Genomic DNA, 72,089 nt, shown 5'->3' on the forward strand with positions numbered 1-72,089 from the left:
TAGTAAAATCAACCTATGTAAGAATTAAAACTAGAGTCAAATTCCAAGTTACCTGAGATATGTTACGGGAGATATAGACTAGATACTGAATAACATGCCATATAATGCGTGTTGTATTGAAACTTGGGGACGTGATTGCACCACGAATAAATGTTCCGAAGGACAACTATAAATAATTCCATCCACGAAATAGATAAACCAGGAAAGGAAGCTACCACGGACATTACATATTATAAATTCTCCGTTGTTCATCGGTGGGTAAGAACAACCCAGTCAGTCTTAAACACACACGATACGATTTGTTTTTTTTTTAAGTTGGAAGAGGGGGGGGGGGGGGGGGGGTTGATGATGATTTCTTCGATAATTCGACGACAAAGTGTTAGGTTATGTTCAGGAATTATACATGTAGTAATCATGAGGTCAAAAAGCTATATCTGTTTAGGGTTACATTGGCAAAAAATAGGGTCGTTCGGGGATATATATATGTATATATATTTTTAGTGTCCTTCACCCTAAGGTAATGGCCGGAACCGAAGTTCTGACTTTTAATTATTTTTTTAGTAGAAAAATGGAAAAAAATTAGGGTCGATCGAGTAACCCTAAACAGACATTTTTTGGCCCAAACTACATATGTACGCCGTATTCTCTTCGGAACTTCGATAAAACTTTGACCAAATTTTTGCTTTATTGATTTGATAGGAAGTTTTACATGTATAAAATGTTAATTGTTTATTTATTTTAACATACAATGTATATCATATGCCATTTTGGCGTTTTTATGCAGTCAACTATTTCACAGTTTTAATAAAATGTTAATTTGTTAGCTGCTTCAAAATATACTTATAAGGAGCATTGCATCAGTTATTTCAAAACATTTACACATAATACATACTTTCAGTATTCCATTCATTTCCTTGTTATTCTCATATATACAGGTACAATATAAAAATATAATAAAAACTCATGCAATTAGTTAACTCAAATTATTTTTACTTAAATCAAATCTTCTTCATATTCCTGTATACGTGTTTCCTGTATTTACATTTTTTCATTTCTTCCATTATTATCTATAATTTTGAATTATCAATTTAACAAATTAGAATTGTAACAGGGCGAGAATAGTGTGCCGCTAGCCGGGCTCGAACACGCGAACCCGGACTTACTGGTCCGCCGCACTCTACCGACTGAGGGAAATGAAGTTAGAAGGCGACCGTAACGCTAAGTACAATTAAAACCTGTTATGTAATTATAACAATTTATACTGGAAATGACTAGAACTTTTTTCTGTATTGCTTTTATTAAAAGTAAATAATTCAATTTTGCTTGTTACGAGCATTTTCATTGGCTTAAAAATTAACTTTATCAGCCCATAAAGTAAAAAATGGCGTCGCCGTTTGTAACGTTGCTTCTGATTGGCTGAGATGACGGCGTAATGGTTTCATAGACAAAAGAGTCCCAACATGAATTTTGAAGAGATTATCTTTAGTAAGTTGAATTATAAGGATTAATTTGAATATATATTTTTTTTATGTTATTTTGCGGTTTATGGTGAGAGTACATACAGATTTTTGTGTTATATTTCCGATGTTCAAGCAATTATTCAAGGCGCTCGTGAGACCGCATCTCGAGTATGCGGCCAGTGCATGGAGCCCATACAAACTTATGGATAAAGAGCTACAAAACTTCTACCCGGACTTAAGGATCTCACATACGAAGAGCGCTTAGCTAAACTGAAATTACCAACAATTAAACATCGGAGGTTTCGAGGTGATCTAATAAACGTTTTCAAAATAGTAAAGAAAAAGTTTGATGAAAAAGTCACTTCCGAGCTGTTTGTGTTTGATAAAAACGAAAGAACTCGTGGGCATAAATTGAAGTTGTATAAACAACGTTGCTGTACTGAACTGAGGAGAAATTCGTTTACCTTCAGAGTAGTGGATAGTTGGAACAATTTACCAGAAATAGTCGTGAACGCTGAAACCACAAAAGACTTCGAAATCCTCTTAGATAACCACTTAAAGGACAACATTTATAATAATTATTGATATATGTACATATGTATATATATGAGCTAACAAATACCTGTACCATTGACATAAATGTAATTGTAATGTATATTTTGATGTTTTATGATATGGACATAGAGGCTTCTAGCCTACGTCCATTAACTTCAATTAAATTAAAATCAATTAAATCAATTAAATAACATAAAAAATATATCAAAGTTCATTCCTTTACTAATAAACTGTTTGTTCGTCCTACAATATTGATGGCCCAAGGGAGACTACTCTAAAATATTTACGTTCGGGTACCTGTTGTTGTCCCCACGTCATTTGAAAGCTGTCGGTGACAGTGTGTTGTTCCGTTCACCGCTGGTGACTTGACTAGTCGTAAACAGTCACAGTGCGGTGTCGCACAACAAAACTACTACAGAAGAAATATGTGACAGTATAGTCTTGCTATGGGTAAAGATAGACTTCAAAACGGAAGCGGTGGTAGTGAACCTGGTTCCCCAACTGGCCATCACAATCTGCAGTCTACCCGAGACCACAAGCAGGCAACACGACAAAGCTCTACTGAACTGTTCGATCTAGCTTCCAAGGTAGGCCTAGATAATTAATGGCGGTATGGTTCATTGAATCCGTCACGCTGAAAATGATTTCTGTCGCTGTCAACATGTATTTTACACATTATGTAAGTCTATAGGCCTACATACATATGTTGTAATATCAGGACTGCGCTATGTTACGTTCAAGTGCGTTATACATTGTTTGCAATTTACTAAATCCAGGTATCCCCCCCCCATAATAGGAATCCTTATTTAATTTATCTGTCTGTACGCCCGTCTTGACTTCTGGATGTAGAACATGATTTAATTATATTTTAAAGCCATGGATACAAAGTCATGATATTTTAAATGGAATTTTAATTAGTTTTTAGATTAAAAATATACTATAATGAAAATGTAGGCCTCAATCAGTATAAACAGTATTAGCATCCTTATTGGGATTAAAATGTTCATAGTGCAGCCTATAGTATTAAGTAAATAGACTTTAAAACTGGCTGTAATTAATTTTTGAAAGATGTTGTATTTTGGGGAATATATCTGCAGGGCTCATTATAGCACATACAAGCCCATTACGGCAGTTTAAGTCAACACATGTATAAATAGACACTAGCATACACCTGTGTATAGTTTATAGTGATGTTTCATTTCACATAACTATTGACAAATGTCACCTCGGGCAAATGACTTATTAAGAACTAAGTATTGTCCTAATACAATGCCCACATACCTTTATACATGTGGATGTTTCGTGATAAACTGGAGATATTTGGATCTCACTAAAATGTTTACAGTAACATATGTTAGGAGATGTACAGGGAGTAAAATGAAAACCACTACGTACAATAGTACATCTGGATGATGTACATTCAAAAGCACATGGATTCAGTTCTAGTTTCTGTGAAGGTAAAACTAAAGTAAAAAATAGGCTTTAATACTATATATAGAAACTTTGTTGATTGCTTGTAGATAATGATTTTCATTTCACAGTTTTTTTGGGATATTTTGATGTGTTTGTTTGCAATTTTAATTATCATTTTTATAGTTTGTGTGTTCATTGGAATTGATGCTCATGATTGTAAATGCTAATACATCTTACTACATTGTATAAAATAGTGTATTCTTATGTACATTGTATAACAGATATAAATGTAATATATCGGTAATATACATTGTATAGTATAAGTATAACAGAAAACTCTGACCTAGTTACCTGAATATGTACTGTTATCATGACATTCTTTTAATTGTAGGGTTCATTAACTTGATCTCTATTACTTGAAAAGAAGTCTTTTTTCAATTTTAGCTCACCTAGCTGGCCCGTCATCCGTCCGTCCGTCCGTCAACATTTCCTTTGAATCGCTACTTGTCATAGAGTTCTGCATTGATTGTAACCAAATTTGGCCACTAACATCCTTAGGGAAAGGGGAACAGAACTTGTCTAAATTTTGGCTCTGACCCCCCGGGGGCAAGAAGGGTGGGGCCCAATAGTGGAAATAGAGGTAAATCGTATAAATCACTACTTGTCCTAGAGTTCTGCATGGATTGTAACCAAATTTGGCCACAAACATCCTTTGGGGGAAAGGGAACAGAAATTGTATAAATTTTGGCTCTGATCCCCCGGGACAGGAGGGGCGGGCCCAGTAGGGGAAATAGAGGTAAATCCTATAAATCACTACTTGTACTAGAGTTCTGCATGGATTGAAACCAAATATTACCACAAACATCCTTGGGGGAAGGGGAATATAATTTGTTTGAATTTTGGCTTTGACACCCCGGGGCAGGAGGGGCAGGGCCAAATATGGGAAATAGTGGTAAATACTATAAATCGCTGCTAGTCATATAGTTCTGCTTGGATTTTAACCAAATTTGGCCCTTGGGGTTCACAGAATTTGTATAATTTTTGGCTCTGACCCTCTGGAGCAGAAAGAGTGGGGCCCAATAGGGGAATTAGAGGTAAATATTCAAATTCCTTCAGAAAAGAAACAATGAACCTGTATTCAGAACATTACTAGGCATTACAAACCAGGTGAGCGATACAGGCCCTCTGGGCCTCTTGTTTGTGTTTATTAGACATATTTATACACCATTAAACACCAATTATAGTTCAAATGATGAGTATCATTTATGCTCTGTCGGCGATGGAGCATCTTTAAGGATTTATTTGATGGTGGAGGAAAGCAATTTACTGCAAACCAACTTTTTTTTCGCAGTGGTTTAATTTAGCATTTTTATGCCTTAAAGATGCTCCACCGCTGACGAATGGTAATTTTTATGTCACATGAGACAAAGTCTCAAGTAACCTATCCAAATCGCCTTTTGTCCATCGTCGTCGTCCGTCATGCGTCTTATTTCCGTAAACAATTTACATTTTCGACGTCTCCTTTCCAAAACTGCTGAAGCAATATTTCAATGAAATTCTGCACAAACCTTCTAAGGCATAAGGCCAATCAAAATTGTGAATTTTGTGGTCCCCACCCCCCCAAGGTCTTAAGGTCCTTTAAAAATTTGTGAATTATATGACCCTGGGATCTCGTTTCCCCATGGGGAGGGGGTTAAGTTTACTATAGTTTATATAGGGAAAACACATTTTTGAGCATTATTTGGTCATTTGTAAAAGGAAATGAGTCAAATGTTGTCTAAAGGGTGGGGTCAAAAGGGGACAAATAGGCTAAAACTTTAAAAATCTTCTTCTGAAATTCTGGAAATAGTATAATCATATACTCTTAATAGATGGAAAGGTCTTAAGGTCCTTTACAAAAATTGTGAATTATATAAACCATGGGGTCTCATGTTTCCCCCTGGGGAGGGGGTCATGTATACTATATAATAGTTTATATAGGGAAAACACATTTTTGATTTTTGGGGATGGGTCAAGTTTACTATAGTTTATATAAGGAAAACACATTAATGAACATTTTTTGCTCAATTTCCATAGGAAATGCATCAAACATGTTTAGAATTATTAGTCTGAGATAGCATTTTAAAATCATATCCATATTGGTCCTGGCCGACCCCTTGGGGGCAGAGGGGCGGGGCTCAAAAAGGGCATATAGGCTATAACTTAAAAAATCTTCTTAAATTCTGGAAATGGTCGTATCAAATACTCTATATAGATGGAAAGGTCTTAAGGTGTTTGATGAAAATTGTGAATTATATGACCCTGGGGTCTTACATTTCCCCCTGGGGAGGGGGTCAAGTTTACTTTAGTTTATATATCAAAAATACATTTATGAACATTATTTACTCACTTTTCATAGGAAATGAGTCAAACTTTATTAGAATTATTAGCCTGAGATATAGAATTTTAACATCCATATCAGTCCTCGCTGACCACCCGGGGGACCAGAGGGGCGTGGCCAAACGCGGTCACAATGACTTAAAATTTTCAAAAAATCTTCTGAGTTCACAGGTCTGATGGAAGCAAATACTCTTCATAGATTATAAAGTCAAATTGAGAAAATCACTGCCCGACTTCAAGGGCCAATATATTAGTGTTTATATATCTTTGTTTTATTAGCCCGATCAAATCGCTATTCAAATCGCCTTTCGTCCGTGGTCCGTCGTCCGTCCGTCCTTCCGTCCGTCCGTCCGTCCGTCCGTTAACAATTCTTGTTACCGCTATTTCTCTAAAAGTACTGAAGGGATCTTTCTCAAATTTCATATGTAGGTTCCCCTAGGACCCTAGTTGTGCATATTGTATTTTGGGACTGATCGGTCAACAAGATGGCCACCTGGCGGCCATCTGGATTTTGATAGTTAAAGTTTGTTACCGCTATTTCTCAGAAAGTACTGAAGGGATCTTTCTCAAATTTCATATGTAGGTTCCCTAGGACCCTAGTTGTGCATATTGCATTTGGGACTGATCGGTCAACAAGATGGCCGACCAGCCGCCATCTTGATTTTGATAGTTAAAGTTTGTTACGGCTAATTCTCAGAAAGTATGAAGGGATTTTCTCAAATTTCATATGTAGGTTCCCCTAGGACCCTAGTAGTGCATATTGCATTTTGGGACTGATCGGTCAACAAGATGGCCCCAGGTAGCCATCTTGGATTTTGATAGTTAAAGTTTGTTACCGCTATTTCTCAGAAAGCACTGAAGGGATCTTTCTCAAATTTCATATGTAGGTTCCCCTAGGACCCTAGTTGTGCATATTGTATTTTGGGACTGATCGGTCAACAACATGGCCGCCAGGCAGCCATCTTGGATTTTGATAGTTAAAGTTTGTTACCGCTATTTCTCATAAAGTGTTGAAGGGATCTTTCTCAAATTTCATATGTAGGTTCCCGTAGGACCCTAGTTGTGCATATTGCATTTTGGGACTGATCGGTCAACAAGATGGCCGACCAGCCGCCATCTTGGATTTTGATAGTTAAAGTTTATTACCGCTAATTCTCAGAAAGTACTGAAGGGATCTTTCTCAAATTTCATATGTAGATTCCCCTAGGACCCCAGTTGTGCATATTGCATTTTTGGACTGATCGGTCAACAAGATGGCCGACCGGTGGCCATCTTGGATTTTGATAGTTAAAGTTTGTTACCGCTATTTCTCAGAAAGTATTGAAGGGATTGTTCTCAAATTTCATATGTAGGTTCCTCTAGGACCCTAGTTCTGCATATTACATTTTGGGACTGATCGGTCAACAAGATGGCCGATCAGCAGCCATCTTGGATTTTGATAGTTAAAGTTTGTTACGGCTATTTCTCAGAAAGTATTGAAGGGATTGTTCTCAAATTTCATATGTAGGTTCCCCTAGGACCCTAGTTGTGCATATTGCATTTTGGGACTGATCGGTCAACAAGATGGCCGCCAGGCAGCCATCTTGGATTTTGATAGTTAAAGTTTGTTACCGCTATTTCTCATAAAGTGTTGAAGGGATCTTTCTCAAATTTCATATGTAGGTTCCCGTAGGACCCCAGTTGTGCATATTGCATTTTGGGACTGATCAGTCAACAAGATGGCCGCCAGGTAGCCATCTTGGATTTTGATAGTTAAAGTTTGTTACCGCTATTTCTCAGAAAGCACTGAAGGGATCTTTCTCAAATTTCATATGTAGGTTCCCCTAGGACCCTAGTTGTGCATATTGCATTTTGGGACTGATCGGTCAACAAGATGGCCGACCAGCCGCCATCTTGGATTTTGATAGTTAAAGTTTGTTACGGCTAATTCTCAGAAAGTACTGAAGGGATCTTTCTCAAATTTCATATGTAGGTTCCCCTAGGACCCTAGTAGTGCATATTGCATTTTGGGACTGATCGGTCAACAAGATGGCCGCCAGGTAGCCATCTTGGATTTTTATAGTTAAAGTTTGTTACCGCTATTTCTCAGAAAGCACTGAAGGGATCTTTCTCAAATTTCATATGTAGGTTCCCCTAGGACCCTAGTTGTGCATATTGTATTTTGGGACTGATCGGTCAACAACATGGCCGCCAGGCAGCCATCTTGGATTTTGATAGTTAAAGTTTGTTACCGCTATTTCTCATAAAGTGTTGAAGGGATCTTTCTCAAATTTCATATGTAGGTTCCCGTAGGACCCTAGTTGTGCATATTGCATTTTGGGACTGATCGGTCAACAAGATGGCCGACCAGCCGCCATCTTGGATTTTGATAGTTAAAGTTTGTTACCGCTAATTCTCAGAAAGTACTGAAGGGATCTTTCTCAAATTTCATATGTAGATTCCCCTAGGACCCAGTTGTGCATATTGCATTTTTGGAATGATCGGTCAACAAGATGGCCGACCGGTGGCCATCTTGGATTTTGATAGTTAAAGTTTGTTACCGCTATTTCTCAGAAAGTATTGAAGGGATTGTTCTCAAATTTCATATGTAGGTTCCTCTAGGACCCTAGTTCTGCATATTACATTTTGGGACTGATCGGTCAACAAGATGGCCGATCAGCAGCCATTTTGGATTTTGATAGTTAAAGTTTGTTACGGCTATTTCTCAGAAAGTATTGAAGGGATTGTTCTCAAATTTTCATATGTAGGTTCCTCTAGGACCCTAGTAGTGCATATTGCATTTTGGTATTGATCAGTCAAACAAGATGGCCGCCAGGTAGCCATCTTGGATTTTGATAGTTAAAGTTTGTTACCGCTATTTCTCAGAAAGCACTGAAGGGATCTTTCTCAAATTTCATATGTAGGTTTCCCCTAGGACCCCAGTTGTGCATATTGCATTTTGGGACTGATCGGTCAACAAAATGGCCGCCGACCGGTAGCCATCTTGGATTTTGATAGTTAAAGTTTGTTACGGCTAATTCTCAGAAAGTACTGAAGGGATCTTTCTCAAAAATTCATATGTAGGTTCCCCTAGGACCCTAGTAGTGCATGTTGCATTTTGGGACTGATCGGTCAACAAGATGGCCGCCAGGTAGCCATCTTGGATTTTGATAGTTAAAGTTTGTTACCGCTATTTCTCAGAAAGCACTGAAGGGATCTTTCTCAAATTTCATATATAGGTTCCCCTAGGACCTTAGTTGTGCATATTGTATTTTGGGACTGATCGGTCAACAAGATGGCTGCCAGGCAGCCCATCTTGGATTTTGATAGTTAAAGTTTGTTACCGCTATTTCTCATAAAGTATTGAAGGGATCTTTCTCAAATTTCATATGTAGGTTCCCTAGGACCCCTAGTTGTGCATATTGCATTTTGGGACTGATCGGTCAACAAGATGGCCGACCGGTGGCCATCTTGGATTTTGATAGTTAAAGTTTGTTACCGCTAATTCTCAGAAAGTACTGAAGGGATCTTTCTCAAATTTCATATGTAGGTTCCCCTAGGACCCCAGTTGTGCATATTGCATTTTGGGACTGATCGGTCAACAAGATGGCCAACCAGTGGCCATCTTGGATTTTGATAGTTAACGTTTGTTACCGCTATTTCTCAGAAAGTACTGAAGGGATTGTTCTCAAATTTCATATGTAGGTTCCTCTAGGACCCTAGTAGTGCATATTGCATTTTGGGATTGATCAGTCAACAAGATGGCCGCCAGGTAGCCATCTTGGATTTTGATAGTTAAAGTTTGTTACCGCTATTTCTCAGAAAGCACTGAAGGGATCTTTCTCAAATTTCATATGTAGGTTTCCGTAGGACCCCAGTTGTGCATATTGCATTTTGGGACTGATCAGTCAACAAGATGGCCGCCAGGTAGCCATCTTGGATTTTGATAGTTAAAGTTTGTTACCGCTATTTCTCAGAAAGTACTGAAGGGATCTTTCTCAAATTTCATATGTAGGTTCCCCTAGGACCCCAGTTGTGCATATTGCATTTTGGGACTGATCGGTCAACAAAATGGCCGACCGGTAGCCATCTTGGATTTTGATAGTTAAAGTTTGTTACCGCTATTTCTCAGAAAGTATTGAAGGGATTGTTCTCAAATATCATATGTAGGTTCCTCTAGGACCCTAGTTCTGCCTATTGCATTTTTGCGACCACCATCTTGGATTTTGATAGTTTAAAGTTTGAAAAGCAGAAAAAAGAAGTGTAAGTTTGAAAAGCAGAGAAAAGATCCCTCTTTCATTTGTCAGACAAAGATCAATTTTTGGTGGGCGCCAAGATCCCTCTGGGATCTCTTGTTCTAAATGAACTCAGGTGACCGTTAAGGCCCATGGGCTGTTCATTATCAAAAACAGGAGCAGACAAATTTATATTTTTCTTCAGTTACAAAAGTTACTTACTTCACACCATTACTATCAATAAAGTTTTAGCTTCTTATTTTACTTCAAGAAAAAAATATTAAAAATACAAAAGTGTACTTGATTGCAGCCCTAAAAAAATCTGTGGCACTTATCCTATATGGAATGAAGTACTGATTGCATATGCACCAAAGGCAAAATATATAATTTTACATGTATTTTTGTGTTGATTAGACACATATATACACGATATAACATCAGTTATTGTTCAAATGATGGGTATTGTTTATGCCCTGGTGGCGGTGGAACCTCTTTATGGTTGTTTTCGTGGAAAAATAATAAATAAATATAATTTCATGATCTAGAATTCAGGAGTTTTATTTTACCAGCACACGTGTTTTAGAAAATTTTGTAGTGATTTAATTTCATAAATTATTGTATTGTCCAGTAATCACGCACAAAATCATTTTACAGTAACTTGAAGTACTGACAGTCAGGGGAGATGGCTGAACATTATACTAGGACTCCCAGGGGTAGATGTCTGAGCATTATACTAGGACCCCCAAGGGGTAGATGTCTGAACATTATACTAGGACCCCCAAGGGTAAATGTCTTGAACATTATATTAGGACCTTCAAAGGGAGATGTCTGAACATTATACTACGTAGGACCCCCAAGGGTAGATGTCTGAACATTATACTACGTAGGACCCCCAAGGGTAGATGTCTGAACATTATACTAGGACCCCCAAGGGGAGATGTCTGAACATTATACTAGGACTCCCAGGGGTAGATGTCTGAACATTATACTAGGACCCCCAAGGGGAGATGTCTGAACATTATACTAGGACCCCCAAGGGGAGATGTCTGAACATTATACTAGGACCCCCAAGGGGTAGATGTCTGAACATTATACTATGACTCCCAGGGGAAGATGTCTGAACATTATACTAGGACCCTCAGGAGTAGATGTCTGAACATTATACTAGGACCCCCAAGGGGTAGATGTCTGAACATTATACTATGACTCCCAGGGGAAGATGTCTGAACATTATACTAGGACCCTCAGGAGTAGATGTCTGAACATTATACTAGGACCCCCAAGGGCAAATGTCTGAAAATATTATATTAGGACCCCCAGGGGAGAGGTCTGAAAATTATACTATGACTCCCAGGGGAAGATGTCTGAACATTATACTAGGACCCCCAAGGGGAGATGTTTGAACTTTATACTAGGACCCCCAGGGGGAGATGTCTGAACATTATACTAGGACCCCCAGGGGGTAGATGTCTGAACATTATACTAGGACCCCCAAGGGGAGGTGTCTGAACATTATACTAGGACTCCCAGGGGTAGATGTCTGAATATTATACTAGGACCCCCAAGGGGTAGATGTCTGAACATTATACTATGACTCCCAGGGGAAGATGTCTGAACATTATACTAGGACCCTCAGGAGTAGATGTCTGAACATTATACTAGGACCTCCAAGGGCAAATGTCTGAACATATTATATCAGGACCCCCAGGGGAGAGGTCTGAACATTATACTATAACTCCAAGGGGAAGATGTCTGAACATTATACTAGGACCCCCAGGAGCAGATGTCTGAACATTATACTAGGACCCCCAAGGGGAGATGTTTGAACATTATACTAGGACCCCCAGGGGAGATATCTGAACATTATACTATGACTCCCAGGAGTAAATGTCTGAACAGTATACTAGGACTCCCAAGGGGAGATGTCTGAACATTATACTAGGATCCCCAGGGGAGATGTCTGAACATTTTACTAGGACCCCCAGGAGTAGATGTCTGAACATTATACTAGGACCCCCAAGGGATAGATGTCTTAACATTATACTAGGACCCCCAGTGGAGATGTCTGAACAATATACTAGGACGCCCAAGGGGTAGATTTCTGAACATTACAGTAGGACCCTCAGGGGTAGATGTCTGAACATTATACTAGGACCCCCAGGGGAGACGTCTGAACATTATACTAGGACCACCAGGGGAGACGTCTGAACATTATACTATGACTCCCAGGGGAAGATGTCTGAACATTATACTAGGACCCTCAGGGGAGACGTCTGAACATTATATTAGGACCCCTAGGGGTAGATGTCTGAACATTATACTAGGACCCCCAGGGGAGATGTCTGATCATTATACTAGGACCCCCAAGGGTAGATGTCTGAACATTACACTAGGACCCCCAGGGGTAGATGTCTGAACATTATACTAGGACCCCAAGGGTAGATGTCTGAACATTATACTAGGACTCCCAGGGGAGATGTCTGAACATTATACTAGTACCCACAGGGAAAGATGTCTGAACATTATTTTAGGACCCTCAGGGGAAGATGTCTGAGCATTATACTAGGACCCCCAAGAAGAGATGTCTGAACATTATACTAGGACTCCCAGGAGTAGATGTCTGAACAATATTCTAGGACCCCTAGGGGTAGATGTCTGAACATTATATAAGGACCCTCAGGGGTAGATGTCTAAACATTATACTAGGACCTTCAAGGGTAGATGTCTGAACATTATACTAGTACCCACAGGGAAAGATGTCTGAACATTATTTTAGGACCCCCAGGGGAGAGGTCTGAACATTATACTATGACTCCCAGGGGAAGATGTCTGAACATTATACTAGGACCCTCAGGAGTAGATGTCTGAACATTATACTAGGACCCCCAAGGGGAGATGTCTGAACATATTATACTAGGACCCCCAGGGGAGATGTCTGAACATTATACTATGACTCCCAGGGGTAGATGTCTGAACATTATACTAGGACCCCCAGGGGTAGATGTCTGAACATTATACTAGGACCCCAAGGGTAGATGTCTGAACATTATACTAGGACTCCCAGGGGAGATGTTTGAACATCATACTAGGACCCCCAGGAGAGATGTATGAACATTATACTAGGACTCCCAAGAGTAGATGTCTGAACATTATACTAGGACTCCCAAGAGTAGATGTCTGAACATTATACTAGGACTTCCAGGGGTTAGATGTCTGAACATTATACTAGGACCCCCAAGGGGAGATGTCTGAACATTATACTAGGACCCCCAAGGGGAGATGTCTGAACATTATACTAGAACCCCCATGGGAGATGTCTGAACATTATACTAGGACCCCCAAGGGGAGATGTCTGAACATTATACTAGAACCCCCGTGGGAGATGTCTGTGCATTATACTAGGACCCTTAAGGGGTAGATGTCTGAACATTATACTAGGACCCCCATGTGAGATGTCTGAACATTATACTAGGACCCCCAAGGGGTAGATGTCCGAACATTATATTAGGACCCTCAGGGGTAGATGTCTGAACATTATACTAGGACCACCAGGGGAGACGTCTGAACATTATACTATGACTCCCAGGGGAAGATGTCTGAACATTATACTAGGACCCTCAGGGGAGACGTCTTAACATTATATTAGGACCCCTAGGGGTAGATGTCTGAACATTATACTAGGACCCCCAGAGGAGATGTCTGATCATTATACTAGGACCCACAAGGGTAGATGTCTGAACATTATACTAAGACCCCAGGGGAGATGTCTGAACATTATACTATGACTCCCAGGAGTAAATGTCTGAACAGTATACTAGGACTCCCAAGGGGAGATGTCTGAACATTATACTAGGACCCCCAGGGGAGATGTCTGAACATCATACTTGGACCCCAAGGAGTAGATGTCTGAACATTATACTAGGACCCCCAAGGGGAGATATCTGAACTTTATACTAGGACCCCCAAGGGGAGATGTCTGAACATTATACTAGGACCCCCAAGGGGAGATGTCTGAACATTATACTAGAACCCCCAGGGGAGATGTCTGAGCATTATACTAGGACCCCCAAGGGGAGATGTCTGAACATTCTACTAGGACCCCCAAGGGATAGATGTCTTAACATTATACTAGGACCCCCAGTGGAGATGTCTGAACAATATACTAGGACCCCCAAGGGGTAGATTTCTGAACATTACAGTAGGACCCTCAGGGGTAGATGTCTGAACATTATACTAGGACCCCCAGGGGAGACGTCTGAACATTATACTAGGACCACCAGGGGAGACGTCTGAACATTATACTATGACTCCCAGGGGAAGATGTCTGAACATTATACTAGGACCCTCAGGGGAGACGTCTGAACATTATATTAGGACCCCTAGGGGTAGATGTCTGAACATTATACTAGGACCCCCAGGGGGAGATGTCTGATCATTATACTAGGACCCCCAAGGGTAGATGTCTGAACATTACACTAGGACCCCCAGGGGTAGATGTCTGAACATTATACTAGGACCCCAAGGGTAGATGTCTGAACATTATACTAGGACTCCCAGGGGAGACCTCTGAACATTATACTAGTACCCACAGGGAAAGATGTCTGAACATTATTTTAGGACCCTCAGGGGAAGATGTCTGAACATTATACTAGGACCCCCAAGAAGAGATGTCTGAACATTATACTAGGACTCCCAGGAGTAGATGTCTGAACATTATTCTAGGACCCCTAGGGGTAGATGTCTGAACATTATATAAGGACCGTCAGGGGTAGATGTCTAAACATTATACTAGGACCTTCAAGGGTAGATGTCTGAACATTATACTAGTACCCACAGGGAAAGATGTCTGAACATTATTTTAGGACCCCCAGGGGAGAGGTCTGAACATTATACTATGACTCCCAGGGGAAGATGTCTGAACGTTATACTAGGACCCCCAGGAGTAGATGTCTGAACATTATACTATGACCCCCATGGGGAGATGTTTGAACATTATACTAGGATCCCCCAGGGGAGATGTCTGAACATTATACTATGACTCTCTGGAGTAAATGTCTGAACAGTATACTAGGACTCCCAAGGGGAGATGTCTGAACATTATACTAGGACCCCCAGGGGAGATGTCTGAACATTTTACTAGGACCCCCAGGAGTAGATGTCTGAATATTATACTAGGAACCCCAAGGGGAGATGTTTGAACATCATACTAGGACCCCCAGGGGAGATGTCTGAACATTATACTAGGACTCCCAGGAGTAGATGTCTGAACATTATACTAGGACTTCCAGGGGTTAGATGTCTGAACATTATACTAGGACCCCCAAGGGGAGATGTCTGAACATTATACTAGGACCCCCAAGGGGAGATGTCTGAACATTATACTAGAACCCCCATGGGAGATGTCTGAGCATTATACTAGGACCCCCAAGGGAAGATGTCTGAACATTATACTAGGACCTTCAAAGGGAGATTTCTGAACATTAAATTAGGACCCCCAAGGGGAGATGTCTGAACATTATACTAGAACCCCCGTGGGAGATGTCTGTGCATTATACTAGGACCCCCAAGGGGTAGATGTCTGAACATTATACTAGGACCCCCATGGGAGATGTCTGAACATTATACTAGGACCCCCAAGGGGTAGATGTCCGAACATTATATTAGGACCCTCAGGGGTAGATGTCTGAACATTATACTAGGACCACCAGGGGAGACGTCTGAACATTATACTATGACTCCCAGGGGAAGATGTCTGAACATTATACTAGGACCCTCAGGGGAGACGTCTTAACATTATATTAGGACCCCTAGGGGTAGATGTCTGAACATTATACTAGGACCCCCAGAGGAGATGTCTGATCATTATACTAGGACCCCCAAGGGTAGATGTCTGAACATTACACTAGGACCCCCAGGGGTAGATGTCTGAACATTATACTAGGACCCCAAGGGTAGATGTCTGAACATTATACTAGGACCCCAAGGGTAGATGTCTGAACATTATACTAGGACTCCCAGGGGAGACCTCTGAACATTATACTAGTACCCACAGGGAAAGATGTCTGAACATTATTTTAGGACCCTCAGGGGAAGATGTCTGAACATTATACTAGGACCTCCAAGAAGAGATGTCTGAACATTATACTAGGACTCCCAGGGGTAGATGTCTGAACATTATACTAGGACCCCTAGGGGTAGATGTCTGAACATTATATTAGGACCCTCAGGGGTAGATGTCTAAACATTATACTAGGACCTTCAAGGGTAGATGTCTGAACATTATACTAGTACCCACAGGGAAAGATGTCTGAACATTATTTTAGGACCCCCATGGGAGAGGTCTGAGCATTATACTATGACTCCCAGGGGAAGATGTCTGAACATTATACTAGGACTTCCAGGGGTTAGATGTCTGAATATTATACTAGGACCCCCAAGGGGAGATGTCTGAACATTATACTAGGACCCCCAAGGGGAGATGTCTGAACATTATACTAGGAATCCCAGGGGTTAGATGTCTGAACATTATACTAGGACCCCCAAAGGGAGATGTCTGTGCATTATACTAGGACCCCCAAGGGGTAGATGTCTGAACATTATACTAGGATCCCCATGGGAGATGTCTGAACATTATACTAGGACCCCGAAGGGGGAGATGTCCGAACATTATATTAGGACCCTCAGGGGTAGATGTCTGAACATTATACTAGGACCGCCAGGGGAGACGTCTGAACATTATACTATGACTCCCAGGGGTAGATGTCTGAACATTATACTAGGACCCCCAGGGGTAGATGTCTGAACATTATACTAGGACCCCCAAGGGGAAGATGTCTGAACATTATACTAGGACCCCCAGAGGAGATGTCTGATCATTATACTAGGACCCCCAAGGGTAGATGTCTGAACATTACACTAGGACCCCCAGGGGTAGATGTCTGAACATTATACTAGGACCCCAAGGGTAGATGTCTGAACATTATACTAGGACTCCCAGGGAGATGTCTGAACATTATACTAGGACCCCCAGGGGTAGATGTCTGAACATTATACTAGGACCCCCAGGGGAGATGTCTGAACATTATACTAGGACCCCCAAGGGGAGATGTCTGAACATTATACTAGGACCCCCAGGGGTAGATGTCTGAACATTATACTAGGACCCTCAGGGGTAGATGTCTAAACATTATACTAGGACCCCAAGGGTAGATGTCTGAACATTATACTAGAACCCCCAAGGGGAGATGTCTGAGCATTATACTAGGACCCCCAAGGGAAGATGTCTGAACATTATACTAGAACCCCCGTGGGAGATGTCTGTGCATTATACTAGGACCCCCAAGGGTAGATGTCTGAACATTATACTAGGATCCCCAATGGGAGATGTCTGAACATTATACTAGGACCCCCAAGGGGAGATGTCTGAACATTATATTAGGACCCTCAGGGGTAGATGTCTGAACATTATACTAGGACCGCCAGGGGAGATGTCTGAACATTATACTAGGACCCCCAGGGGTAGATGTCTGAACATTATATTAGGACCCTCAGGGGTAGATGTCTGAACATTATACTAGGACCCCCAGGGGAGATGTCTGAACATTATACTATGACTCCCAGGAGTAGATGTCTGAACATTATACTAGGACCCCCAAGGGAAGATGTCTGAACATTATACTAGGAACCCCAAGGGGAGATGTCTGAACATTATACTAGGACCCCCAGGGGAGATGTCTGAACATTATACTAGGACCCCCAAGGGTAGATGTCTGAACATTATACTAGGACCCCCAGGGGAGATGTCTGAACATTATACTAGGACCCCCAAGGGGAGATGTCTGAACATTATACTAGGACCCCCAAGGGGTAGATGTCTGAACATATTATATTAGGACCCCCAGGGGAGATGTCTGAACATTATACTAGGACCCCCAGGGGTAGATGTCTGAACATTATACTAGGACCCCCAGGGGTAGATGTCTGAACATTATACTAGGACCCCCAGGGGAGATGTCTGAACATTATACTAGGACCCCCAGGGGTAGATGTCTGAACATTATACTAGGACCCCCAGGGGTAGATGTCTGAACATTATACTAGGACCCCCAGGGGAGATGTCTGATCATTATACTAGGACCCCCAAGGGTTGATGTCTGAACATTACACTAGGACCCCAGGGGTAGATGTCTGAATATTTTACTAGGACCCCAAGGGTAGATGTCTGAACATTATACTAGTACCCACAGGGAAAGATGTCTGAACATTATTTTAGGACCCTCAGGGGAAGATGTCTGAGCATTATACTAGGACCCCCAAGAAGAGATGTCTGAACATTATACTAGGACTCCCAGGAGTAGATGTCTGAACATTGTTCTAGGACCCCTAGGGGCAGATGTCTGAACATTATATAAGGACCATCAGGGGTAGATGTCTAAACATTATACTAGGACCTTCAAGGGTAGATGTCTGAACATTATACTAGTACCCACAGGGAAAGATGTCTGAACATTATTTTAGGACCCCCAGGGGAGAGGTCTGAACATTATACTATGACTCCCAGGGGAAGATGTCTGAACGTTATACTAGGACCCCCAGGAGTAGATGTCTGAACATTATACTATGACCCCCATGGGGAGATGTTTGAACATTATACTAGGATCCCCCAGGGGAGATGTCTGAACATTATACTATGACTCCCTGGAGTAAATGTCTGAACAGTATACTAGGACTCCCAAGGGGAGATGTCTGAACATTATACTAGGACCCCCAGGGGAGATGTCTGAACATTTTACTAGGACTCCCAGGAGTAGATGTCTGAATATTATACTAGGACCCCCAAGGGGAGATGTTTGAACATCATACTAGGACCCCCAGGGGAGATGTCTGAACATTATACTAGGACTCCCAGGAGTAGATGTCTGAACATTATACTAGGACTTCCAGGGGTTAGATGTCTGAACATTATTACTAGGACCCTCAAGGGGGAGATGTCCGAACATTATATTAGGACCCTCAGGGGTAGATGTCTGAACATTATACTAGGACCGCCAGGGGAGATGTCTGAACATTATACTAGGACCCCCAAGGGGAGATGTCTGAACATTATACTAGAACCCCCATGCGAGATGTCTGAGCATTATACTAGGACCCCCAGGGGTAGATGTCTGAACATTATACTAGGACCCCCAAGGGGTCGATGTCTAGGGAAGATGTCTGAACATTATACTAGGACCCCCAAGGGGTAGATGTCTGAACATTATACTAGGACCCCCAAGGGGAGATGTCTGAACATTATACTAGGACCCCCAGGGGTAGATGTCTGAACATTATACTAGGACCCCCAAGGGGTAGATGTCTGAACATTATACTAGGACCCTCAGGGGTAGATGTCTGAACATTATACTAGGACCCTCAGGGGAGACGTCTTAACATTATATTAGGACCCCTAGGGGTAGATGTCTGAACATTATACTAGGAATCCCAGGGGTTAGATGTCTGAACATTATACTAGGACCCCCAAGGGGAGATGTCTGAACATTATACTAGGACCCCCAAGGGGAGATGTCTGAACATTATACTAGAACCCCCAAGGGGAGATGTCTGAACATTATACTAGGACCCCCAAGGGGTAGATGTCTGAACATTATATTAGGACCCTCAGGGGTAGATGTCTGAACATTATACTAGGACCCCCAGGGGAGACGTCTGAACATTATATTAGGACCCCAGGTGAGACGTCTGAACATTATACTATGACTCCCAGGGGAAGATGTCTGAACATTATACTAGGACCCTCAGGAGTAGATGTCTGAACATTATACTAGGACCCCCAAGGGGAGATGTCTGAACATATTATATTAGGACCCTCAGGGGAGATGTCTGAACATTATACTAGGACTCCCAGGAGTAGATTTCTGAACATTATACTAGGAATCCCAGGGGTTAGATGTCTGAACATTATACTAGGACCCCCAAGGGGTAGATGTCTGAACATTATATTAGGACCCTCAGGGGTAGATGTCTGAACATTATTCTAGGACCCCAAAGGGGAGATGTTTGAACATTCTACTAGGACCCCCAAGGGATAGATGTCTGAACATTATACTATAACCCCCAGGGGAGATGTCTGAACATTATACTAGGATCCCCAAGGGGTAGATGTCTGAACATTATATTGGGACCCTCAGGGGTAGATGTCTGAACATTATATTAGGACCCCCAGGGGAGACGTCTGAACATTATACTAGGACCCCCAGGGGAAACGTCTGAACATTATACTTTGACTCCCAGGGGAAGATGTCTGAACATTATACTAGGAATCCCAGGGGTTAGATGTCTGAACATTATACTAGGACCCCCAGGTGTAGATGTCTGAACATTATATTAGGACCCCCAAGGGGAGATGTCTGAACATTATTCTAGGACCCCAAAGGGGAGATGTTTGGACATTCTACTAGGACCCCAAAGGGATATATGTGTCTGAACATTCTACTAGGACCCCCAAGGGATAGATGTCTGAACATTATACTATAACCCCCAGGGGAGATGTCTGAACATTATACTAGGATCCCCAAGGGGTAGATGTCTGAACATTATATTGGGACCCTCAGGGGTAGATGTCTGAACATTATACTAGGACCCCCAGGGGAGACGTCTGAACATTATACTAGGACCCCCAGGGGAAACGTCTGAACATTATACTTTGACTCCCAGGGGAAGATGTCTGAACATTATACTAGGAATCCCAGGGGTTAGATGTCTGAACATTATATTAGGACCCCCAAGGGGAGATGTCTGAGCATTATACTAGGATCCTCAAGGGTAGATGTCTGAACTTTATACTAGGACCCCCAGGGGTAGATGTCTGGACATTATACTAGGACCCCCCAGGGGTAGATGTCTGAACATTATATTAGGACCCCCAAGGGTAGATGTCTGAACATTATACTAGGACCCCCAGGTGTAGATGTCTGAACATTATTCTAGGACCCCAAATGGTAGATGTCTGAACATTATACTAGGACCCCCAGGGGTAGATGTCTGAACATTGTACTATGACCCCCAGGGGTAAATGTCTGAATATTATACTAGGAATACCAAGGAATTTTGCATCTATAATGAAATAATCATTCGTTATCGTCATTGATGGAACTGCCATCGTCTTTCATAATCGCAGGCACAACAATTGTGACCTCACAATAGTAATGACCTCATAATAGGCGCTTGAAGTTCATTGCCTATATGACTGCTAACTGCATTTGGTACGGTTACATAGTGGGACTGCATTGAAAATGGAAATATTATGGCTTGTATAATAGTGCATCTGTGCATAAAGTAATGCAGGATTATACATACAATGTACATAATCTTTACATCAAGGTGTTCATACACTAAAACAATGTATGCTATAAGATATTGGTATTTAACGGTAAAGTATCACCATCATATTGTAGGCTAGCAATGGGCTTAGTGATATATGTGATATATATATATAGGCACATTGAAGATACTCCACCGGCGAGTACAGATCAAAAATGTCACTCATCAGTTTAACAATAATTTGTGTTTACTCATGTAAATGTATATCTGAATAACACAAAAATAATATAAAATAACTTGTTTTGCTTTTGGTGAATGCACAGTCAGAACTTTATTCCATGTAAGGCATTATTTAAGTGCCATTGACTTTTTCGGTATGCAATTAGGGATTATTTTTAATAATTTTATATTGAAGAAAAATAAGAATTATTAGCTCAAACTTTTGAATGATGGTAATAGGTGGTAATATCAGCTATAGTATAAAGAAACTTTTGTATCTGAAGAAAAAATACTTACTATTCTCTGGTCCTCTTTTTAATACCATTCGTCAGCAGTGTAGCATTCTTCAACTAGTGCTATAATATACATGGGAACATTAACTGATTATATCGTCATTTTAGGACTGATAACAGTACAGTTCTAAGTATTGGAAGTTTTATGTTTGTTTTACATGATACATAACATATATATATCATTGAGCATCAATTTCTGCAGAGAAACCAAAAGAATTAGTTTGTTTTTAGTGTGTTGTTTTGTTGATGTGAAATGTGTGATATTGAGAACAATAGAAATGTCCTGTTTCTACCAGGGTTTTTTCACCACCGATGTGGCAATCATATATCTACCACCAGGAGGTGCCAGCTTCTCTCATTGTTCATGATTAATATTGTTTTTAGGTGATGTTAATAGGGGACAGTGGTGTTGGAAAAACATGTCTTCTTGTTCGATTTAAAGATGGTGCCTTTCTATCCGGCAGTTTTATTTCCACTGTTGGTATAGACTTTAGGGTGAGTTTTGTTTTTCATTTTATTTTTTCAATTTGATCTTGAATAAGTTTACTTGGTGATAGTGTACTAAATATATGCAGAAAATTCATTTGTAAACTAATATTACTGGTTCAAATTGACTGCAGATCGAGAAAAACATGAAATAATTTTTGTATGAGCTATCACAGGACAGTGAATGTTCTTCAGCATGGATTATATCCCAACTTCATTTATGGCCATATCTTGAGAGGGGATTTATTAGACCACCATCATCAGATGGTGGGCTATCCAAATTGCTTTTTGTCCGTGGTCCGTCATCCGTCGTTCCGTCCGCCCGTCCCTCCTTCCCTCCGTCTTTTAACAATTCTTGTTATCGCTATTTCTCGGAAAGTACCGAAGGGATCATCCTCAAATTTCATATTTAGGTTCCCCTGGGGCCCTAGTTGTGCATATTGCATTTTGGGACTTATCAGTCAACAAGCTGGCCGCCAGGCAGCCATCTTGGACTTTGATAGTTAAAGTTAGTTATCGCTATTTCTCAGAAAGTACCAAAGGGATCATTCTCAAATTTCATATGTAGGTTTCTCTGGGGCCCTAGTTGTGCATATTGTGTTTTGGGACTGATCGGTCAACAAGATGGCCGCCAGGCAGCCATCTTGGATTTCATTGTTGAAGTTTGTTATTGCTATTTCTCAGAAAGTACAGAAGTGATCATTCTCAAATTTCATATGTAGGTTCCCCTAGGACCCTTGTTGTACATATTGCATTTTGGGATGGATCGGTCAACAAGATGGCTGAGCGTCTGCCATCTTGGATTTCGATAGTTACCGCTATTTCTCAGAAATTACTGAAGGGATCTCTCTCAAATTCCATATGTTGGTTCCCCTTGGGCCTCAGTTGTGCTTAGTACCTTTTTGGACTGATTGGTCAACAAGATGGCCAACCGACAGCTGCCATTTTGGATTTCATTGTTGAAGTTTGTTACCGCCTAATTTCTCAGAGAGCACTCAAGCGATCTGTGTCAAATTTTATATGTAATATTTTTTTAAAGTTTGAAAAGCAGTGAAAAGATCCCTCTTTCCATTGTCAGACATAGATCATTCTTTGGTGGAAGCCAAGATCCCTCTGGGATCTTTTGTAATACAGAAATGTCTAATTGTCATCTGGAAATGTTAAATTTGCACATGTAAGTCACAGAAAATCTGTATGGCTATCAGGGTCAACACAAGCTATGATGGTTATACATTTGTAGACAGCAAGAGTAAGTCAAGGCAGTGCTATGGTGACCATTTGTTACCAGACATTCATAACCTCATTGGGAATTGGATCTCAGATACAATATACCATACTCTGTATTTTGAGACTGATGTTGTAAATGACTTGCCTTTCGGTGTTATGTGATCTTTGAGCCATTTTCATTTGGAGATACTTATTGCAGTAGTTTTAAAGTCACCTCTCAATTATTTGGTTTCTACCATGGTGATAGAAATATCATCACATTATTAGCCCAGCATCATCAGATGGTGGGCCTGTCAAATGTGTTTTTGTCCGTGGTCCGTCCGTCCTTAATACATCCGTTAACATTTCTTGTTAACGCTATTTCTCAAAAAGTGCTGAAAGGATCTTTCTCAAATTTCACATGTAGGTTCCCCTAAGGCCCTAGTTGTGCATATTGCATTTTGGGATTGAGCAGTCAACAAGATGGCCGCCAGGCAGCCATCTTTGATTTTGATAGTGAAAGGTTAGTATTGGTATTTCCCAGAAAGCACTGAAGGGATTGTTTTCAAATTTCACATGTACGTTCCCCTAGGGCCATAGTTGTGCATATTGCATCTTGGATTTTGATTGTTAAAAGTTTGAAAAGCAGAGTAAAGATCCCTCTTTCAATTGTCAGACATCGATCAATCTTTGGTGGGCGCCAAGATCCCTCTGGGATCTCTTGTTTAGAGAAAAAAATCTGAGTTTCACTCACAATATAATGATGTATGTCATCATCATTTCATACCCACAAGGGCAGATAACTCTCAAATATGCAAAGGCACCATATTCCCACAGACACATATGTAACAACTGTTTTGGAAATAAATATGTTAAAATTATATGATGAAAGAAAAATTCTGCCTCTTATCGTCTATACTAGCCGGCATACTTCAACTGTCCAACTGTACGTTATCCTTGAACTACCTGAGAGAGTTAAGTCATTCACCCCGGAAAACATGGTTAGACTCTTCTACATCAGAGATTAGATCAGTCCATTATGAAATTTCAGGGGTGAATTGATTAAGCAGACATTCCCTGTGTGATGGCTGACATGGTTTTAGGTTTAGGAACCAATTTCTAGTTGTGCTGTACCGATGTTATCTATAATAATACGCCTGATATCCAATGAATTCGCCCATGTAATAGTTTTATCACTCAAAGCTATATATATATGTATAGTATGCGATCAATTTTCATGGGATGTGATAAACAATGACATGATGTAAGGATTCATGGACGTGAAACAATGGCAATTTCCACTTATTTATTTGTAACATGTTTTGACTTGAATTCATTCGAAATGTAGGTTGTTGTGGAACTAATTGTATTTGCTATACAATTATACATTACATAAAAAGTATCACTGCTCCACTTCTCGACAAGTGAAGTGTAAGAGGCTTGCTGTGAATTCCTAATCACCTGGTATAAACTAGAACACAAATCATTGTGATCTAACACACAGGTGTGGTATCCTTGACCACCATCTATCTGCACTAGTGTGACGATCCGTATATGAACGGACCAATTTTAGGTCAACAACATTTAAATGAGAACATCATACCTGGTGAATGGCAGGTCAGATCAGCTAGATAACAGATCAATGTCTAAATTAGTGTAATCAGAATTGGATGAAAACAGTTTTGTCCAAAACATGATCAGTTTCATCATCATCATTATCATCATAATCATCATCATCATCATCATCGTATCCTCATCATCATATCATCATCATCATCATTATCATCATCATCATATCATAATCATCATCATTATCATCACCATCATCTCCTTCTGCAATAGTAACATCCTCATTATTTCCTCCTGCAAACGAGTAACCTTACCCGTACTAACATTGAAAATGTGATCAACATTTTTTGCAGTAATGAAGTCGTTGTTTCATCTTTACTTTACTATATTTGTTAGGGTTACACACTTGGGCCACTCCTGTTGTGTGAACTTTTTTGCAATTCTTGGGGGGGGACCGCAAATCGGCGTGGTTAATAGTTGGCCCGCAAGGCACGTGCATCTTTGGATTGTGATACTCTAACAGTTTTCGTTATTCGCTATTTCTCACGAAAGTGACTGATAAGGGATTCTTTCTCACTTAGATTTCTTAGGTTAGGGTTCCCTGGGCCACCTTTGTCTGTGATGTCTATTTGCACATTTTGGGGGGGGACCCAAATCGCTGGTGGGAGTGTTGTTTCCATAGTTGTCCTGCTCCTTTGGCTGCAGCCTTCTTTGGATTTTTTATACTTACTTAAAGATTTGTTTTCGCTATTTTCTCAGAATAGTTACTGAAAGGGATTCTTTTATCTAATATTTTCATTTGGTTAGGTTCCACGTGGGACCTTCCCTGAGTTTGTTGCAATATTGGCTTTTGGGGAACCATGCGGGTTGGTTATACTAGATGGGCCGCATGGTCATCACTTCTCTGGATTTTTATTACTTAAAAGTTTGATCTTTCTGCCTAGTTCCTCTGTAAAAAGATAGTTAGGATGGGATTCTTTCTCAATAAATTCATATTGCTAGGTTTCCCACATTGGGCTACCTTGGTGTGTGTGCATAAAGCGTGTCATTTGGATCCGACTCGTCTATGTAGTCAACTAATTGGCCACCTGGCAGGACATCTTTGGATTTTGTGTAGTTTAAGAGATTAAGTTATTGCGAATATTCTGTCACATAATGTTCTGTAACGGGTATCGTTCTCATAATTTCTATATGTATGGGTCACTCTAGGGCTCATTGGTTGTGCATGATATGAGTTTTTGGATTCGACCGCGGTCACACTCAAAATGGCCGCCAGGCTTGCAATCTTGGAATATTTGTAGGTTAAATGTTTGTTTTCGCATATTTATCTCACTTACAAGTTTACGTGAAGGGATCTTTCTCTTATTTCTTTATTGTAGGTTTACCCTAGGGGCCACTTTGTTGTTCGCAATATGTACTCGTTTTTTCGGTTGGATCCGATTAGTCGTGTTCAACAAGACATGGCCGCCAGGATGGCACATCATTGGCAAGTTTGATAAGTTATTTATGGTTTGTTATACGCTACTTATTTTCTCAGAAGAGGTTTTGGAATGTTAATCAGTCTCGTTCAAATTTCGTGTATATTGGTTCCATCCTATGGGTGCCCTAGTTGTGCATATTTCGATTTGGAGACAGAACTTACTTTAACACATTCACTCCACTTCTTCGCGCCTCAGTAGGTACGATTTTACTGGATTGGGCCGCCTAAAGGTGCCTATAGTAGGTTATTTTGATTTGTTAGTTGTTCACTAATACACAAGGGTTCACTAATACACAACTATTTGGTTAGAAGAATTCTATATATATCTAATTAAGCGTTTAAAAAAGTAAAATGCCTTGGATTGATAACAGCATTTAAAAAAATGAATTAACTTTTGTGAATAGCAAATATCTCCATTGTTATATGAGGCAGGCTTGTGATTATTTGTGACACTTGATTGACAAAACTACATCCATTATGAAAACCAATGTCTAGTACTTTATTAGTTATTGGTTTTGACAGGTTTTTTAGGCAATAGCATTTTACAAAAAGCTGTTGCTAAAATCTTCTTGTAAAAGATATACTTCAGGAAATGCTACATGTGTCAGATATTGGAGTAAATAAAAAATATTTTGATATAGGGGCCTTATGTAAATAGAAAATATTTTGATGTAGGAGCCTTATGTAAATAGAAAATATTTTGATACAGGGGCCTTATGTAAATAGAAAATGTTTTGATATAGGGGCCTTATGTAAATAGAAAATAATTTAGATGTAGGAGCCTTATGTAAATAGTAAAAATATTTTGATATAAGGGCCTTATGTAAATAGAAAATATTTTGATATAGGGGCCTTATGTAAATAGAAAATATATCTTTATACAGGGGGCTTTATGTAAATAGAAAATATTTTGATATAGGGGCCTTATGTAAATAGAAAATTTTTTGATGTAGGAGCCTTATGTAAATAGAAAATATTTTGATACAGGGGCCTTTTTTTCAGCTCTTAGAATATCAAGGATGGACCATATTGAGAAAAAGTCTATAAAACGTAACGAAATTTCCGAACGCTGGACGCTGACGGACAAAGTACGATAACTACATTGTACATGTAAAGATTATACTGGACGTTTGAGTGACGGCCAGATGACTTAATAAGGACAGACATGCATGTATCTGGAAAATGTTAAGCTCCACAATTCGGATGCCAATTTATTTTCGATAAATACCACCGTTAAAATTACTTTCATTCAAGCATTGTTTTTGCACCATTCTCGATGTTTTTCTTCAAAGTATAAATAGAAAAAGAACCTGCCAATCAGAAAGTCGGATTTAGTATGAAATCGAATAAAATTTAATCATATCAAAAACATTACGCATGGGGGGGAATTTTCACACTTAGATTTCATTGTGATATAAAGCGTAAATTTCATGTTTACAGTCGTTAGTTTTCTTTATATTCAATGTTACTTACAGTAGTTAAAGTGTTTAGTTATTTCGCTTATAATGTATAAATTCAATAACGAAATGGCCGTTTATATAAGCCTAAAAATAAGCATCTATAGCTGACTCCGTAAGAGATTTTGAGAAATAATTTATCTAAAAAGTGAAACGTGTATCTCTAAAATATCTTTTTGGCGAAAAGTCCTCATTTTCTCCATCACAAATGATATAAGAACTGAGGATATAGAATACATACTCGCTACGTGTAAGTTTACATCTACTCCCTGGCACTAGTAGATTTTTACGTAAACGTAGAAGTAAACGTAAGCTACGACTTTCAGTAAAACGCAAGGATGTGGTAGGTTACGTCTACGTCTACATTTAAGACAACGTTTACGATCTTTAGTAAAACTCGCTCCAGGCCACACCATCTTCATTCGTAATTAAATACATCAAATGATTTAATTAGTTCATTTATTACAGATATTTATTATTTTATGTAGATTTACATGGTGTACACTTAAGCTCTGGTGGGGAAAATATTGACCTGGAATTTTTAAGGTTAATTGATACAACAGGTATATAATTACTTACAAAAGATGTAATCACTCGCTCGCTGACAGCCGGTCACCCGGCAGGATCGAGGTTCCTTAAACATGATAAGTAACAGGAGTGCAATGCAGTTCTGACAAATAGTTGTCACCAGAGCTACAATTCCATCCCATTGACAGAAGTGTTGCAAACCTGTTACCAGTGGTGAAAAATGATTCAATTCATGTGTGTCAAATAATATAAATTTTCAATTAAATTCAAGAATATCTAACATTTGTAACTTAAAGCTGCTTCTGTGCACCGCTGACAGAGCATAAATGATACTCATCATTTGAACAATTATTCGTGTTTAATCGTGTTTATTTATGTCTACTTAACAAAAGAAATGATATAAAATAATTTATACTGCTTTTCGTGCATGCACAGTCAGTAATTCATTCCATATATGATATAGTGCCACAGAATTTTTTTGGGATGCCACAAAATATTTTTGATATATTTATCTCGAAATAAAATTAGAAGTTCAAACTATTCTATAGTGATAATGATGTAAAATATCTAACTTTTCATAACTGAAGAAAAATACATAATCATCCTCTTCTGATAGAGAAAAAATACCAGTCAGCGGTGGAGCATCTTTAAATTGATTATTTATATTTGCCCACCTAATCACATCTAAAGCATGTATGTAAGCACATTTCAATGGCTCACATCTCCCGTCACGGCTCACTTGGCCGCCATGGTGCTTCTCATTAGAAAGTCTCGCGCTTCAAATATGACAATTTTACCAAATAGGAAATGACCTACAAATTACTAAGACAGAAATATAATTAAAAAAATGGGTAAAATCAAATGACACCATTATTCAGTTTCGCAATGTATATTTTTAGCCCACCATCATCAGCTGGTGGGCTATTCAAATCGCCCTGCGTCCGTGGTCCGTCGTCTGTCGGCCGCCGGCCGGCGTCCGGCGTCCGGCATCCGGCGTCCGGCGTCCGTCCGTAAACAATGCTTGTTATGACTATTTCTTAAAAACTGCTGCAGGGATTTTGTTCAAACTTCACATGGAGGGTCCCCTTGGTCCATATTTGTGTCATACAGATTTTGAGGCTGATCGGAAAAACAAGATGGCCGCCAGGCAGCCATCTTTGATTTTGGCAGTCGAAGTTTGTTAACGATATTTCTTGAGAACTACTGAAGGGATTTTGTTCAAACTTCACATGGAGGTTACCCTTGGTCCCAAGTTGTGCCATACAGATTTTGAGGCTGATCGGAAAACAAGATGGTCGCCAGGCAGCCATCTTTGATTTTGGCAGTTGAAGTTTGTTATCAATATTTCTTGAGAACTACTGAAGGGATTTTGTTCAAACTTCACATGAAGGTTACCCTTGGTCCCTAGTTGTGCCCTACAGATTTTGAGGCTGATAGGAAAAACAAGATGGCCGCCAGGCGGCCATCTTGGATTTTGAGAGTTAAGGTTTGATATCCCTATTTCTCAAAAAGTGCTGAAGGGATCTTTCTCAAATTTAATATGTAGGTTCCCCTAGGGCCCTTGTTTTGCATATTGCAATTTTGGACCTATCAGTGAACAAGATGGCCGTCAGGCTGCCATCTTTGATTTTGATAGTTAAAGTTTGTTATGGCTATTTCTCAGATAGTACTGAAGGGATCTGTCTCAAATTTCATATGTAGGTTCCCCTAGGGACCTAGTTGTGCATATTGCATTTTGGGACCGATCGGTCAACAAAATTGCTGCCAGGCAGCCATCTTGGATTTTTATATTCAAAGTTTGTTATCGCTATTTCTCAGAAAGTATTGAATGGATCTTTCTCAAATTTCACATGTAGGTTACCCTAGGGCCCTAGTTGTGCATATTGTGATTTGGGAACGATCGATCAACAAGATGGCCACCAAGGAGTCATCTTGGATTTTGATAGTTGAAGTTTGTTACCGCTATTCTCAAAAGGTACTGAAGCGATCTGTCTCAAATTTTATATGTAGTATGTTTAAAAAAGTTTAAAAAGTAGAGAAAAGATCCATCTTTCCTTTGTCAGATATAAATCATTCTTTAGTGGGCGCCAAGATCCCTCTGGGATCTCTTGTTAGTTTGTTGACTTTTCTTTAATTTCAAGACTTTTTACTTGTTGAGTGTTTCATTTTGTGTCCGGTAAATCAAACATGTGCCGTGTAATAACAGCATGTGTATTGTATTGGGTTTTACCACTTACAGTACCTGAACCGTTTAACATTCCCAAATTTGCGTTTCGTTTGCGTTATTTCCGTTAGCAATCGTTAGTGTTAGCAATCGTTGATCATTAATCGTTATCGTTTGCGTTAGCAATCATTAATCATTAGTTGCGTTTACAATCATTTGCATTAGAAATCGCTTGCGTTAATCGTTAGCAGGACCCACTTCCGCTAACGTTATCCACTAAAAATAGAACCAAATGCCGGTGAGATGCTTTGACGATCCGGATATGATATTACGTTTACCGCTTCGTGTAGAAGCGATTATCATACCATTTTATATCTCTTTTGGATGTTTGTTAAATGTGGTTGAAATAAAAATATGGACAGTAACAAGACCGCATACATGACGTACGCTCCTATCCGTGAAAACGTTTTGAAATACTCGTATTTAAATGACATTTCAAAACTTAATGTGATTATCACTTTTTTATTATTAGTATCAGAAACATATATCATATATATATTTGTAATTACTATGATTTCTGCGAAAGCAATTCAAATATTAACGAAACTATCTTACAGAATATTAATGTCAAAAGCATTATTTTAGAAAGAATCCAAGACAACTGAAAGATTACAAAGAAAATAGCTAAAACAGATAATAAAAATATAAAAATGTTATTACAGACAGGCTGCATAATATTGTTCTTGTTATGTTAAATATTATCAATGTACGAAGAACGCAAAAAAGGACTCAGGAGACTTGTAAATAAATTCATGAAATTTAAAAATCATTAATATGACGAGTTTGAACACGGGGAATAGGTGAGATTTGGCATTTACATGTACATAGTTTTAAACGCAATTAATTAGTACTTGTATTTATATGAAAATGGAATAAAATGATGTAAATGTTTGCAATGTACGAGTATACCTACAAGTACATGTAGAACGTGTAGAGAATTCGAACTGAACAGGGGTACGTTATACATTGTAAGCCTTCACACGTACTGTACGGGTGTCAAATCAGACACGGATATATGTTTAAGCTCATATCAATAAAAACTGGACAGTCACGGGCACCTTCTCACATGTGTTTGTTGTTATTTGTACCTGGAATCTCTTCATTTCCCAGCGTGATGCGCACAGGTATTTTACCTGTACAGGTATATAGGTCACGACTGGTGTTACCTTGTGTCGACCCCCTGTAGCTGGTCACGGGCGGAGTTCACCTTTAATTAACACCTTCTTGGGAGGGAGACTAACTTTATACCCAACTTACCTGTGCCCCGTACAAAAATGTACACTGTGACAGAACATTTCACGTACATATATATATGTACAGTCGTATTTCAAAGTTTTGATGTGTGCAATGTGCTTTCCTATAGATTACGTTGGAGTGAATTAGCTTACACTTATACATTGTATGAATAATTAATTTGTTTAAACTGTAAATTGAAGAGTTGCTTGATGTGAAATGTGATCAAATAACTATATTTCTTACACCAGTTACAAATATACGTAGAAAATTGTCGCAATGCAATTTTACAGTTATCTTCAATGTACATACATGTATGCATCAGTGGGTCACTATCTTCATCGTTGTTGTCATCAATGATTATGCATAATTGACTTAATTTGAATATACATAACTGGAAGTGAAATATTTTCATTCTTTATATCTTTATTATATGCATGAACTATAAAATGAGAGAACTGCAAATGGCGAAACACGAATTCAAATGTTCATTCTTTATTACAGTAGCTGTACGTGGCGTATGTACGTGCATTTGTAAATGTACATGTACGACCCTAAAATCGATGCCCAGTCAATTGTAAGCAATGAGCTTTTATGAATGCACACCCTAGTAATATACAGCGTGTAATCAGTTATGAAACAAATATTCCGAGAATACAATTTTGCATGGTAAGCGGAAGAGCCTTTCGACAATCTGAAAAATCCCTGAAACTTGTGATTGATGCGGGAAACACTATAAGATGTTAATTATTACCATTGTTGAGTTATGAAACATCAATAATAGAAATCAAACATATAGATGGAAATTTGATTTACTGCATTTTAAATGTGTTAGTGTGAAAATGTTTCCATTTAAAGTACATGTACCAGTATATGCCTGATCGCTTCACTAAAGTTATGACATTGTGACGGTAATATTATCAATAAAGTGTTGTTGTAACAATTTGTTTATTATTTCTTTAAATGATACAATTCTCTCTTAATACATACGGTTGTATACATAATTTGTAAACGTACGTGTGAAGTGGAAACTTCTTATCGAGTTTGACTTCACTGTGTGATTATCAGTAAAGAGATGTTGTAACAATTTGTTATTTCTTAAAATATTGGGTAAATATGACACTTTAGAATAATACCATTCTTTCTCCATACATACGGTTGCACCTGTAATTCATTTTGAAAACGTACATTTTGTACATGGAAACTTTGCATCGAGTACTGTCGTCTTTGACTTCATCGTGTCCATATAGTTTTCATAGGCAAATGTTTATATGATATACAGAAACTTTAATCCCTAACATACTCCAATTTATCTTGTACTTTCGTTTGTATTTCAGAACGTCAAGATCCGTAATTTATTTACCGTCAAGCCGTGTCCGTGATTATAACAATGGTATTTCCGGTTTATCATAGCTGATCGTTTTGCGTTTTGCGTTAATCGTTAATCGTTAGCCGGTATTGCGTTAATCGTTTATCGTTTATCGTTAGCATTAGCAATCGTTAGTGTTAGCTAACGGACAATTTTTTTGCGTTGCGTTTGCGTTAGGCTGGGAACGTAATACGGTTCAGGTACTGTATAGTTGATGAAACATAATCGGCAGGTTTGTGAATTGTCAGAACAATACATTTATATATGGATTCTATCAGAAAAATATATTTTTATCAATCTGAAAGTGCCCGATGTGGATCACAGCGGGCTTGCATATCGACAACAGGTGGAATATTCACACCCTGTGGGGGACAATAAGTGGAGGCCGGCAGGCTATGATTATTCATTTCAGCAAGGATGTAGATGACTTATAAATCCTTGGTTTTAGAGAAATGTAGATATGTGAAAATTTATTTACGGTTAAAAGATTGCTGTGACTAAGACTTATAAAGAGGTGCTATGTATGATAATACAGGCGTGGCTGTGCTATGTGTTGGCTGTGCTATGTGTTGTTGCTATTTTTTGCAATTGCTCTCTCATGAAAGATTGTTCTTCATATATCATAACCACACCAAATCTGATTAAAATACAGATCCTTATAACAATTGCATTAAATAGCGGATCACTAAGACTTATAAAGAGGTGCTATGTATGATAATACAGGCGTGGCTGTGCTATGTGTTGTTGCTATTTTTTGCAATTGCTCTCTCATGAAAGATTGTTCTTCATATCATAACCACACCAAATCTGATTAAAATACAGATCCTTATAACAATTGCATTAAATAGCGGATCTGACAACATCCCATAAGGGGTCTAAACGAATCGATCATAAAATAATTCATGAACATTCATGAACTATTCATGAACTATTCATCAAAAGTTAATGATTCATGAACTAAGTTCATGAACATTTCATGAATGTTTTCATTGAACATTAAAATGGCCTAATGGAAATAATACACAGCATTTTCATGCACAGTTCATGATCTGTTCATGAATATTTCGTTTATGAATAGTTAATGAACAGGTTCATGAATATTTCATGGACAGTTCATGAATAGTTCATGGACAGTTCATGAATATTTCATGGACAGTTCATGAATAGTTCATGAACAGGGTACCGTTTCACAAAGCTACGTAACTTACAAATTTTCGTAACTTTTGTGTAAGTCATATTTACGAATTACTAAGCATTTCACAAAACTTCATAACTTACGAACGTTCGTAAGTTACGTCAAAAATCTTGCGTAACTTTATGCCAACTCTACCCTGTCGTAACTTCTACGCATTTTCATGTCGGTGTTGGAAAACTCGTCATATCTCCTTCGTTTGTGGATCTATCGCAATACTATTTACACATTGTAAAAATACAGATAAAAAACGGAGAACTTTTGTTATGAGAAAAATTTCATTTGTCAATGTCCACTTTCTCTTTCAGTGAGTTAAAAAATCGTGCCAACTTAGCAGGCCTCAAAGTTGAGAGAAATTTACTCGCATATGCGAGTAAATATTCCCAAAGGCGAGTTAAAATTAACAATGTATCGCCAAACGGCGAGTAAAAAAAAATTCCTTAATATTTCCGGATTTATTTTATGTGTTCGGTTCTTTTAATAGTTACACATATCTAATCTGTGTAAGAAAAGCGCTTAAAAGCATAATCACTGCCTGCTGTAAAGCGTCTTGATGACCCTACCTCATGTATCAGTAGCAATATGGCGGCAAAAAGGCCGGGGCAAATCCCCCTGACTTGTTTTGGCTTTAAAAAGTCAAAACAAACAGAGAACAATGGCAGTTTTGACTCTGGATTCATGTGAAAAAAGGGACTGAAGCCAATACATCAACAGGAAGCAAACGCTTCGACATGGCTGAACGAATGTTGTGGCCAAGACATGACGAAGGTACGATGTTCTGAAAGATGTGTAAACAGGTTATTAATTGATCAATGGCCGGCAAAACAGACTTTGTGTCCAACTACTGATTGTTACGAAAGAGACAGACGCTTGTGTGACACAGAAAGACAGTAAGACATTCATGATATTGTTATCGCTTCAAGTTCAAACGAAAGTACAGTCGGACACAACTTTCAAACAACGCAAACAATGTGTTGCAAAAACATTGCAAGATATGCACATAAAGTTCGTCAATGCATACATGTATAGAATCGCCAAGCCACAACTAAATTCCAAGCCGCTGGTAGACATATGCAACGAAAAACGGACTCTTGGAAGCTTGTACATTACTGCCTGAGATATTAGGCCCAATTTATTCAATTTTAAATAAAATATAATAACCCTAATCGGCGCGATATGAATTAGTAACTGAATAAATTTGAGATATATTGATAATTACTATACATTTTATATATAAATTACTTATATTACCGTATATAAAATTTAAACAGATTGAAAAATGGTTTAAAACAAAAAGGAAGCTGAAGTACAGAGGCTGTTTAGTGGGACATTGCAGTTGTTGAATAAAAAGAGTTTTGACCAACACAAAATTATGTTTTTCATGTTTTTAATACTTGTACATGTGTATCTGCTTGCTCAATAGTGTAAGGTGTCTCAATAAAGCTCTTAACACATCAAATCAATATATGAATCTTATAAATTTCTCTTGACAACATTTGGCGAGTAAAATTTAGAGGTCACTCGCCAATTGGCTAGTCATTCCCAAGTGCTACTTTGAGGCCTGACTTAGTCTAATTCCGAGCATTTTTAAATTGTTGACTTCGGGCGGTGTAATCGCCGGAGCGGAAATTACATGAAGACATTGAGTTTCGAAATATTAATAAGTTGCGAGAAATAATGCTTGTATGTCACAGGTTTAGTAGTTGATTATTTCTATTTTATGTATGACCATTTATATAGAAAGAAATACACTCTAAAAGTGATTTTTCTCGTTGAATAAATACATGCAATAGGTACCCTGTGCACTGCACATAAAACTTAAACAAATTCTAATATAAGATAACCAAAAATAGCAATTTAGTATATATACCATAAAAGCTGAGAAAACACTGATCAAAATAATTCATTTTATAATTCATTACGTACGTACAAATAATTTCAACGGAATTTTAACTTTGACGTCATCGGTACAAAATAAGAACCTGTGTGATGGAGATGGACAAAGATTTTAGCGAACACTTACAAGGGATATTAATTGCCTATAGAATAATGAATTTTTAAACATTTTTTGACATTTGAAAAACAAATATATCATGCTGACGGTCCAGTGATATCTATTTATAGTAGTAGGCCCAACCGGGATGCATGGATGATCACTTTCGATTTACAACACGTACGGACCATGTGCAGATGCATGCGGTATATTTTAGCTATACAAAGTAAACTTGTTACCAAAATATGCGTGACCCACATTCTGATGTTATTTTAACAATATGTACTAAAAACTTAGTTGTTAAATATGAATATGTACTGCATGCCAGTCCAACATACATATGCATGTAGGCCATATGTATGTTGGGTAAGTACATCTGAATTTCTTTAAACACTACTGTACTGTACAAAAATTATGATATAAGAATGAAATTCAGCGATACGTGTTATGTATATGTAAAAAAAAAGTCACGGTGCCCCCCGTACAGGTATGATCCCCTTTTTTGTTTCTGTGTGTCATTATTGTTCTATAGAGATATTCAGGGCAAATCTTATACCCTGTTGAACCACATTACTCTCTCCCAAGTGAATTATGATTAGGTATCAAACCTCTCTCTAACGATTTCCTGGTATTCTGAGAACGAAGTTACAATGTACTTACCTTTATATTGCAAGTGTAATTTGCATAAAGTTGGATCATTACACTAGTGAAGAGAACCCATTTCATTTCTCACAATTTAATTGACACTCTTGTAAATTATTACTACATGTACCTAATACTTGCCATTTCATTACGGTATGATAGGCAATAATCACGCTAACGTTTAATTCAAATAGTCTAGTCTATTCATTTTGACATATCTTATAATGAAGTCAAAATAAAATAGTGGGTACATAAAAGTTCGTCATAACTGCCTTTGATTTTGTATTTCATTTCAGGTAAACGAAATGAGTTCTCATAGATTTTGTATGAAATAACATAAAAATGATGTGGGTGTACGGTAGTCTATGGTAGCTACATATGTACGCGCCTGATCCGGCACCTCTTCCTTGAATGCGTGAAGGGGGCAAATAAAGATTATAGACAAGTTTCATTGAAATTCTCAAAATCCACTAAAAGAGGTTTCAGTTCTCAAAAATACCCCCCCCCCCCCCCCCCCCCAAAAAAAAAAAAAAAAAAAAATGCAAAAAAGCCAACATTCTTCGTACCAAGGATTTATAAGTGAGATATACGTCCTTGTTCGTACATATACCTAAGAGCGCACACACTCTGTAAAGCCATTTGCTGTCAACAATAGGTTTACAAACCTTCTTAAGAATGACATTAAATGCATTGTGCATCATTCCCTCATTCTATCATTCTATGGACAGAGGTATCGGTCAATCAGAGGTGATATCACAAAATATATATATATATATATATTATGCCACAAGATGAAAACATGCAGTTCAAGTTTATTTTAATTTAAAGGCACATTTCAAGAAAGATTATATATTTTTGATAACATATTTCTCAACATTTGATTTTAAACACTATTTTTTCAATAAATGGCACAAATCATTCCTACATTTGCAAAGAATTTAACATATCTTATTTTAGATTCACCAGAAATTCATGCCAGTAGGAACGAGGATTCCTACGTCTTTTCGTAAGTTACGCAAACAAGTTACGAACACCTTTGTGAAAAGCACTTACGAATTTCGTAAGTTTTGCGTAACTTTTTCGTAAATATTTACGAACGTTCGTAAGTTACGAAGCTTTGTAAAACGATACCCAGGTTCATGAATAGTTCATGGACAGTTCATGAATAGTTTATGAACAGTTCATGAACATTTGATGAACTGTTCATGAACATTAAATGGCCAAATGAAAATAGTAAACAATGCTTCATGAACTAAATTGATGACAGTTCATGAATATTTAGTTCATGAACTGCATCATAACCAGTTTGATACTGAATCAAAATTTATAATGAATTACAACTTCAGCAATCATACTTTAATATTGAAAACCAAATTCATTAAAATGTCTCCAGCTGACATGTTTATTTTTCAAGCAATGAATTTTCTTTTAAGGAGAAAATACTATAGATTATAAATAGATGTCATAATAACATATACATTACATACAATTTTAAAATTAATATATATAATTATTATATATAAGTCTGTTTTGTTTTTAAAGAGTTGAAAAAATTTCCTTTGTTTGCAAATATTTTGAATAAACCTGTCTATTGTAGTTCAGTGGTGAAGTTTACACTGACAGTATATAAGTGCAAGGGCCCTTTGTGTCCAGCTGTTTCCCCTTTTCTGTACCCCCTCCCTATCCCCACTAAGTATGGCCTTGAGGCCATGGTCCATCCTTAATCTCAGTGTGTAAATTCCTTACACATGTCTAAGCACAATATTATGTACACATACATTTCAGGCTACTAACTTGTGAAAGGAAATGTCCTGACCCCTTTCAATGACTAGTTACATTTGATAGCTTCTGTATCTATAAAATGCTAATATTTATTATGAATTAAAGTACTAGCTACCATGTATATTAACTGATTCTGACTACATTGGAAGCATTTCTCGTCAAACAAATGGAGCCAGTAAATGGAAAGTTTCAATAGCTAAAAAATGTGACTTTTGAAAAGCAGATTCTACATATATATAGTAACCTTTTAATCTTTAACCTTTCAGGTTATGAAATTAAGCTTGTGTACTTGTAGAAATCAAATCAAAGATCTCCATGTTATGTTGCACACACATGTACATGCAAACTCCAGCTCCTAAAGATATGCTATGCACATTAAATTGAAATCAAACAAAGAAGATAATAAGGTATTTAACATACCTTGTAAACTGTGTCATCAATCCATAATATGAACCTTTGGATTGTAATATATCCTAAGAATTTTTGCACATAGTTCATCTCTTTGTTAATGCCTCCATCACTGTTTAAAATCTGGTGATGTCATGACCCTATATTCCAGCACCCAATCAAAAGCCAGATTGTTTGTCATGTGATCATGCATGAGCTAGGCTTCTCTTTGATTTTATGAAAAATTAAATTTTTTTTTTCGAGCTTCACATATTTTTAAAAAATAGAAGAAAAAAATAAACCAAATTTAGCATTAAAAAATCAAGGTATGTTTTTAAAGCATAATTAATATATAACCAGTTACTTCAATTTAGTTCATGAACATATAATTTATGTTCATTAATAGTTCATGAATTAAAAATAAGTTCGTGAACAATCTACTGATGTTCATGAACAGTTCATGAAAACCATATCTAAATATTATGTTCATGAACTATTCATGAATAGTTCATGAAACTTCATGGACACTTCATGAACCAATGTTCATGAACTGGTTCATGAACTTTGTATGAAAAATTTAATGAACAATTCATGAACATTTACAGAAAGTTTATGAACATTCATGAACATTTCATGGTTCATGAAAGTTCATGAACATCAATTCGCAGGGGATGTTTGGATGACCTTTATACCACGTGTACTTCATATCAAATGCATTTTCTACACCTTACTATACATCAATTGAAAAACCTATTTTGTCCCAGTAAACAGACATATACAATTAATGTTGTTGAGCTCTTTGGGCAAGAAAATAATTCTGACGGGTTTCTGTTAATTATTTCGTCCCCTGAAATTAACTGTCAAGATTCTGCAGGCAGCAATTTGATTGGCTATTTCCAAATGTCACCTAGACAGAACCCCTAATGGGATTTTCTCAGATCCTCTAAACAAACGAAGTGTAAATAAGGATCTGTATTTTAATTAGATTGAGTCACGCCAACCAATCATAGCCGAGTTCACATCCTTCCTTTGTCTGATTGCACTATCAACTCACGATCACGGTAGCTACTGGATGATAAATCACACACGGTCAAAATACCAACATTGGTTGTATTTTGTCAGTATAACACCATATTAACCTCATCAAATGTCTACAATTGTTAGAATATAAATAAGTCATGTGGAATAATAGGGTACACGGCAGAAAATAAATACCAAGTAATTTTGTATTATTGGTAAAAACAATAACATTATTCTTTGTTTTGTACATTGCGATTTCATCTTGTTTTCTTTTTTGTTTTCAGAATAAAGTTGTTGATGTTGACGGAACAAAGGTAAAATTACAGGTAAGAATATCTGATACACCTTTATAATTAAAACTTCGGTAGAAATCAAATCTGTCAAATTGGAATATCATCTTATTCTTCATGCAGCCTAAAATGTAACTAACGGTTTCAATTGTTTTTGTGACCAACAGTTTTGCTACCAGGGTTTTATTTTTTCTCCTTCATTTTGTTTCTAGTATTATTTTGTAATCAGATATTGATTAAAAATCTGTTTGAAAATTTCCATTTTCACTTGGAGTAAAATTTGTAGTATTTATATGTGTACAGGGTGACAGCCTGTCCATTCTAGGGTGTCACAGCTGAGGACAACAGCTGGTCCTAAATCCACCACTGTATCTATACGGCCATATAATCAACACAGTATATCACTGGTCTCGGCTGTACTGGTGAATTGTCCCTATGAAATCCGTCCTGTTATATTAAGGATTAATTATAACATTTATTGGGAAAAAACCCCGCTGATATTAGAAGTTGGGCCTGACATATTCAGAGTACAGAAATAAGTTGTTTCTGCATTTATAGATTCTAATTAAATAGTATAAGGATCAAACAACTTTGTTGTATGATTTGCTACAACTCTTGATTAATGTTAACATATGGCAACTCTCCCTTCTAAGAGAATTAGTATGGGAGATATTACTTTAGGATTAATTGCATAGATTTGCATTGTTGTTTCAAACACTACCATAAATATTAGATATATATATCAATAACAACTATCATAAAAGCTACAATTGTAGGCTTCTGTTTCAATAATATTTTCAAACCCCCAGACGACGTACATTATACATTGTATGTAGGGCTTACTCTCCGACAATCACAGTAGTTATAACAAACAAGATTTGTCAGCCCCTTGAGCTGAATAAAAGGCATTGTCGTGTTACTACCGTAGTAACATGTCGTTTTGGTTAAACTTTTCCAACTCAAGACTGTTGTTGTCCTCACATATCTTATCCATTTGCCTGCAACGAATATGTTACATATACAAATAGGATGCACATGTTGTAGCGAACAACACAGCATTGGGACGTCATCGTCATTAAACTTTACGTTATACAACATAGTATATTTATCGTACGCACAGAAGCATTTCTCAAAGAGTACGATAGTGACATAAACAATGTGACTTTTCTACATTTGTATTTACACATGTACAGGTATATGTATGTGTTTAAACCTATTTTGATACATGTTCCTCGATCGTATGTTCTATACTGAAAAGACTAAGAATTTCTGATACGGACCATCATATATTCATCCGCTTGGCTTCAAATTACGTGTGACATACTCAATCTATCGAAAAATAAAATTGTCAAAGTAGCCGTTGGTTGAAATCAATTCACCACTGACTAAATATTGCTTGTTACTGTAGCCAAAGTTTAGATGTTAATGTGATGTTACACTTACTAAGGTTTAGATGTTTATGTCATATAACCCTTACTAAGGTTTAGTTGTTTATGTGATGTTACCCTTACTTAGGTTTAAATGTTAATGTGACGTTACCCTTACTTAGGTTTAGATGTTAATGTGATATTACCCTTACTTAGGTTTAGTTGTTTATGTGACGTTACCCTTACTTAGGTTTAGATACTTATGTGACGTTACCCTTACTAAGGTTTAGATGTTTATGTGACGTTACCCTTACTAAGGTAGAGATATTTATGTGATGTTACCCTTACTTAGGTTTAGATGTTTATGTGATGTTACCCTTACTTAGGTAGAGATATTTATGTGATGTTACCCTTACTTAGGTTTAGATGTTTATGTGATGTTACCCTTACTTAGGTTTGGATGTTAATGTGATGTTACTCTTACTTAGGTTTAGATGTTTATGTGACGTTACCCTTACTAAGGTTTAGATGTTAATGTGATGTTACTCTTACTTAGGTTTAGATGTTAATGTGACATTACCCTTACTTAGGTTGAGATATTTATGTGATGTTACCCTTACCAAGGTTTAGATGTTAATGTGACATTACCCTTACTTAGGTTAAGATATTTATGTGACGTTACCCTTACTAAGGTTTGGATGTTAATGTGATGTTACTCTTACTTAGGTTTAGATGTTTATGTGATGTTACCCTTACTTAGGTTTGGATGTTAATGTGATGTTACCCTTACTTAGGTTTAGATGTTTATGTGATATTACCCTTACTAAGGTTTAGATGTTAATGTGATGTTACCCTTACTTAGGTTTAGATGTTAATGTGATGTTACCCTTACTTAGGTTTAGATGTTTATGTGACGTTACCCTTACTTAGGTTTAGATGTTAATGTGACGTTACCCTTACTAAGGTTTAGATGTTAATGTGACGTTACCCTTACTAAGGTTTAGATGTTTATGTGACGTTACCCTTACTTAGGTTTAGATGTTAATGTGACGTTACCCTTACTAAGGTTTAGATGTTAATGTGACGTTACCCTTACTAAGGTTTAGTTGAATGTTTATGTGATGTTACCCTGACTAAGGATTAGTTGTTTATGTGATGTTACCCTTACTTAGGTTTAGATATTTATGTGATGTTACCCTTACTTAGGTTTAGATGTTAATCTGATGTTATCCTTACTTAGGTTTAGATATTTATGTGACGTTACCCTTACTTAGGTTTAGATATTTATGTGATGTTACCCTTACTTAGGTTTAGATATTTATGTGATGTTACCCTTACTTAGGTTTAGATATTTATGTGATGTTACCCTTACTTAGGTTTAGATATTTATGTGATGTTACCCTTACTTAGGTTTAGATGTTTATGTGACGTTACCCTTACTAAGGTTTAGATGTTTTATGTGACGTTACCCTTACTTAGGTTTAGATGTTTATGTGATGTTACCCTTACTTAGGTTTAGATGTTTATGTGACGTTACCCTTACTAAGGTTTAGATGTTTATGTGATGTTACCCTTACTAAGGTTTAGATGTTTATGTGACGTTACCCTTACTTAGGTTTAGATGTTTATGTGACGTTACCCTTACTTAGGTTTAGATGTTTATGTGACGTTACCCTTACTAAGGTTTAGATGTTTATGTGACGTTACCCTTACTAAGGTTTAGATTTTTATGTGACGTTACCCTTACTAAGGTTTAGATGTTTATGTGATGTTACCCTTACTAAGGTTTAGATATTTATGTGATGTTACCTTACTAAGGTTTGATGTTATGTGAGTTACCTTACTAAGGTTTAGATGTTTATGTGATGTTACCCTTACTAGGTTTAGATGTTTATGTGATGTTACCCTTACTAAGGTTTAGATGTTTATGTGATGTTACCCTTACTTAGGTTTAGATATTTATGTGAGTTACCCTTACTTAGGTTTAGATGTTATGTGAGTTACCCTTACTTAGGTTTAGATATTTATGTGAGTGTTACCCTTACTTAGGTTTAGATTTTAATGTGATGTTACCCTTACTTAGGTTTAGATGTTTATGTGATGTTACCCTTACTTAGGTTTAGATGTTTAATGTGATGTTACCCTTACTTAGGTTTAGATGTTTATGTGAGTTACCCTTACTTAGGTTTGGATGTTAATGTGATGTTACCCTTACTTAGGTTTAGATGTTAATGTGATGTTACCCTTACTAGGTTTAGATGTTTATGTGATGTTACCCTTACTTAGGTTTAGATGTTATGTGATGTTACCCTTACTAAGGTTTAGATGTTTATGTGATGTTACCCTTACTTAGGTTTAGATGTTAATGTGACGTTACCCTTACTTAGGTTTAGATGTTTATGTGATGTTACCCTTACTAAGGTTGAGATATTTATGTGACGTTACCCTTACTAAGGTTTAGATATTTATGTGATGTTACCCTTACTAAGGTTTAGATATTTATGTGACGTTACCTTACTAAGGTTTAGATGTTTATGTGATGTTACCCTTACTAAGGTTTAGATATTTATGTGATGTTACCCTTACTTAGGTTTAGATATTTATGTGATGTTACCCTTACTTAGGTTTAGATGTTTATGTGATGTTACCCTTACTAAGGTTTAGATGTTTATGTGACGTTACCCTTACTAAGGTTTAGATGTTTTATGTGATGTTACCCTTACTTAGGTTTAGATGTTTATGTGACGTTACCCTTACTAAGGTTTAGATGTTTATGTGACGTTACCCTTACTTAGGTTTAGATATTTATGTGATGTTACCCTTACTAAGGTTTAGATGTTTATGTGATGTTACCCTACTAAGGTTAGTTGTTTATGTGATGTTACCCTTACTTAGGTTTAGATTTTATGTGATGTTACCCTTACTTAGGTTTAGATGTTATTGATGTTACCTTACTTAGGTTTAGATATTTATGTGACGTTACCCTTACTTAGGTTTAGATATTTATGTGATGTTACCCTTACTTAGGTTTAGATATTTATGTGATGTTACCCTTACTAAGGTTTAGATTTTATGTGATGTTACCCTTACTTAGGTTTAGATATTTATGTGATGTTTACCCTTACTTAGGTTTAGATATTTATGTGACGTTACCCTTACTTAGGTTTAGATGTTTATGTGACGTTACCCTTACTAAGGTTTAGATGTTTATGTGACGTTACCCTTACTTAGGTTTAGATGTTAATGTGATGTTACCCTTACTTAGGTTTAGATGTTATTGAGTCCTTATTAGTTGATTTAATGTGATGTTACCCTTACTAAGGTTTAGATATTTATGTGATGTTACCCTTACTTAGGTTTAGATATTTATGTGATGTTACCCTTACTTAGGTTTAGATGTTTATGTGATGTTACCCTTACTAAGGTTTAGATGTTTATGTGACGTTACCCTTACTAGGTTTAGATGTTTATGTGACGTTACCCTTACTAAGTTGGAGATATTTATGTGATGTTACCCTTACTTAGGTTTAGATATTTATGTGATGTTACCCTTACTAAGGTTTAGATATTTATGTGATGTTACCCTTACTTAGGTTTAGATATTTATGTGATGTTACCCTTACTTAGGTTTAGATGTTTATGTGATGTTACCCTTACTTAGGTTTAGATATTTATGTGACGTTACCCTTACTTAGGTTTAGATGTTAATGTGATGTTACCCTTACTTAGGTTTAGATTTTATGTGATGTTACCCTTACTAAGGTTTAGATGTTAATGTGATGTTACCCTTACTTAGGTTAGATATTTATGTGACGTTACCCTTACTAAGGTTTGGATGTTAATGTGATGTTACCCTTTACTTAGGTTTAGATGTTTATGTGATGTTACCCTTACTTAGGTTTAGATGTTTATGTGATGTTACCCTTACTTAGGTTTAGATGTTAATGTGATTTACCCTTACTAGGTTTGATTTATGTGATGTTACCCTTACTAGGTTTAGATGTTAATGTGATGTTACCCTTACTAGGTTAGATTTATGGAGTTCCTTAGGTTATTGATGTTACCCTTACTAAGGTTTAGATTTTTATGTGATGTTACCCTTACTAAGGTTTAGATGTTTATGAGATGTTACCCTTACTAAGGTTTAGATATTTATGTGACGTTACCCTTACTAAGGTTTAGATGTTTATGTGATGTTACCCTTACTTAGGTTTAGATATTTATGTGACGTTACCCTTACTAAGGTTTAGATATTTATGTGACGTTACCCTTACTTAGGTTTAGATATTTATGTGACGTTACCCTTACTAAGGTTTAGATATTTATGTGACGTTACCCTTACTTAGGTTTAGATGTTTATGTGATGTTACCCTTACTTAGGTTTAGATATTTATGTGATATTACCCTTAATTAGGTTTAGATGTTTATGTGATGTTACCCTTACTTAGGTTTAGATGTTTATGTGATGTTACCCTTACTTAGGTTTAGATGTTTATGTGATGTTACCCTTACTAAGGTTTAGATGTTTATGTGACGTTACCCTTACTAAGGTTTAGATGTTTATGTGACGTTACCCTTACTTAGGTTTAGATATTTATGTGATGTTACCCTTACTTAGGTTTAGATATTTATGTGATGTTACCCTTACTAAGGTTTAGATGTTTATGTGACGTTACCCTTACTTAGGTTTAGATGTTTATGTGACGTTACCCTTACTTAGGTTTAGATGTTTATGTGACGTTACCCTTACTTAGGTTTAGATATTTATGTGATGTTACCCTTACTAAGGTTTAGATTTTTATGTGACGTTACCCTTACTAAGGTTTAGATGTTTATGTGATGTTACTCTTACTTAGGTTTAGATATTTATGTGATATTACTCTTACTTAGGTTTAGATGTTTATGTGATGTTACCCTTACTTAGGTTTAGATGTTTATGTGATTTACCCTTACTTAGGTTTAGATGTTTATGTGACGTTACCCTTACTTAGGTTTAGATGTTTATGTGATGTTACCCTTACTTAGGTTTAGATATTTATGTGATGTTACCCTTACTAAGGTTTAGATATTTATGTGATGTTACCCTTACTTAGGTTTAGATATTTATGTGATGTTACCCTTACTTAGGTTTAGATATTTATGTGATGTTACCCTTACTTAGGTTTAGATATTTATGTGATGTTACCCTTACTTAGGTTTAGATGTTTATGTGACGTTACCCTTACTAAGGTTTAGATATTTATGTGACGTTACCCTTACTAAGGTTTAGATATTTATGTGATGTTACCCTTACTTAGGTTTAGATATTTATGTGATGTTACCCTTACTTAGGTTTAGATATTTATGTGATTTACCCTTATAGGTTTAGATGTTTATGTGATGTTACCCTTACTAAGGTTTAGATATTTATGTGACGTTAGCCTTACTAAGGTTTAGATGTTTATGTGATGTTACCCTTACTTATGTTTAGATGTTAATGTGACGTTACCCTTACTAAGGTTTAGATGTTTATGAGATGTTACCCTTACTAAGGTTTAGATATATTTATGTGACGTTACCCTTACTAAGGTTTAGATATTTATGTGATGTTACCCTTACTTAGGTTTAGATATTTATGTGATGTTACCCTTACTAAGGTTTAGATGTTTATGTGATGTTACCCTTACTTAGGTTGAGATATTTATGTGACGTTACCCTTACTAAGGTTTAGATGTTTATGTGATGTTACCCTTACTAAGGTTTAGATATTTATGTGATGTTACCCTTACTAAGGTTTAGATATTATGTGATGTTACCCTTACTAAGGTTTAGATATTTATGTGACGTTACCCTTAATAAGGTTAAGATATTTATGTGACGTTACCCTTACTTAGGTTTAGATGTTAATGTGACGTTACCCTTACTAAGGTTTAGATGTTTATGTGACGTTACCCTTACTTAGGTTTAGATGTTTATGTGATGTTACCCTTACTAAGGTTTAGATGTTTATGTGACGTTACCCTTACTTAGGTTTAGATGTTAATGTGACGTTACCCTTACTTAGGTTTAGATGTTTATGTGATGTTACCCTTACTTAGGTTTAGATATTTATGTGATGTTACCCTTACTTAGGTTTAGATGTTTATGTGATGTTACCCTTACTTAGGTTTAGATGTTTATGTGATGTTACCCTTACTTAGGTTTAGATATTTATGTGACGTTACCCTTACTTAGGTTTAGATGTTAATGTGATGTTACCCTTACTTAGGTTTAGATGTTTATGTGATGTTACCCTTACTTAGGTTTAGATGTTTATGTGATGTTACCCTTACTAAGGTTTAGATGTTTATGTGACGTTACCCTTACTTAGGTTTAGATGTTAATGTGACGTTACCCTTACTTAGGTTTAGATGTTAATGTGACGTTACCCTTACTAAGGTTTAGATGTTTATGTGATGTTACCCTTACTTAGGTTTAGATATTTATGTGACGTTACCCTTACTTAGGTTTAGATATTTATGTGACGCTACTCTTACTTAGGTTTAGATGTTAATGTGATGTTACCCTTACTTAGGTTTAGATGTTTATTTGATATTACCCTTACTAAGGTTTAGATGTTTATGTGACGTTACCCTTACTTAGGTTTAGATGTTTATGTGACGTTACCCTTACTAAGGTTTGGATACTTATGTGACATTTCCCTTACTTAGGTTTAGATGTTTATGTGATATTACCCTTACTAAGGTTTAGATATTATGTGACGTTTCCCTTTAAGGTTAGATATTTATGTGACGTTACCCTTACTAAGGTTTAGATGTTTATGTGATGTTACCCTTACTAAGTTTAGTTGATGTGATATTACCTACTTAGGTTTAGTTATTTATGTGACGTTACCCTTACTTAGGTTTAGATATTTATGTGACGTTACCCTTACTAAGGTTTAGATGTTTATGTGACGTTACCCTTACTTAGGTTTAGATGTTTATGTGATGTTACCCTTACTTAGGTTTAGATATTTATGTGACGTTACCCTTACTAAGGTTTAGATATTTATGTGACGTTTTCCTTACTAAGGTTTAGATATTTATGTGACGTTACCTTACTAAGGTTTAGATGTTTATGTGATGTTACCCTTACTAAGGTTGAGATATTTATGTGACGTTACCCTTACTTAGGTTTAGATATTTATGTGATGTTACCCTTACTAAGGTTTAGATGTTAATGTGATGTTACCCTTACTTAGGTTTAGATGTTTATGTGATGTTACCCTTACTAAGGTTTAGATATTTATGTGATTATTATTATTACTAAGGTTTAGATATTTATGTGATGTTTCCTTACTTAGGTTTAGATGTTTATGTGATTTACCCTTACTAAGGTTTAGATATTTATGTGATGTTACCCTTACTTAGGTTTGGATATTTATGTGATGTTGCCTTACTTAGGTTTAGATGTATATGTGATGTTTCCCTTACTAAGGTTTAGATGTTTATGTGATGTTACCCTTACTATGGTTTATATGTTTATGTGACGTTACCCTTACTAAGGTTTAGATGTTAATGTGATGTTACCCTTACTTAGGTTTAGATATTTATGTGACGTTACCCTTACTTAGGTTTAGATATTTATGTGACGTTACCCTTACTAAGGTTTAGATGTTAATGTGATGTTACCCTTACTAAGGTTTAGATGTTAATGTGATGTTACCCTTACTTAGGTTTAGATGTTTATGTGACGTTACCCTTACCAAGGTTTAGATGTTAATGTGACGCTACCCTTACTTAGGTTTAGATGTTAATGTGACGTTACCCTTACTAAGGTTTAGATATTTATGTGACGTTACCCTTACTAAGGTTTAGATGTTAATGTGATGTTACCCTTACTTATGTTTAGATATTTATGTGACGTTACCCTTACTTAGGTTTAGATGTTAATGTGACGTTACCCTTACTAAGGTTTAGATGTTAATGTGACGTTACCCTTACTTAGGTTTAGATATTTATGTGACGTTACCCTTACTTAGGTTTAGATATTTATGTGACGTTACCCTTACTAAGGTTTAGATGTTAATGTGATGTTACCCTTACTTAGGTTTAGATATTTATGTGACGTTACCCTTACTTAGGTTTAGATGTTTATGTGACGTTACCCTTACCAAGGTTTAGATGTTAATGTGACGCTAACCTTACTTAGGTTTAGATGTTAATGTGACGTTACCCTTACTAGGTTGTGTAGTGATGTTACCCTTACTAAGGTTTAGTTGTTTAATGTGATGTAACCCTTACTTAGGTTTAGATATTTATGTGATGCTACCCTTACTTAGGTTTAAATGTTAATGTGACGTTACCCTTACTAAGGTTTAGATGTTAATGTGATGTTACCCTTACTTAGGTTTAGATATTTATGTGACGTTACCCTTACTTAGGTTTAGATATTTATGTGACGTTACCCTTACTAAGGTTTAGATGTTAATGTGATGTTACCCTTACTTATGTTTAGATATTTATGTGATGCTACCCTTACTTAGGTTTAGATGTTAATGTGACGTTACCCTTACTAAGGTTTAGATGTTAATGTGATGTTACCCTTACTTAGGTTTAGATATTTATGTGACGTTACCCTTACTAAGGTTTAGATATTTATGTGATATTATTATTACTAAGGTTTAGATACTTATGTGATGTTTCCCTTAATAATGTTTAGATATTTATGTGACGCTACCCTTACTAAGGTTTAGATATTTATGTGATGTTACCCTTACTTAGGTTTCGATATTTATGTGATGTTACCCTTACTTAGGTTTCGATATTTATGTGATGTTGCCTTACTTAGGTTTAGATGTATATGTGATGTTTCCCTTACTAAGGTTTAGATGTTTATGTGATGTTACCCTTACTATGGTTTATATGTTTATGTGACGTTACCCTTACTATGGTTTATATGTTTATGTGACGTTACCCTTACTAAGGTTTGGTGTAATGTGATGTTACCCTTACTTAGGTTTAGATGTTTATGTGACGTTACCCTTACCAAGGTTTAGATGTTAATGTGACGTTACCCTTACTAAGGTTTAGATGTTAATGTGATGTTACCCTTACTTATGTTTAGATATTTATGTGATGCTACCCTTACTTAGGTTTAAATGTTAATGTGACGTTACCCTTACTAAGGTTTAGATGTTAATGTGATGTTACCCTTACTTAGGTTTAGATATTTATGTGACGTTACCCTTACTAAGGTTTAGATGTTAATGTGATGTTACCCTTACTTAGGTTTAGATGTTTAGATATCCCATGTCTGTTTACGATTTACAGAGGGGACTTATAAAGGGAGGTATCTTGCTATATAATTAATATTAGACAGGTCTGATATCGCTTGTCTGTGAATGATTTACAGAATGGACTTATAAAGTGAGGTAACTTGTTATATGTTTAATATTAGACGGGTCTGATGTCCCAGGTCTGTGAATAATTTACAGAGGGGACTTATAAAGGGAGGTAACTAGTTATATGATTAATATTAGACAGGTCTGATATCGCTTGTCTGTGAATGATTTACAGAATGGACTTATAAAGTGAGGTAACTTGTTATATGTTTAATATTAGACGGGTCTGATGTCCCAGGTCTGTGAATGATTTACAGAGGGCACTTATAAAGGGATGTAATGTGTTATATAATAAATATTAGAAGTGTCTGATATCCCATGTCTGTGAATGATTTACAGAGAGGATTTATAAAGGGAGATTACTTGTTATATAATAAATATTAGACAGGTCTAATATCCCAGGTCTGTGAATGATTTACAGAGGGGACTTATAAAGGGAGGTAACTAGTTATATGATTAATATTAGACAGGTCTGATATCGCTTGTCTGTGAATGATTTACAAAATGGACTTATAAAGTGAGGTAACTTGTTATATGTTTAATATTAGACGGGTCTGATGTCCCATGTCTGTGAATGATTTACAGAGGGGACTTATAAAGGGACGTAATGTGTTATATAATAAATATTAGAAGTGTCTGATATCCCATGTCTGTGAATGATTTACAGAGAGGATTTATAAAGGGAGATTACTTGTTATATAATAAATATTAGATAGGTCTAATATCCCATGTCTGTGAATGATTTACAGAGGGGACTTATAAAGGGAGGTAACTAGTTATATGATTAATATTAGACGGGTCTGATATCCCTTGTCTGTGAATGAATTACAGAGGGGACTTATAAAGGGAGGTAACTTGTTTTATTAATAAGACAGATTTTATATGTCAGACCTAAATATGGTAGATAACTACATATATCGGGGCTTTAAAAAACTGGGTCATCATGAATCAACATTTAAATTAATGGAGGAGATTTTTAGCCCACTATCATCAGATGGTCGGCTAATCAAATCCAATATTAAAAATTCAAGCTAGCTAGCTTCCATCCCTTCCGTCTGTTAACATTTCTTGTTACTGCTATTTCTCAGAAAGGGCTGAAGGGATCTTTCTCAAATTTCATAAGTAGTTTCCTCTAGGGCCCTAGTTGTGCATATTGCATTTTGGGACCGATCGGTCAACAAGATGGCCACCAGGCCGCCATCTTTGATTTTGATAGTTAAAGTTTGTTACCGCTATTTCTCAGAAAGTACTGAAGGGATCTCTCTCAAATTTCATGTGCAGGTTCCTGAAGGGTCTAGTTGTGCATTTTGCATTGTGGGATCGATCGGGCAACAAGATAGCCGACATGCCACCATCTTGGCTTTTCATAATTGAAGTTTGTTACCACTATTTCTCTGAAAGTGCTGAAGTGATCAGAGTGTCTCAGATTTTATATGTAGGTTCCCCTAGGACCTTAATTATGCATTGACGACAGGTAGCCATCTTGCATTTTAATAATTGAAGTTTGTTATATATCTGAGTAATATGTAGTTAAAGTTTGAAAAGCAGAGAAAAGATCCCTCTTCAATTGTCAGACGTAGATCGTTCTTTGGTGGGTGCCAAGATCCCTCTGGTTTGTATCAAATTGATTAGACCTAGCTGCCTTCCACAAATGTAATCAGAACAGAAAATATTGATATATAACCTGTAGATTGTCCACTGAGTATGTAGGCATGAGCCCTACAGTGCTTCAAGTCTGTAGTGTCAGGTTTTACTATACAACACTTAAAACTTTGGTAGATTAAAATAGCAGAAGAATCAGTGTCAGTTGTAAATGAATGGTTTTAAAGTCTTGCAGAATTGTGAAAATTGCCTGTAGTCACTTCCTAGTGTTGATTAATTTAATTTCATCTTAAATCCAGCCACTTTAAAATAGTGAGAAATGCACAGTTTTCAGTCACTGAGATTGGATATCTAAATACGCAATTAAAGAGACATTTCTGTAGAAGTCTCATGTGTTATAAAGTACAGTCAAACTCGGTTAATACGAACTCGAAGGGACCACAGGAAAACTTCAAGATATACGAGGGTTCGAATTAAGCAAATTCTCAAGTCAACTGTCAATCTCTTCACTTAAGTATACACTCAATGTACTAGTTCTGTAACGTAAGCAACAAATGTGTCAAAATTGTATATTTACTGTGGAAACAGCTGATATTAAAATCCTTGGGGAATGGAAAATATCTTCAAAATTATTCAGATTTCAATATAAACCAAGGAAAAAGATGATGGTATTGTGTGAACATGGATTAAGCAGTATTTCAATATTCAATATACCAGGGTAGCATGGTATTTTGAATCATGGTACATTGACCCTGGGGTCAATATACCATTATGGTGAAGTGACCCCGGGGTCAAAATACCATTATGGTGAAATGAACCCCCCATGGTAAAATTACCCCCCTCCCCTTCTAAAAGTTACTATAACACTTGAAGACATTTTTTTTCTCATTAATGATAACCTCCAAATTGGGATTAAGTTAGACCTATGGCAAGCAGTGGAATGTTTTTTTTTTTTTTTTTTTTTTGGGGGGGGGGGCTCAAAATACCTTTTCAACTGACATTTACTGCCTTAAGCTACAATAAAATCATATATATTATGATTTCAGTTGATATTAAGTACTATTTACAAAACCTCATGACTATGAGAACTTAAACTTAGACTTTAAAAGGGGAGGGGGGGGGGGTCAAAATACCATGGCCATGGCCCCCTCCCCCCATTCCTACTCCAGTTTTTACTTTTCAACTGACATTTAGCTGCCTGAAGATCCAATAAAATCATATATATATATTATGATTTCAGTTGATATTAAGTTACAAAATACTAATGACTATGAGAACTTAAGCTTAGAAGGGGAAAAGGGTGGGGGTCAAAATACCATATAGCCATCCCCATCCTCAGGTGAATTTCTTTTTAGCTCACCTGGCCTGAAGGGCTGGTGAGCTTATGTCATGGCCCGGCGTCTGTCATCTGTCGTCCATCCATCCGTCCGTCCGTCAACATTTCCTTTAAATCGCTACTAGTCATAGAGTTCTAGATGGATTGTAACCAAATAAGGCCACAAACATCCTTGGGAGGAGGGGAACAGAGTTTGTATAAATCTTGGCTCTGACCCTCCTGGGGCAGGAGGGGCAGGGCCCAATAGGGGAAATAGAGGTAAATCCTATAAATCGCTACTTGTCATAGAGTTCTGCATGGATTGTAACCAAATTTGGCCACAAACATCCTTGGGGGGAGAGGAATAGAGCTTGTATAAATTTTGGCTCTGACCCACCTGGGGCAGGAGGGGCGGGACCCAACAGGGGAAATAGAGGTAAATCCTATAAATCGCTACTTGTCATAGAGTTCTGCATTTAATGTAACCAAATTTGGCCTGAAGCATCCTTGGGGGAAGGGGAACAGAGTTTGTATAAATCTTGGCTCTGACCCCCCTGGGGCAGGAGGGGCGGGGCCCAATTGGGTAAATAGAGGTAAATCCTATAAATCGCTACTTGTCATAGAGTTCTGCATGGATTGTAACCAAATTTGGCCACAAGCATCCTTGGGGATAGGGGAATAGAGCATGTATAAATTTTGGCTTTGACCCCCCCCCTGGGGCAGGAGGGGCGGGACCCAACAGGGGAAATAGAGTTAAATCCTATAAATTGCTACTTGTCATATAGTTCTGCATTTAATGTAACCAAATTTGGCTTGAAACCCTTGGGGGAAGGGGAACAGAGTTTGTATAAATCTTGGCTCTGACCCCGTTGGGGCAGGAGGGGTGGTGCCCAATAGGGTAAATAGAGGTAAATCCTATAAATCGCTACTTGTCATAGAGTTCTGCATAGATTGTAACCAAATTTGGCCACAAACATCCTTGAGGGGAGGGAAATAGAGCTTGTATAAATCTTGGCTATGACCCCCCTGGGGCAGGAGGGGCGGGGCCCAAAAGGAGAAATCGAGGTAAATCCTTTAAATCGCTACTAGTCACAGAGTTCTGCATTTTATGTTACTTAATTTGGCCTGAAGCATCTTTGGGGGAAGGGGAACAGAGTTTGTATAAATCTTGGCTTTGACCCCCCTGCAATTTTGAGCAAAAAAATCATGATATTTACAATTTTGCATTGTTATCTTAATTGTGAAATTTATGTTATGTTGAAGAAAATGAGATAAAAGATAAGTAATAAATTTCAACGTATTAAAGCAAATTCAGTTTAAATCTTATAACCAGGACAGCCAAACATCTTTGATTTTTTTGGTCACCTATAATGAATTAAGCCCTCCTCCAGCAGGTATCTTTTAAAAGTCTAGTCAACTTAACACTTTGATTATACATAGTTGTACATGTGTGATATCGATAAGCAATCATACAGGAAAAAATTTCCCCAATTATTTTTTATCATATAACAATATTCTGATAAATTTGAATAAAAAGTTTTGTTAAATTTTGAATTTTATTAAATTTTCAAATATTAAAGTTAAGTTGATGCTATTTGAATTGGTCCCAACAATATTCTTACTAAGAAGATGCTGCTTCTGCATACGCTCACACTAAAAATCCTGCTCAGAAAAAAAACCTTTTCTGCACAAATCAATATTTTTATAAAACTGTTGATCTATATATAACTTAACATTTGATGAATGGCATCTGTCTTGAAAGAATTTTATGATTGTTTTAATACCAAGTAACAATTAAATACCAGTGGTCATTTGAATTGTCCTAATTGATTATTAGTTTAAACAGTGCATATGACGTAATAATGCAAAAACATGGTAGCTATAAATAAATATTTGGTAATTGTTGTATATCTATACACCAAACAGAACTGTCAAAGTTGTATAATTATTAGTTATATATAAGCCTTATCCATACTTAGACATACTGTAGAAATAAATATTTATCTGATAAAAATAGCTACTGTCGGGCATTCCGGACCCCTGAGAATACGTCCTGTGGAATGTTTGGTTTGTTTAGTTTTACGTCCTATTAACAGCCAGGGTCATGTAAGGACGTGCCAGGTTTGTTGGTGGAGGAAAGCCGGAGTACCCGGAGAAAAACCACCGGCCAGCGGTCAGTACCTGGCAACTGCCCCACATGGGATTCGAACCCGCATCCCAGAGGTGGAGGGCTTGTGGTAATATGTCGGGATATCTTAACCACTCGGCCACCGCGACCTGTGGAATGGTCGTGATACTACTGTACTGGTTTTACACGCTCACTCTCCCTTTAGCATGCTTTCAGTTTCACACTGACCTTATACTTAACATATAACTTGTAAACAACACCAAATAAAGACATGCACGGTACAGACAACATGTACATAACACCCTGTCATTAAAATTATACAATGCGCTTTCTACATTATAACACCACACTGACAAGTACATGTAATGTATATTAATTCAATTTACAACCAAAAATTAATTGATAATTGCACCTGTGACATGTTCATATCATGCTCATGAATATCATTGTTCATCCATATACACATTAAAGATTCAATGTTAATGACTAAACATGCATATGTTGCTGTCACTAGCTTGAATTAATGGACTAATAATGCTGATGTAAACAAAATAAACATAAAAAGTTACAGGAATTTCTTCTATTGAATTTGGGCCGCGATGGCAAATAATTATTTATAATATAAGGTGTCCAGACATTGCCACAAGCCCTCGACTCTGGGTTGCGAGTTAGAATCCCATATGGGGCAGTTGCCATGTACTGACCTCTGGTTGATGGTTTTTTTCCTGCAACAAGTCTGGCACATCCTTAAATGACCCTGGCTGTTAATAGGACTATAATCTAATTTATAATAAAACTAAAATTAAACTATTGAAATTATACTAATCTGGATAGTCAGTATACAAACTTGTGCAATAGTCCTTGTTAATTAACAATATAAGTTTTATTCACATGTTTCTCTTTCAACATCTGAAAATTAATGCTATAACTGATAATTGAAAACTAATTAACTTAGCACTAATTTGTAGTATTGAGAATCGGTTAAGATTTCATCATTGATGATCGGATAAAATCGGTTAGTGTCAAATGGTCAATTTTTTTTTATTATTAATCAGTTTTGTTGATTCAATCAATAGCTATGACTCCTCTAAGCATCTTAGTAGACATCACATTACTTTTTCTCCAGAGGGTGCAAGAGTGACTGTAACATGGTCAAAAACTATTCAATACCAAGAGAGAGTGTTGTGTATCCCGTTGCCACGCATACCTAATTCTCCGTTATGTCCAAGTCAAGCCCTACTCCTTGTCACACGTCTCTGCCCATCCATCCATGCAGAAACACCAATGTTTACATATCATAGAGGTAAACATGTCAAAGCAATTACATACTCGCGCTTTCTTACTCGCTTAAAGCATGTGCTTACCGCCGCCGCAGGGTATGATTGTAACAAGTATGCTGGACACAGCTTTCGTCGGGGTGGGGCAACGTTAGCAATGGAATATGGGATGCCACCTGCAGTCATCCAAGCACAAGGTGACTGGCGTAGTGACTGTTTTCGGCGTTATTTGCAGCCAACTGTGACATATCGTCAACAATTGGCTTCAGTTTTTTCTCAGAAATTGGCTAGTGTAACACATTATACATAGTTTTTCCTGTTAATATATATATATATATAATTGTGTAGGGATCTTGCCATTTATCAAGCCCTGTTACTTTTCCTGACTATTAACTTTGCAAGTGGAATTCCTATGTGAGAGTGACCTTATCCCTATACCAGTCGTGTGACTTTACAGTACAGTGTTCAATGGATTAATGGTTACCTGTTGGATATTGGCAGAGACATGGTTTATTATGGAATTTTCTGCCAGGGGTGCACATGATGGACAAGGAGCTCGAGTGCACATGATGGACATTAGATTAAAAAACGATTTAAATGCTGTTTTGTCTATAATGCAGTCTTTGTGAATATAATGTTCTTCATACAAGTACTTACTTCCTACATCTACCAGGTTTGGGGGTATGGAGATTCAGAAGAATAATTTTAATGTATTATGTAATATCATTTATGATGTAATTGCGGTAATCATTACATAACATTAATAAACTGGATCTACTATCCCAAACCTGGTCTTTGTGTTGGTTTCAGACCCGTGATTAATGGAAGTATTAATGTTTTTAATATGTTATTAAGATAGGGGATGGGAGCCAAGTATATTTTGTAACATAAGCTATCAGTGTAGTGAATGTACCACCCACCTTCTATCCCCTGGCTCCCTAGGGGATGCCGGGGAAGGGAGATTGTATCAGGTGCCTTTGCACTTAGAGGTGATGGTTATTACCACATTGACACCCCTGCCCCCAGGTGATGGAAGGGGGTATGGCACTTGAGTGACAGTGGTAAAGAGCCTATCAATGTTGTGGTCATTCACTACACTGACCAATCAAATCCTGTTGTAGTAAATGGAGTTTAGGACTCAGGGTCCATCTTAGACAACAGGATCACTCTATAGCAGCGAGGCGTGGCGATAAGGCGTTTATTCATAATGGCGTGCTAGCTGTAGAGTAAAAAATTTTTGGCCCACCCTTGGCTACCCATTCCCAATGTTTTAATGTTAATTATTTCTTACTTCAATGTTATATATTCTTGTACCGGTACGTAGTTTATAGTCTATAGATCCAGTTTTACATGCGGAGATTCATAAGAATAATTTTAATGTATTATGTAATATCATTTATGATGTAATTGCGGTAATCATTACATAACATTAATAAACTGGATCTACTATCCCAAACCTGGTCTTTGTGTTGGTTTCAGACCCGTGATTAATTCTTTGTTACTTAATTTCTTACAAATGTTACCGGTAGTTATTTTTACGATATGAATTTTATTGATATCATCTATCAAAATTTCATATTTGGACATACCCTTAACAGTTTTTTTTAACCTTTTCTTGTTTTCAGTGTTTTCAGTTGCTTAAGATGTTACACAATTAAAGAATTATTAACAAAATTCTTGACAAAGATCAAAATACAATAATCTATAAATTCAATTTACAATTTTCAATTTGATAACATTGACTTTTAAAATTCATTTTGAGTGAAACAATAAAGCTTCACAATATTGATGGCCAACATTAAGGCATTTTTTTCATACTGGCTTTATTCTGCATGGTTGTTTTTATCTCATGACTTATAGGACTGGTTATGTGGTGACTTTATAGGACTGGTTATGTGGTGACTTATAGGACTGGTTATTGTGTGACTTATAGGACTGGTTATGTGGTGACTTATAGGACTGGTTATGTGGTTATGTGGTGACTTATAGGACTGGTTATGGTTATGTGGGACTGGTTATGTGGTGACTTATAGGACTGGTTATGTGGTGACTTATAGGACTGGTTATGTGGTGACTTATAGGACTGGTTATGTTATGACTGGTTATGACTTATAGGACTGGTTATGTGGTGACTTATAGGTGACTTATGGTGACTTATAGGACTGGTTATGACTTATAGGACTGTTATGTGTGACTTATAGGACTGGTTATGTGGTGACTTATAGGACTGGTTTATGTTGTGACTTTTAGGACTGGTTATGTGGTGACATATAGGACTGGTTATGTGGTGACTTACAGGACTGGTTATGTGATGATTTACAGGACTGTTTATGTGGTGACTTATAGGACTGGTTATGTGGTGACTTATAGGACTGGTTATGTGGTGACTTATAGGACTGGTTATGTGATGACTTATAGGACTGGTTATGTGGTGACTTATAGGACTGGTTATGTGGTGACTAACAAAACTGGTTATGTGGTGACTTATAGGACTGGTTATGTGGTGACTTATAGGACTGGTTATGTGATGATTTATAGGACTGGTTATGTGGTGACTTATAGGACTGGTTATGTGGTGACTTATAGGACTGGTTATGTGGTGACTTATAGGACTGGTTATGTGGTGACTTATAGGACTGGTTATGTGGTGACTTATAGGACTGGTTATGTGGTGACTTATAGGACTGGTTATGTGGTGACTTATAGGACTGGTTATGTGGTGACTTATAGGACTGGTTATGTGGTGACTTATAGGACTGGTTATGTGGTGACTTATAGGACTGGTTATGTGGTGACTTATAGGACTGGTTACTGTGACTTATAGGATGTTATGTGACTTATAGGACTGGTTATGTGGTGACTTATAGGACTGGTTATGTGGTGACTTATAGGACTGGTTATGTGGTGACTTATAGGACTGGTTATGTGGTGACTTATAGGACTGGTTATGTGGTGACTTATAGGACTGGTTATGTGTGACTTATAGGACTGGTTATGTAGGACTAGGACTGGTTATGTGGTGACTTATAGGACTGGTTATGTGATGACTTATAGGACTGGTTTTGTGTGTGACTTATAGGACTGGTTATGTGGTGACTTATAGGACTGGTTATGTGGTGACTTATAGGACTGGTTATGTGGTGACTTGACTTAGGACTGGTTATGTGTGACTTATAGGACTGGTTATGTGGTGACTTATAGGACTGGTTATGTGGTGACTTATGTGGTGACTTATAGGACTGGTTGTTGTGGTGTGACTTATAGGACTGGTTATGTGGTGACTTATAGGACTGGTTATGTGGTGACTTATAGGACTGGTTATGTGGTGACTTATAGGACTGGTTATGTGGTGACTTATATGACTGGTTATGTGATGACTTATAGGACTGGTTATGTGGTGACTTATAGGACTGGTTATGTGGTGACTTATAGGACTGGTTATGTGATGACTTATAGGACTGGTTATGTGATGACTTATAGGACTGGTTATGTGGTGACTTATAGGACTGGTTTTGTGGTGACTTATAGCACTGGTTATGTGGTGACTTACAAAACTGGTTATGTGATGACTTATAGGACTGGTATTGTGGTGACTTATAGCACTGGTTATATAGGACTGGTTATGTGGTGACTTATAGGACTGGTTATGTGATGACTTATAGGACTGGTTATGTGGTGACTTATAGGACTGGTTATGTGGTGACTTATAGGACTGGTTATGTGGTGACTTATAGGACTGGTTATGTGGTGACTTATAGGACTGGTTATGTGGTGACTTATAGGACTGGTTATGTGGTGACTTATAGGACTGGTTATGTGTGACTTGACTGGTTATGTGTGACTGACTGGTTATGTATGACTTATAGGACTTGGTTATGTGTGACTTATAGGACTGGTTATGTGGTGACTTATAGGACTGGTTATGTGGTGACTTATAGGACTGGTTATGTGGTGACTTATAGGACTGGTTATGTGGGACTGGTTATGTGGTGACTTATAGGACTGGTTATGTGTTGACTTATAGGACTGGTTATGTGGTGACTTATAGGACTGGTTATGTGGTGACTTATAGGACTGGTTATGTGGTGACTGGTTATGTGTGTTTATGTGGTGACTTATAGGACTGGTTATGTGGTGACTTATAGGACTGGTTATGTGGTGACTTATAGGACTGGTTATGTGGTGACTTATAGGACTGGTTATGTGGTGACTTATAGGACTGGTTATGTGATGACTAACAGGACTGGTTATGTGGTGACTTATAGGACTGGTTATGTGACTTATAGACTGACTTATAGGACTGGTTATGTGGTGACTTATAGGACTGGTTATGTGGTGACATATAGGACTGGTTATGTGGTGACTTATAGGACTGGTTATGTAATGACTTACAGGACTGTTTATGTGGTGACTTATAGGACTGGTTATGTGGTGACTTATAGGACTGGTTATGTGGTGACTTATAGGACTGGTTATGTGTTGACTTATAGGACTGGTTATGTGGTGACTTATAGGACTGGTTATGTGGTGACTTATAGGACTGGTTATGTGGTGACTTATAGGACTGGTTATGTGGTGACTTATAGGACTGGTTATGTGGTGACTTATAGGACTGGTTATGTGGTGACTTATAGGACTGGTTATGTGGTGACTTATAGGACTGGTTATGTGGTGACTTATACTGGTTATGTGGACTTTTAGGACTGGTTATGTGGTGACTTATAGGACTGGTTATGTGGTGACTTATAGGACTGGTTATGTGGTGACTTATAGGACTGGTTATGTGGTGACTTATAGGACTGGTTATGTGGTGACTTATAGGACTGGTTATGTGGTGACTTATAGGACTGGTTATGTGATGACTTATAGGACTGGTTTTGTGGTGACTTATAGCACTGGTTATGTGGTGACTTTACTGGTTAGGACTGGTTATGTGTGTGACTTATAGGACTGGTTATGTGGTGACTGGTTATGGACTGGTTATGTGTGACTTATAGGACTGGTTATGTGTGTGACTTATAGGACTGGTTATGTGGTGACTTATAGGACTGGTTATGTGGTGACTTATAGGACTGGTTATGTGGTGACTTATAGGACTGGTTATGTGGTGACTTATAGGACTGGTTATGTGATGACTTATAGGACTGGTTATGTGGTGACTTATAGGACTGGTTATGTGGTGACTTATAGGACTGGTTATGTGTGGTGACTTATAGGACTGGTTATGTGATGACTTATAGGACTGGTTTATGTGGTGACTTATAGGACTGGTTATGTGGTGACTTATAGGACTGGTTATGTGTGACTTGACTGGTTAGGACTGGTTATGTGGTGACTTATAGGACTGGTTATGTGGTGACTTATAGGACTGGTTATGTGGTGACTTATAGGACTGGTTATGTGGTGACTTATAGGACTGGTTATGTATGACTTGTAGTGATGTTATGATGACTTTAGGACTGGTTATGTGGTGACTTATAGGACTGGACTTTATGTTATGTGGTGACTTATAGGACTGGTTATGTGGTGACTTATAGGACTGGTTATGTGGTGACTTATAGGACTGGTTATGTGGATTATAGGACTGGTTATGTGGTGACTTATAGGACTGGTTATGTGTGACTTATAGGACTGGTTATGTGGTGACTTATAGGACTGGTTATGTGGTGACTTATAGGACTGGTTATGTGGTGACTTATAGGACTGGTTATGTGGTGACTTATAGGACTGGTTATGTGTGACTTTGACTTTGTGGTTATAGGACTGGTTATGTGGTGACTTATAGGACTGGGTTTGTGTGGTGACTTATAGGACTGGTTATGTGTGATTATAGGACTGGTTATGTGGTGACTTATAGGACTGGTTATGTATGACTTATAGGACTGGTTATGTGGTGACTTATAGGACTGGTTATGTTATGACTTTAGGACTGGTTATGTGTGTGACTTATAGGACTGTTTATGTGTGATGACTTATAGGACTGGTTTTATGGTGACTTATAGGACTGGTTATGACTTTAGGACTGGTTATGTAGGACTGGTTATGTGGTGACTTATAGGACTGGTTATGTGTGACTTATAGGACTGGTTTTATGTGGTGACTTATAGGACTGGTTATGTGGTGACTTATAGGACTGGTTATGTGGTGACTTATAGGACTGGTTATTATAGGTGGTTATGTTGATTTAGGACTGTTATGTTATGTGGTGACTTATAGGACTGGTTATGTATGACTTAGGACTGGTTATGTGGTGACTTATAGGACTGGTTATGTGGTGACTTTAGGACTGGTTATGTGATGACTTATAGGACTGGTTATGTGTGACTTATAGGACTGGTTATGTGGTGACTTATAGGACTGTTACTTTATGACTGGTTATGTGGTCATTGTAGGACTGGTATGTGGTGACTTATAGGACTGGTTATGTGGTGACTTATAGGACTGGTTATGTGTGACTTATAGGACTGGTTATGTGGTGACTTATAGGACTGGTTTATGTGGTGACTTATAGGACTGGTTATGTGGTGACTTATAGGACTGGTTATGTGGTGACTTATAGGACTGGTTATGTGGTGACTTATAGGACTGGTTATGTGGTGACTTATAGGACTGGTTATGTGGTGACTTATAGGACTGGTTATGTGGTGACTTATAGGACTGGTTATGTGGTGACTTATAGGACTGGTTTATGTGGTGACTTATAGGACTGGTTATGTGACTTATATGTGGTTTGTGGTTATAGGACTGGTTATGTGGTGACTTATAGGACTGGTTATGTGGTGACTTAGGACTGGTTATGTGGTGACTTTATAGGACTGGTTTATATGACTTATAGGACTGGTTATGTGTGTGACTTTATTACTGGTTATGTGGTGACTTATAGGACTGGTTATGTGTGTGGTGACTTATAGGACTGGTTATGTGGTGACTTATAGGACTGGTTATGTGGTGACTTTATAGGACTGGTTATGTGTGGTAGTGACTTATAGGACTGGTTATGTGGTGACTTATAGGACTGGTTATGTGGTGACTTATAGGACTGGTTATGTGATGACTTATAGGACTGGTTATGTGGTGTTATGTAGGACTGGTTATGTGTGGTGACTTATAGGACTGGTTATGTGGTGACTTATAGGACTGGTTATGTGTGGTGACTTATAGGACTGGTTTATGTGACTGGTTATGTGGTGACTTATAGGACTGGTTATGTGTGACTTATAGGACTGGTTATGTGGTGACTTATAGGACTGGTTATGTGGTTTTATAGGACTGGTTATGTTGACTTATAGGACTGTTTATGTGACTTATAGGACTGGTTATGTGGTGACTTATAGGACTGGTTATGTGGTGACTTATAGGACTGGTTATGTGATGACTTATAGGACTGGTTATGTGGTTTTAGGACTGGTTATGTGGTGACTTATAGGACTGTTTATGTGTGACTTATAGACTGTTGTGTGGTGACTTATAGGACTGCTTAATGTTGGAGAATTATAGGATACTGGATATGTGGTGACATACAGAGACTGGTATATGTGATGACTTACAGGACTGTTTATGTGGTGACTTAAAGGACAGGAATTAAGTGGTGACTTATAGGACAGCATATGTGGTGATCACATAGGACTGGTATGTGTATGACATCCATAGTACTGGTTATGAGATGATCTTAAGGAACTGGTTATGTGGAGACTTATAGCACTGGTTATGTAATAACAAACAGGAACTGGTTATTTGGTGACTTATTAGGACTGCTTTTGTGGTGACATAAAAGGCACTGGTTATGCCTTACGGTGAATTACATGTCAGGTTAATAGTGTTGGATTTACAGGACTTGTTTTTGTGGTGGAACTTATAGGGAGACTGGATATGTTATGACGTACCAGGACTGTTTATGTGGTTGACTTTAAAGGAATGCTTATGTGGTGAACATTTAGGAATGGTTAAGTTGAGACTTACAGGTCTGTTATTGATGATTTATAAGACTGGTTTTATGGTGACTTATTGGACTGGTTATGTGGTAAGTGACATTATAGGACTGGTTTTGAGTGACTTATAGGACTGGTTATGTGGTGACTGTCTAGGCGACAGGTTATGATGTGACTTATATAAACTGGAGTTATGTGATAACTTATAGGACTGTTATGTGGTGACTATAAAACTAAACACTGTGGATACTTTGGAGACTTATTGACTTGGTAATTGTGGTGGACATATAGGACTGTTTTATGTACAAAACTGTTATACTTATAGGACTGGTTAATGTGGTGACTTAATAGGACTGGTTATGTGGTTGACATATATGACCTGGATTATGTGGTGACTATACAGGACTGGTTATGTGAGTGATTATATATGGACTGGGTGTATGTGAGTGAATTAAGGACTGTTTATGTGTTTAACTTATAAAACTGGTATTATGTGGTGACTTATAGGACTGGTTAATGGTGATGACTTACAGGACTTGGTTATGTGGTGACTTATAAAACTGCTTATGTGTGTGACTTTTTGGACTGTTATGTGGTGACTTATAGCACTGGTTATGTGGATGACTTATTGGTCATGTTTATGTGGTGATCTTATAGGACTGGTTGTGTGGTGACTTACAGGACTGGTTTATGTGGTTGACTTATAGGGACTGGTTATGTTGGTATGACTTATAGTCACTGGTTATGTGATGACCGTACAGGACTGTATTAATGTGGTGACATAGGACTGGTTTACAGGACTGATTACAGACACTGGTGATGTGTGAACGCAATAGCGACTGGTTATGTTGTGAACATATAGGACCTGGTTATTGTGGTGGTCTTATAGGACTGGTTATGTGGTGACATTATAGACTGGTTTTGTGGTGCTTATATAGCACTGTTATGTGGTAAAACTTTAAAAACTGGTTATGTGGAGGACTTAGCTTAGGACTGGTTTTCGAGGTGACGTATTGACTGGTTATGTGGTGATTAACAGGAACTGTTTATGTGATGACTTATAGGACTGGTACAGACACTTTATGTGGTGAACTTATAGGACTGGTTATGTGGTTACTACAATACTGGTTATGTTGGTGACTTATAGAGACTGGTTAATGGTGGTGACTTATAGCAACTGGATTATCGTGGTGGAGTTATAAGAGACTGGTTATGTGTGTGACATATAGGACTGGTAATGTGGTGACTTATAGCACTGGTTATGATGGTGACTTACTAGGACTGGTTTTATGTGGGTGACTTATAGCACTGGTTATGTGGTGACTTACAACTCTCTAATCTGGCTTATGTGGTAACTTATAGGACTGGTTTTGTGGTGACTTACAAGACTGGTTATGTGATGACTTACTAGGACTGGTTACATTGTTTTATGTGTGTGACTTATAGGACTCGTTATGGTGGTGACTTTTAGGACTGTTTCTAATGTTGGTGACTTATAGGACTGGTTTATGTGTGACTTATTAAGACTGGTTTTGTGGCTAGATATTACCAGGATCTGGTTACTTGTCTTGACTTAAAGACTCTGGTTATGATGATGACTTATAGGACTGGTTATGTGGTGACTTATAAAACTGCTTATGTGGTGGACTTATATGACTGGGTTTTGAGGTGACCTTATGAGCACTGTTTATGTGTGTGCCTTATAGGACTGCTTAATGTGGTGACTTATAGGACTGTGTTTATGTGTTGACATTTATCGGACTGGTTTTATTGTGACTTACAGGACTGGTTATGTGATGATTTATTAGGACTGGTTTTGTGGTGACTGAATAGGACGGCTTATGTGGTTGACTTTATATGACTGGTTATGTGGTGACTTATAGGACTGGAGGATGGTGAACGTTATATGGACTGCTTTTGTGGATGACGGTACCAAAGGCCTGTTTCATGTGAGTGACTTTACAGGACTGTTATGTGGTGATTTTATAGGAACTGGTTTTGTTGGTGACTTTATAGGACTGGTTTATGTGGTAACTTATACAAAACTGGTTATGTGGTGACTTATAGGGACTGGTTTGTTGGTGACTTAAAGCACTGGTTATGTGGTGACTTAACAAAACTGGTTATGTGGTGACTTTATACGGACTGTTTTTGTGGTGACGTTTATAGCACTGGTTATGTGGTGACTTACAGAACTGGTTATGTGATGACTGATAATACGGTCATACTGGGCTTTTTACCGCTGTTGTGCGACTATAGCACTGGTTATGTCGGTAACTATGCAAAACTGGTTATGTGGTGACTTATAGGACTGGTTTTTGTCGGTGACTTATAGCAACTGGTTATGTGGTGACTTACAAAAACTGGTTATGTGATGACTTATATGACTGGTAGAAGATTGGTGACTTATAGGCACTGGTTATGTGATGACTTACACTGTTTTATGGTGGTGACCAATTTATGTGGTGATGACTTATAGGACTGGTTATGTGGTGACTTATAGGACTGGATTATGTGGGTGACTTTAAATGGAACAGGTGATATGTGGTGACTATACAGGACTGGTTATGTGTGTGACTTAGAGGACTGTTTATGTGGTGACTTTATAGGGACAGGTTATGTGGTGACTGATCTACTATCTCTGTTATGTGATGATGATAGCGGATTAACAGGACTGGTTTATTCGGTGACTTATAGGACTGGTTATGTGGTGCAATTTTATAGGACTGGTTTTTGTGGTGACTTATAGCAACATGTGGTTATGTGGTGACTTATATTGGACAGTGTTATGTGGTGACTTACAGGTCTGCTTATGTGGTGAAATAAATACGGACCCGGTTATGTGGTGACTTACTGGACTTGGTTATGTGGTGAACTTATCAGGACTGGTTATGTGGTGACTTATAGGGACTGGTTTTGTGGTGACTTATAGCACTGGTTATGTGGTGACTTTACAGGACTGGTTTATGTGAAAACTTATAGGACTGGTTTTGTGGTTGACTTATAGGACTGGTTATGTGGTGGACTTTGCACAACTAGAGTTTATGTGGTAGACTTATAGGACTGGGTTATGTGATGACTTATAGGACTGGTTATGTGGTGGTCTTATATGACTGGGTTTATGTGATGACATATATAGGACTGGGTTATGTGGTGACTTATAGGACTGGTTATGTGGTGACTTAAGGACTGGTTAAGATGTGTGACTTATTAGACTGGTATGTGGTGAACTAATATAGGGACAGCTTATGTGGTTACAAATAGGACATTGGTTATGTGGTGACTTAGAGGACTGGTTATGTGGTGACTTAGTTAGGACTGGTTATGTGGTGACATACAAGGACTGGTTATGTGGTGACTTATTACCGGACTGTTTATTTGAGACGTATGACTGTTATAGGACTGGTTTTGTGGTGACTTATAGGACTAGGACTATGTGGACTTGCAAAACTGGTATATGTTGGTTTATGTGGTGACTTTAGGACTGGTTTGTGGTGACTTACCAAACTGGTTATATGAGATGACTTATATGGACATTGTTTGACATACTGTTATGACTTATGTGGTGACTTAAAGGACTGGATATGAGGAGACTCATAGGACGGTAATTGTGGTTATAGGACTGTGGTGACTTCATAGGTCTTATAGTGACATATATGAATGGATGTGTGACTTACATGAACTGGTTATTGTGTGACTTTACAGACATGGATATTGGTGTTATGTGGTTATGTGTGATAGGACTGGTTTATGTGGTGACCATATAGGACTGGTTATGTGTGTGACCTTATAGTTACTTACATGACATGCTTATGTGGTGACATATAGAAGACTGGTTATGTGGTGACTGATTACAACAGGTCTGGTTAATGTGATGATTTATAGGACTGGTTTTGTGGTGACTTATAGCACTGGTTATACAAAACTGGTTATGTGAATAACTTACAAGGGACTGGTTATGTGGTGACTTATAGACTGGTTTTGTGGTGACTTATAGCACTGGTTATGTGGTGACTTATAGGACTGGTTATGTGAATAACTTATAGGACTGGTTATGTGGTGACTTATAGACTGGTTAAGTGTGACTTATAGGACTGGTTATGTGGTGACTTATAGGACTGGTTATGTGGTGACATATAGGACTGTTATGTGGTGACTATAGGACTGGTTTATGTGGTGACTTATAGGACTGGTTATGTGGTGACATATAGGACTGGTTATGTGATGACTTATAGGACTGGTTATGTGGTGACTTATAGGACTGCTTATGTGGTGACTATAGGACTTATTGGACTGGTTATGTGGTGACTTATAGACTGGTTATGTGGTGACTATATAGACTGGTTTATGTGGTGACTTAACAGGACTGGTTATGTGGTGAATATAGGACTGGTTATGTGGTGACTTATACGGGACTGGTTATGTGGTGACTTATAGGACTGGTTATGTGGTGACTTAATAGGACTGGTTATGTGATGACTTATAGGACTGGTTATGTGGTGACATATAGGACTGGTTATGTGGTGACTTATAGGACTGGTTATGTGGTGACTTACAGGACTGGTTATGTGATGACTTATAGGACTGGTTATGTGGTGACTTATAGCACTGGTTATGTGATGACTTATAGGACTGGTTATGTGGTGACTTATAGGACTGGTTATGTGGTGACTTATAGGGACTGGTTATGTGGTGACTTAAAGGACTGTTATAGTGGTGACATATAGGACTGGTTATGTGGTGACTTATAGGACTGGTTATGTGATGACTTATAGGACTGGTTATGTGTGACTTATAGGACTGGTTATGTGGTGACTTACATATAGGACTGGTTATGTGTGACTTATAGGACTGGTTATGTGGTGACTTATAGGACTGGTTTATGTGGTGACTTATAGGACTGGTTATGTGGTGACTTATAGGACTGGTTATGTGGTGACTTATAGGCACTGGTTTATGTGACTTACCAAACTGGACATATAGAGTGATTATAGGACTGGTTATGTGGTGACTTATAGGACTGGTTATGTGTGTATGACTTATAGGACTGGTTATGTGGTGACTTATAGCACTGGTTATGTGGTGACTTACAAAACTGTTTATGTGGTGACATATAGGACTGGTTATGTGGTGACTTATAGGACTGGTTATGTGGTGACTTATAGGACTGGTTATGTGATGACATATAGGACTGGTTATGTGGTGACTTATAGGACTGTTATGTGGTGACTTATAGGACTGGTTATGTGGTGACTTATAGGACTGGTTATGTGGTGACTTATAGGACTGCTTATGTGGTGACATATAGCACTGGTTATGTGGTGACTTACAGGACTGGTTATGTGATGATTTATAGGACTGGTTTTGTGTGTGACTTATAGCACTGGTTATGTGGTGACTTGCAAAACTGGTTATGTGTGACTTATAGGACTGGTTTTGTGGTGACTTATAGCACTGGTTATGTGGTGACTTACAAAACTGGTTATGTGGTGACTTATAGGACTGGTTTTGTGGTGACTTATAGCAACTGGTTATGTGATGACTTACAGGACTGTTTATGTGGTGACTTATAGGACTGTTATGTTGTGGTGACTTATAGGACTGGTTATGTGGTGACTTATAGGACTGGTTATGTGGTGACTTATAGGACTGGTTTATGTGGTGACTTTTATAGGACTGGTTTGTGGTGACTTATAGGACTGGTTATGTGGTGACTTATATGACTGGTTATGTGATGACTTTATAGGACTGGTTTATGTGGTGACTTATAGGACTGGTTATGTGGTGACTTATAGGACTGGTTATGTGTGGTGACTTATAGGACTGACTTTACTGTGGTGACATATAGGACTGGTTATGTGGTGACTTATAGGACTGTTATGTGATGATTTATAGGACTGGTTATGTGGTGACTTATAGGACTGGTTATGTGGTGACTTTAGGACTGGTTATGTGGTGACTTATAGGACTGGTTATGTGGTGTTTAGACTGTTATGTGGTGACTTACAGGACTGGTTATGTGGTGACTAGGACTGGTTATGTGGTGACTTATAGGATGTTTTATGTGGTGTTATAGGGACTGTGTGACTTAATAGGACTGGTTATGTGATGACTTATAGGACTGGTTTATGTGGTGACTTATATACTGGTTATGTGGTAACTTACAAGACTGGTTTTATGTGACTTATAGGACTGGTTTTGTGGTGACTTATAGGACTGGTTATGTGGTGACTTATAGGACTGGTTATGTGGTGACTTATAGGACTGGTTATGTGGTGACTTATAGGACTGGTTATGTGGTGACTTATAGGACTGGTTATGTGGTGACTTATAGGACTGTTATGTGATGACTTATAGGACTGGTTATGTGGTGACTTATAGGACTGGTTATGTGGTGA

General features: G+C 37.5%; 1 protein-coding gene across 1 annotated transcript; it reads left to right on the forward strand.

Annotated features, from left to right (window-relative positions):
• Nucleotides 1-2,308: 2,308 nt before the first annotated feature.
• LOC138324485 (ras-related protein Rab-26-like) lies at nucleotides 2,309-41,049 on the forward strand. Its single transcript, XM_069269549.1, has 4 exons — nucleotides 2,309-2,602; nucleotides 22,237-22,347; nucleotides 40,705-40,746; nucleotides 41,014-41,049. The coding sequence occupies exons 1-4, from the start codon at nucleotides 2,462-2,464 to the stop codon at nucleotides 41,047-41,049; spliced, it is 330 nt and encodes a 109-aa protein (XP_069125650.1). The 5' UTR covers nucleotides 2,309-2,461.
• The last annotated feature ends 31,040 nt before the right edge of the window (nucleotides 41,050-72,089 follow it).

Source organism: Argopecten irradians, chromosome 5 (assembly GCF_041381155.1).
Source record: "Argopecten irradians isolate NY chromosome 5, Ai_NY, whole genome shotgun sequence".
NCBI classification, from domain to species: Eukaryota; Metazoa; Mollusca; class Bivalvia; order Pectinida; family Pectinidae; genus Argopecten; species Argopecten irradians.

What these genes read in the sequence shown, in the direction of transcription:
- LOC138324485 (XM_069269549.1), top strand. Translation starts at nt 2,462, where the DNA reads ATGGGTAAAGATAGACTTCAAAACGGAAGCGGTGGTAGTGAACCTGGT. An exon ending in TGTTCGATCTAGCTTCCAAG is followed by an intron (nt 2,603 to 22,236) that starts GTAGGCCTAGAT and finishes TATTGTTTTTAG; the next exon opens with GTGATGTTAATAGGGGACAG. An exon ending in CTGTTGGTATAGACTTTAGG is followed by an intron (nt 22,348 to 40,704) that starts GTGAGTTTTGTT and finishes TTTTGTTTTCAG; the next exon opens with AATAAAGTTGTTGATGTTGA.